The sequence below is a fragment of the Pyrus communis genome, chromosome 12 (assembly GCF_041283825.1).
Source record: "Pyrus communis isolate YQ-2024b chromosome 12, ASM4128382v1, whole genome shotgun sequence".
Classification (NCBI taxonomy): Eukaryota; Viridiplantae; Streptophyta; class Magnoliopsida; order Rosales; family Rosaceae; genus Pyrus; species Pyrus communis.
The window spans coordinates 12,401,234-12,473,322 of NC_142576.1; the positions used below are offsets into that span (position 1 = coordinate 12,401,234).

Consider the following 72,089-nt stretch of genomic DNA (forward strand, 5'->3'; position numbering starts at 1 on the left):
TTAAATATAGCTGTCTCCTGCTGTTTTATTATACATGGGAAGACAAAGTATAAATTTATTTTTATCAAACAGGGGAAAACTTGGAAAAAGAACCACAGATGGTGGAACTTAGAAACCAGGTAAGCTTTCACCGTTGTCTTGTTTCTCGCGCTTGTTGCAAAATTGTTGTTGTGATCGTGGATCTCTCTTTCCCATTTCTTTTGTGGTCACAGTGCAGAATAATTAGAACAACAGAGTTGGCTGCCGCTCAGGAGAGGCTAAATGAGCTCGAGAGAAAGAAAGAAGAAACGTTGAAGCTGTGTTCCCCGTCTTCTCTTCTTCAAAGGCTTCAAGGTATGAAGTAATGGTAATATGAAATTGTACAGTAGCTCAGGATTCGTTCTTGCCAAGCAATATATGACATGAATCACAATCAATTTGTTGGTACATGAAAAATTTGTTCGTTCGTGCAGAATCGATGAATACGACAGAGGAGGAATCAGAAGCTCTGCACGAGCAGCTTGTCGACAAGGAGGTTGATCTCGGGGCATTTGTGGAGAAATACAAGAAGCTTCGTACCACTTACCACAAGCGAGCGCTTGTTCATCTCGCAGCAAAAACATCTTCAGTAGGATGAACATATTACCATAACGTGATGTTTACATTTTAGTGGATAATTTAATTGAAAATTCAAATGGTCGAAAAAGGTACTTTGGCTGGTTGCTTATGCGTGTATAACATTAATATTCAGTTTTGATGGTAATTTTATGTATAAACATTGTTGTTTTCTCATTTGGATATGAAGGCTTTTAAACGTCGATCGAAGATTACCATTTTAGAGTCCCATTCTTGGTACGATGTTTACTTACCTAGATCGAGTATTGAAATTATTCGGAATCAGATTCCACATTTGAATCAAAAGAAACACGCGATCGCGAATCAAAATCTAGAATTTTAACATTTGATAAACTAAGCACAATTTAAACTTTTACAGCACCATCTGGTTTCCAATGCTACTAATACCAATATATGACGCTACTTAACCTGAACCAAAACAAATACAACTACCGGAGCGTCTATAGGTATTCATTTCACATGTCCAACCATCTTACCGAATTTCCCTCATCTTATCTTCAATTTCGGCTACCCCTATTAGGGATTATTGTTCCTCCGGTTTCAAACGATCCAGCTCCTTGTCCCAGTTGAGTCCAAACATTTGACGGCCGAAAGGAGCCATAAGATTGTACTGCAGTACCTTATTATTGATCTGTTTCACTTGCAATTTCAAAGCCTCTGAAGCTTCAACCCATTTCGATTGATCACCCCCGTCCCCGCCCCCGTTGCAATTTTTGCTTGCGCAAACCTTCTTCAGAGCAATTCTCCATTCCGAAACCTGGCTCCTTATCTCTTTGTTGAGCTCAACCCACTGTGGCGCGCAGCCATTCTTCGAGAGGATTCGGTACAAAGTGTCCTCAGCTGGGTCCGCGTGAGGATTTGAACTTAGGTTTAGGGGCTTCCCTTTTCCCGGCAAATTCTCAAACTGCCCTTCTTCCATAGAATGCCATATTCTTTGCTCCACCACATTGATTATATCTGTTTCTGACCTGCCACAGCATCCCAAATTCAAAATTATCATAATTTAAATAACAATAATAATCCAACATTCAAAAACCCAAATCTAATGAAAAGCCAAATCATCGTTTTCGGCCTGCGCTTCGGCCAAGTTTCAAATTTTGAAACGTGTAGTTTCAATTGTCGCAATTTAAGTCATGGAGTTTATGAACTGCTTGTAATCCAAGGGCAATAAAATTAGCACATAAGTAACATAGGGTAAGTGGTGTTCTTGTAATTGAAGAAACACCATACACATAATTATCAAATGCTAAATCAGTAACAAATTAAGTCATGAGACGTTTAGCGTCCGTTTGATAACCATTTCAGTTGTTTTTATTTTTGAACATGACATATTTTACACTAAAGGGAGGAAGAGTTCGGCTAAGCCCCAGAGTGAGCAACTTAATTTGATATTTAATTTACCATCCACGAAATTCAAACCTAAGATCTCTTAAAAGACTTACGAAGATGAATACTGTAGTACTCAATTGTTAGTTTTCAATTCTTGGACACACAAATTGTGAAAACAAAATCTGAAAACTGAAAACAAAATGGCTATCAAACATCCGAGTAAACTACTAAACTTGAACTACCGAATCAAATCAAAGTGGGCAAACAGAATCATAGTATGGTCAAATTAAAACTGGGGATTTGAACCTGATGTTGTTGCGCCGACCACGGAGCTCAGGAGGAAGTTTACTGTCGTTAACGGCGTCTATTACCGCCGATAGGCGGTCTCCTACCGGCTTCTTCTTCTCCGCCTTATCAGATTTACTAGACGATGATGAAGACCACAGTCTCGGTTGGGACCCACCATGGCCGACGCTGATCGCGGTCAGAGACGAATCGTGGGCCGTTGACCTCCGAATCTGAAACGACAACGCAGCTAACGTTCGTCGCCCAAGGCGGGTCGCCATGGCTTCAGCGCAACCTCGACTCCGAGGACGTTCTCATCTTCCTTGGTTTTGGTAGCGGGGATTTTGTTGAGTGACGGTTGCGGTGGGCGGCTCAGCGTTTGCCACGTGGGAACGGATGGAACTGGCGCGCAAATACGTGGGCCATGTGTTACCAAGTTTTCTCTTATTCACATCACTAAATACACACTTCAATAAGCACGGTTAGATTAAAATGGAAGGAGGAGATGAAATCTTTGGTTTAACTTGCAACCGGTGAACGAATTTATTTATTTATTTATTTATTTTTTCCTTAGTAAAAATATAGTTTGTTAAATTAGATATTAAATTAAGAAGTCCATAAAATTCGAACTCATGTCGTGATGTAAAGGTAATACTCAACTTCATCATTGTAGTAAAATATCATTTGCGGTCAAGGAATATCTCATGTCGTGATGTAAAGGTAATACTCAACTTCATCATTGTAGTAAAATATCATTTGCGGTCAAGGAATATCTATTCAGTAATGTGTTATCTCCATCCTAATACTAGGAGCACTTTGTTGCTTAATGTGTGATTCTGGAATTTTGTTATAAAGTGTTTCATATTATACAAAAATCAGATTTGTTTTTATATGAATGCGCGTCCAACGTCAACAATACGGTAAATTTTTTATTGTTTCGAATGTCGAATATGGAGTTGGATTTTACCGCCCAACAAAGAGACGAAATACAACTAATTTTCACATTGTTGTTCCAGGAGTATCATACAAGTTCCGTACGTTTGAATTTTGTGTTGAGTCCTAGAGGCCTTCCTAACTCAATGGGTAGCCCCTAAGCTATGCACCCCTTAATTAATATGCAAGTGGCATTATTTTTGTCCTTCAAAGAAAAATCTACAAGATCATCGTTAAATTATTACGTGAACAATCACGTGACCACATTTTTAAAGGTATTTTTATCAAATCATCTCTTACTTTTTAGCCAAATGGTCTCTGAGATTGGCATAACGCCTCTGTAACATCCCGTCCCGAAACTAACGAAACGTACATTGAAATTACAATTTTACCCCTAATCTATTCGTTTACGTGTATATTTGTGTTGTGTGGGTGGTGGGACCACACACAATCATACATTTTTTCTTTTCTCCCGGGATTCCCTCCCTCATTCCCTCACTCTGTCTCTTCTCTCTTCTCTCTTTTCTCTCTCTCTCTCTCTCTCTCTTTCCCCGAGCTCCATTATTCTTCTTCTTCCTCTATACACGGACACACATACAAGCATACCCAAATCTTCACCAAACAAGAAACCAATTACACCATTGAACTCGTGAGGTTGTGAGGAGCACAACCATACCAATTCCAGGTAAGAATTCGAACGTTTTCACGTCGTTTCAACAATGGCCGATTTGAAACACTGTTCATGCAAACCTAAACTAGCTTGTTTTTGGATTTTCTAAGCTTGTAGATGTGTTTGTGAGGTCCCAAGGAGGCTCGGAGTGGTTCGTTGGGTGAATTTGGACGTTGGGAAGGCTAGGTTCGAAGTTGGCCGAACTTTGAAGTCGTGGACAGGTATGATCTAGCAATTTTTAGGCCTTAAAACTAGTCTAACGTGATTCTACTAGTCCTAAGCTTCATTTTGGTATAAAGAACGTGAAAAATGGTTGAAAAACGAAGGAGAAAACTTAGTTTGAAAATTACCCAGTTTTCCGGCGCCGTCGCCGGCGCCGGAGTCTCGCCGGAGAAGACAGAGGAATATTCCGTTAAGTTTAACGGAATATTCCTAACGGCAGTGACGGAATCCGGTTAGATTTGACGGAATATTCCGTCAGTTAACGGAATATTCCTGACGGCGTCTGTTGACACCGTCAGTGTGCAGCGCACGTGACCGCGCGTGGGGGGCGCGTAGGTCCGTGGCTGTTCAGGCGCGTGGGGGCGCGTGCGTAGTCCAAAAAATTTTCTAAAAATATGGGCGTGATCCTGAGGTTGTGTAGATCACGTTGGTATATTCATTTGTCCAATTTGAGCAATGTATGAGAAGTTATTACGAGAAGTTGCTTAGGTGCTTTTAAATTAATGTTTTCGTAACTTTGTCGCGTATAGGTGATTCGTTTTCCGAGGACGAGCGTACGCACTCGAGGCAGGGGGGCTACGACCCTTCTAATTATCAGTGAGTGGGCTTTTGTTTTCCGTATATACCTATATACCTCTAAATTCCCAGAAATAGAATAGAAAAGGTTATATGTTTTATGCCATGCATCATTTGAATATTGTTTACGTATCATCACGTGCATTGGTAATTGGCATACATATATATAAATGTGTATTTGGTGCTGTGGACGCACAGGTAAGTGCCAGGTAAGCGGTATTCATGTGGTTATGCATTCCTGTTTATTATGCAATCGTAGTTTGAGATGCTTAGAGAGCTCATAATCTGCACCCCCGGTGTTAGTGCTCCCGCCCAGAGAGGGGCAGAGTCCTTCACGTGTATGTTCACCAGCACCACACGCTCGCCTTGGATCCAAGTTAGGTGCAAGCCTTGTCGTGCAGACCACATTAGGTGGTTCCGACTCGTAGGTGACCCGCGATTATTCGCATAGTCTTCACGTGATCGTAGCACTAGAGCGTATATATATTACACCCAGTCTTGTCGTACAAACCACGTTAGGTGGCTCCGACTTGTGTGCAGATTCAGATGTTGAGTTGAGATTGGAGCTCTATAGGCAGCGGTACATGTCACGTTAGGTGACTCCCGGCTGTCAGATTATATATTATTGATGTGAATTACGCTTGAGCATTTACATTTGATTATGATATTCTGTTGTAGTACATTCTCAAGCATGAATGGCATATTGTGAGCATGAATGGCATATGGTGAAGCATGATTGACATATCTATACATACGTATATATGTTCATTTTCTGGGAAGTATACAGGTTTTACGGCGAGGGGTTAGAATGTGTTTTGCTAAAGAGTTTTCAAAGAACTTTGTTTTTGCCCACTCACGCTTTTGTTTTTGCGCCCCTCCAGGTTCTAGTGGTCTAGAAGGTTCGGTGGTTTATCCCAGAGGGCGTCCCGGCAATTTCTGACAGACATTCACCATTGTAGGGTCACCTTCGGGTGTAATTATGTCGTATCTTTTCCTTTGGACTGTTGTAGACTTGCTCTGAATTGTGTCTCACATACACTAGTACTTTGTATGCTATTAGGTTTTTAATTATTCGTACTTTTATATTACTATCTTAATAGCTTCCGCACGCGCACATGGTTACGTCACCTTTGCGTGACGGCCAGCACGCCCTGATCTCGGTCGGGGTGTGTCAGCTTGGTATCAGAGCCTAGGTTTGGCAGTCCTGTGTCTTTGTGAGTATTCTAATAGTTGGTGTCTTCTGTCAGAATCATGCCGCCTCGTCGGGAACCACGTCGCTCAGATGAGTCTAGTTTCCCTGATCTTACTCAGTTGGGGGAAGTGATTGCTACAGCCCTTCAAACAGTGATGCGCCCTCCCCAGAGGACTCCTCTGGAGACTATGTATAACTTGAAGTTGGATAAGTTTAAAGGTAACGAGGGTCACGAAGGCGCAGAACGTTGGTTGGAACACCTAGAGAAGACTTTCCGGGTGTTACATAACCAGGGGAACCTTCCTATGGAAAGGTGGGTTGAGACAACCTCTTGGTTTCTGGAGATGGAGTCTGCAGCTTGGTGGGAACAAGAACTTCGTAGGTTGACTCCAGCTCAGAGGACCGATTGGAATGTTTTCAAGGACGTGTTTCAAAGGAGATTTGTACCCCCTGAGTATATCGACCGTAAGAAACAGGAATTCACTGAATTGAAACAGCGAAAGATGACGGCTAACGAGTACTATCGTAAGTTCACTGATTTGTCTCGTTACTATCCTGATGTCGCTGGTAATCCGGCGGAGATGCTTCGTCGTTTTCGCTTGGGCACTAGAAAGAGATGGCGTTCTATGGCGACTACTACTCACTGTGAGTCCTACCAGGAGTTCTATGAGATATTGTTGAGGGTAGAGGACTCAGAGAATATGTCGAGCGACAGTGATGAAAAGAAAGATGACAAGGGGAAAAGTCAAGTGTCGCTTGGGCCTCACCAAACTCAGAACTTCAAAAGGGGTGGTGCCAGTTCGAGTTCGTCTAGTGGTGGTTTCAGTGCCTCTGGACAAGGACGTGGAGGTAGGTTTTATGGAGGTGCTCGAGGCCAGAGACAAGGTGATGGTGGTCGAAACCGAGTTCCATTTTGCCGTAGATGTAATAACCGACATTTCGGCGAATGCAGGCGTGGCAGCGGTGTTTGTTTCACTTGTGGACAGATGGGACATATAGCTGTGAATTGTCCCCAGGGTCAGCAGCAGAAGCCGCAGCAGACCTTTATGCCGCCACCTGCACCGATTCGGCAAATCCAAGGTCCGAGTAATTATGGTCAAACAGGTAGAGGTGGTGCCTATCACTATCAGGGTGATGTTGTTCCCTATGCCCCGGGACCGTATCAGTACCCCCAGGACCCGTATTCACAAGGTGGTTATCCCCCGTATCCCAGCAACTACATGCCGTATCCTCCAGCTCCAGTTGGTGGTTCTCAATGGTACCAAGGAGGACAGTATCAGCAGAGTGAGAATGCTACTAGTAGTGCAGGGTCTTCGAGACAGATGGGTCAGCCCAGTCAGGGGCGTGGAGCTCAAGGTCGCGGTGTTCAAGCGAGCAGAGGTCGCGGTGGACGACAGCAGGGCCAGGGGCGTATTCACAATATTTCCCTGCAGGATGCTCAGAACAACCCGGACTTAATTATGGGTACGTTAAACATTCTTGGTTATTTTGCTAGAGTCTTAATTGATTGTGGAGCTACACATTCCGTTATTTCTCATACATTTGCTCAAGTAACGCAACCTCGCCCCACACCTCTAGGGTACGATTTAGAATTCGCTATGCCTAGAGGAGAGAGATGTGTTGTAGATTGTGTGTACCCAGGATGTCCAGTGATAGTAGAGGGTGTAGTTATGCCCGCGGATCTTATTCCGTTAGATATTGTCGATTTTGATGTGATTTTGGGCAATGATTGGTTGCACTTCTATCGTGCCAACATTGATTGTTACGGGAAAGTAGTTACTTTTCACCGTCCTGGATTACCTGAGGTTACTTTTGTGGGTGAGCAGAGTGGGGTAAGACATGGTGTTATTTCGGCTTTGCGAGCGAAGAAGTTGTTGTCTAAAGGTTGTCAGGGGTATCTAGCTCATGTGGTGCTAGAGGAGGCCGTTCCTAGCAGAATTGAGGATGTGAGAGTGGTTAGACACTTCCATGATGTTTTTCCTGAAGATTTACCTGGTTTACCCCCAGATCGAGATGTGGATTTCACTATTGAGTTACTTCCAGGTACTAATCCTATTTCATTAACTCCTTATCGTATGGCTCCTGCTGAGTTAAGGGAATTGAAAGTGCAGTTACAGGAATTAGTGGATAAAGGATTTATTCAGCCTAGTACTTCACCTTGGGGCGCTCCAGTGTTGTTTGTGAAAAAGAAAGATGGAACTTTGAGGCTATGTATCGACTACAGACAATTGAATCGGGTGACGATTAAAAACCGTTATCCATTGCCTCGTATCGACGATTTGTTTGATCAGCTGAGAGGTGCTAGTGTATTCTCTAAGATAGATTTGAGGTCTGGGTACTATCAGCTGAAGATTTGTAGAGATGATGTTCCTAAGACGGCGTTCAGAACTCGTTACGGTCATTACGAGTTTCTGGTTATGCCATTTGGGTTGACGAATGCACCAGCAGCTTTTATGGATTTAATGAACCGGGTATTTCAGCCTTACCTGGATAGATTTGTCATTGTCTTCATTGACGATATTCTGGTGTATTCTAAGTCCAAAGCGGAACATGTCCGACATCTTACTTTGGTGTTAAAAAGGTTGAGAGAACACCAATTGTATGCTAAGTTTAGTAAGTGCCAGTTCTGGTTAGATCAAGTCGCGTTTTTGGGGCACATCATTTCTGCTCAAGGTATTCTTGTTGATCCTCAAAAGGTTGCAGCTGTGGAGAGTTGGGAGCAACCACGAACCGTCACTGAGGTGAGAAGTTTCATTGGTTTGGCGGGATATTATCGGAGGTTCGTTAAGGATTTTTCGGTAATTGCCTTGCCACTGACGAGGTTAACAAGGAAAGACGTTAAGTTTGAGTGGAATGATAAATGTGAGCAGAGTTTCCAGCAGCTGAAGCATTGTCTTACTAATGCACCTGTTTTGGCACTCCCGGACGATAGTGGTGATTTCGAGGTTTATAGCGATGCTTCCTTGAATGGTCTGGGATGTGTATTGATGCAGCATGGTAGGGTGATTGCTTATGCTTCGCGGCAGTTGAAAACCCATGAGATGAATTACCCTACACATGATTTGGAGTTGGCTGCTATCATCTTTGCGTTGAAGTTGTGGAGACATTATCTTTACGGAGAGAAGTGTAGGATCTTCACAGATCACAAGAGTCTTCAGTATCTCTTCACCCAGAAGGAACTTAATCTTCGTCAACGGAGGTGGTTGGAGTTGCTCAGCGATTATGATTGCACGATTGACTATCACCCAGGTCGTGCGAACGTAGTAGCCGATGCACTTAGCAGGAAATCACATGGCCGTATCAATGCGTTGTACGCTAGTCGTATTCCTCTTTTGGTTGACTTGCGTGCTACAGGAGTAAGGTTAGAAGCAGAAGATCGAGAAGTGGCATTGCTTGCTAATTTTCAAGTTAGGCCAATCTTGGTTAATCGGGTGCTTGAAGCTCAGGTAGCTGATGAACAGATTCAAGAACTAATTCGAGCTCGAGATCAAGGAAGGAGGCGAGATCTCAGAGTTCGTGATTCTGATGGCATGTTGATGTTAGAGGGTAGAATGTTCGTGCCTAGTAATGTGGAGTTGAAGAAGGAAATCCTCGATGAAGCACATATCTCGGCTTATGCCATGCACCCAGGGGCAACCAAAATGTATCATACCATTCGACCATTTTACTATTGGCCGGGTATGAAAAGGGAGATAGCTGAGTATGTGAGCAGTTGTGCTATTTGTCAGCAGGTTAAAGCAGAAAGAAAGAAGCCGTTTGGATTGTTACAGCCGCTTCCCGTTCCAGAGTGGAAATGGGAAAATATCACTATGGATTTTGTGTACAAGTTGCCGCGTACACATAATGGCTTTGATGGCATTTGGGTGATCGTTGATCGGCTCACTAAGTCGGCACATTTCATTCCAGTAAGAGAGAAGTATTCTTTGAGCCGGTTAGCGGAATTGTTTATCTCAAAGGTTGTGAAGTACCATGGTGTCCCTGTAAGTATTGTCTCGGATCGTGATCCACGATTCACATCGAAGTTTTGGGTAGCTTTTCAAGAAGCTTTGGGTACGAGACTACTTTACAGTACGGCATATCATCCACAGACGGACGGACAGTCCGAGAGAACTATTCAGACCTTGGAAGATATGCTGCGAGCATCAGTGTTACAGTTCAGTGATGCTTGGCACCAGCGATTAGATTTAATGGAATTTGCTTACAACAACAGTTTCCATTCGAGCATTGGCATGGCGCCATTTGAAGCTTTGTATGGTAGATCTTGTCGCACTCCGTTATGTTGGTCAGAAGTTGGCGAAAGAGTCTTGGTAGGTCCGGAGATTGTCGAGGAGACTACTCAAAATGTTCAGGTAATTAGGTCTAACCTGAAAGCAGCTCAGGACAGACAGAAAAGTTTAGCAGATCGACGTGCTACGGACAGAACGTATGAGGTCGGAGATTGGGTATTTCTGAAGCTTTCACCGTGGAGAGGTGTTGTGCGGTTTGGAAAGAAGGGGAAGTTGAGTCCCAGGTACATCGGACCGTACATAGTCACAGAAAGAGTTGGTGAGGTAGCTTACAGGTTGGAGTTGCCTCTGGAGTTGGCTAAAGTGCATAACGTTTTTCACGTGTCTATGCTCCGACATTATGTTGCTGATCCATTGCATGTGATACCTCCTCAACCGTTAGAGATAAATCCAGATTTGACGTACGACGAGGAACCGTTAACAATCTTGGATTGGAAAGAAAAGGTTCTGAGGAACAAAACGGTGAATTTGGTGAAAGTCTTGTGGAGGAATCACTCGGTTGAAGAAGCGACATGGGAGACAGAAAATAGGATGAGGGATTTGTATCCTAGATTGTTCTTCGATTATTAGGGGTTATTTGTGGTTGTTTTGAATTTCGGGACGAAATTCTATTAAGGAGGGTAGGTTGTAACATCCCGTCCCGAAACTAACGAAACGTACATTGAAATTACAATTTTACCCCTAATCTATTCGTTTACGTGTATATTTGTGTTGTGTGGGTGGTGGGACCACACACAATCATACATTTTTTCTTTTCTCCCGGGATTCCCTCCCTCATTCCCTCACTCTGTCTCTTCTCTCTTCTCTCTTTTCTCTCTCTCTCTCTCTCTCTTTCCCCGAGCTCCATTATTCTTCTTCTTCCTCTATACACGGACACACATACAAGCATACCCAAATCTTCACCAAACAAGAAACCAATTACACCATTGAACTCGTGAGGTTGTGAGGAGCACAACCATACCAATTCCAGGTAAGAATTCGAACGTTTTCACGTCGTTTCAACAATGGCCGATTTGAAACACTGTTCATGCAAACCTAAACTAGCTTGTTTTTGGATTTTCTAAGCTTGTAGATGTGTTTGTGAGGTCCCAAGGAGGCTCGGAGTGGTTCGTTGGGTGAATTTGGACGTTGGGAAGGCTAGGTTCGAAGTTGGCCGAACTTTGAAGTCGTGGACAGGTATGATCTAGCAATTTTTAGGCCTTAAAACTAGTCTAACGTGATTCTACTAGTCCTAAGCTTCATTTTGGTATAAAGAACGTGAAAAATGGTTGAAAAACGAAGGAGAAAACTTAGTTTGAAAATTACCCAGTTTTCCGGCGCCGTCGCCGGCGCCGGAGTCTCGCCGGAGAAGACAGAGGAATATTCCGTTAAGTTTAACGGAATATTCCTAACGGCAGTGACGGAATCCGGTTAGATTTGACGGAATATTCCGTCAGTTAACGGAATATTCCTGACGGCGTCTGTTGACACCGTCAGTGTGCAGCGCACGTGACCGCGCGTGGGGGGCGCGTAGGTCCGTGGCTGTTCAGGCGCGTGGGGGCGCGTGCGTAGTCCAAAAAATTTTCTAAAAATATGGGCGTGATCCTGAGGTTGTGTAGATCACGTTGGTATATTCATTTGTCCAATTTGAGCAATGTATGAGAAGTTATTACGAGAAGTTGCTTAGGTGCTTTTAAATTAATGTTTTCGTAACTTTGTCGCGTATAGGTGATTCGTTTTCCGAGGACGAGCGTACGCACTCGAGGCAGGGGGGCTACGACCCTTCTAATTATCAGTGAGTGGGCTTTTGTTTTCCGTATATACCTATATACCTCTAAATTCCCAGAAATAGAATAGAAAAGGTTATATGTTTTATGCCATGCATCATTTGAATATTGTTTACGTATCATCACGTGCATTGGTAATTGGCATACATATATATAAATGTGTATTTGGTGCTGTGGACGCACAGGTAAGTGCCAGGTAAGCGGTATTCATGTGGTTATGCATTCCTGTTTATTATGCAATCGTAGTTTGAGATGCTTAGAGAGCTCATAATCTGCACCCCCGGTGTTAGTGCTCCCGCCCAGAGAGGGGCAGAGTCCTTCACGTGTATGTTCACCAGCACCACACGCTCGCCTTGGATCCAAGTTAGGTGCAAGCCTTGTCGTGCAGACCACATTAGGTGGTTCCGACTCGTAGGTGACCCGCGATTATTCGCATAGTCTTCACGTGATCGTAGCACTAGAGCGTATATATATTACACCCAGTCTTGTCGTACAAACCACGTTAGGTGGCTCCGACTTGTGTGCAGATTCAGATGTTGAGTTGAGATTGGAGCTCTATAGGCAGCGGTACATGTCACGTTAGGTGACTCCCGGCTGTCAGATTATATATTATTGATGTGAATTACGCTTGAGCATTTACATTTGATTATGATATTCTGTTGTAGTACATTCTCAAGCATGAATGGCATATTGTGAGCATGAATGGCATATGGTGAAGCATGATTGACATATCTATACATACGTATATATGTTCATTTTCTGGGAAGTATACAGGTTTTACGGCGAGGGGTTAGAATGTGTTTTGCTAAAGAGTTTTCAAAGAACTTTGTTTTTGCCCACTCACGCTTTTGTTTTTGCGCCCCTCCAGGTTCTAGTGGTCTAGAAGGTTCGGTGGTTTATCCCAGAGGGCGTCCCGGCAATTTCTGACAGACATTCACCATTGTAGGGTCACCTTCGGGTGTAATTATGTCGTATCTTTTCCTTTGGACTGTTGTAGACTTGCTCTGAATTGTGTCTCACATACACTAGTACTTTGTATGCTATTAGGTTTTTAATTATTCGTACTTTTATATTACTATCTTAATAGCTTCCGCACGCGCACATGGTTACGTCACCTTTGCGTGACGGCCAGCACGCCCTGATCTCGGTCGGGGTGTGTCAGCCTCACTTTTGTCCCTAACAATGAAAATTATAAAGTCTTTTCTAAGTATATCCATAAATCATTTTGGTCATTCCGTGAAGATGGAGAAGATGGAGAAACTCCAACAAAATATGACCCAATAAGTGGCTAGAACACTCATCATATAAAAAATGTGTACAAATGAGATGCAATAAGCGTTTGAACTATTGAATACTCATTCTTAGAGGTCTAGTAGCATTTTGGATGTGTTTACTTGTCAAAATGTGAAGGTGGTGAAACTCCACCAAAATATTCTCGTTAAGTGAAGGTGGTGAAACTCCACCAAATTATTCTCGTGATAATTTAACAAGGATATCCTCATGATAATTTGACGAGGATATTGACAAATTTTTCATGAAATGATCAAAATAATTTAAGATGTACAAACTCAGGACAATTTTTATTGATTTTCATTTTCAGGGATCAAAATGAGAAGTTATGCTAATCTCAGGAACCATTTTGGCTAAAAGGGGTTGGTTTGACAAAAATATCCTTAAAATGTGTTCACATGGTTGCCCACGTAACAATTTAACGATGGTATTGATAGATTTTTCACATAATGACCAAAATGATTTATAATAGATAAACTCAAGAACCACTTCGATCGATTTTCAATCTTAATGACCAAAGTGAAGAGTTATATGTCAATCTCAAGGACCATTCTAGTTAAAAAAGCCAAGATTGAAATTACTGTAGTTGATGAGAATGATATGTATTATTATTACTATATGCCCACACACAAAGTGTGTTTGAAGTAGTTTTTTTTTTTTTTTTTTTTATTGAAAGGAGAGCAGAAGAGGGTGAAAAAGACTAGAGAGGGAGGGAGAGGTTTAAATTATTTTTTTTTTAATTGGAGATGTTAAAATCACCTGTAGATGAAAAATAGCAAAATTTTGTTTTATGAAATTACATTACTGTCTTTATTTTTTATTTTTTATTTTTTTTGTGATAGAAGACTAAATAATCTTTTAACCCTTTATTTATTTATAAAAAGCATTCTATTAATATGTAGTTTAGATTATTATTATTATTATTATTATTATCACTATTATAATAATTATTATTATTATTAAATAAATAAATAAAATGACTAGGGCCAGCAGGTAAAAAATATCATGCTGGTCCTTGCGTTTTTTTCCCATGAACCGTTGAAATTGATTACTGTCAAAATAAAAAGCCCAAAACAAATCATGCAGTCAAGAACCAAAAAAAAAGAAAAAAAAAAAAAAAAAACCAAACATAAGAAAACAAAGAGCTTTATGTTCATCATACAAACTGTCCAAAACAAACTTTTAAATGAATATAGAGCTATTATTGACACTTGAAAGCTATCTTGTTCCACGTTTTTGTTTTCTTTTTTTAAAAACATAATATACTTAATCTAAGTTACATTTAGAGAAGGAGAGTTTAAACTAAGAGTGTAGAGATGATCGATGTGTGCCCATGGATACTCCAATATCACATTCATCACTCACCACTACAATTAACACGTATCTACATTAAATGGACCTCTATGTAAGTGAATGGATACCCATTGACCATCCCTAGTCGCAGTGGGTTAAGAAGAAAACTCTAACAACCACCGCTATCCACCAGTTGCACGCCCTCCCTCTATCCACCATGAAAAGAAATGTACATTTCGAAGAGTTCTGCCTTTTAAAAATGCTAATAACAACTCCTACAAGTTTTTGTAATTTAAAATCCTCGGTCCACGTGGCATCTATGATTTTATGTTCATTATCATGCCATTTTAGCAAAAGAGATAAATTTAAATCTTTCTCCTCAACACACATGATAAGCTCATATTTATATATATTTTACATCAAATTCATTTGTCTTTTCTTAGTTAGTTCCTTATATTTTTGAGTTATTTACTTTGTTTTTGTGTTTTGTAGGATTTCTCAAGCAAAGAAAAGAAAACTAGCACAAGTGGGATTATGAGTAACAAATTCGTCAAAACTGCCTGTGCAGGTCAGCTGACTTTGGAAGCAAGTTTCGAACAGCTCATAATGAATTAGAGAATGAGCCTTATATGCTTGGAATGCTACGGAAGTCTATTTTCTGGACCATTTCACGGATTGCTAATATCATTTTTCTAGAAGAAGTTATGGCCGTTTTAACACTAAAAGGTTCCCCAGAGGCTGAACAGATTGTAACTGACAAGAAAGTATTGAAAGCAATAAATCCAATAAAACTAGCAGCCAAAACGGATGCAGCCAAGAACAAGCCAACTGACACCTATTCAAATATCAGAGGAAATGGAAAATTAAGTGGGAGTAATGGGCATAAAGGCTACCTAAAGAGTTACAATTGTTTTACCATTTCCTCTCACTTATTGTCATCACTAAATGGCTGTTAATGGGGTGAGTTATGAAAAAATAAAATAAAATTGTGGCAGCAAGAAAGAAGTAAAGGGCTGCAGGTTGCAGCGGTAAAAAAAGAAGAAAAAGACAGAAAAAAAAATAAAAAGAAGGAAAGGAAGGAAAAAAGGCAAGGCCGCTGCGTTGGGGAATGAAGGAAAGGAAGGATTATATTGACATTCTCTTCTTTCAGTTTTATCTTCTCAAACCCATATCTTTCTTTTGGTTTTATTTGAGAATAATGTGTAACTAAATTTTTAGACTAAATTTTTAGTAGTTAGGGGCTGTTTGAAGCCCTGAATATGATTGCAAGTTTGTTATGACATTTCGTTTAAATTACTTTTATGAATGAATGAGAATTGGTTTACTCCTTGTCTCATTGATGAATTATTTATATGTTTTCTACAGATGCATACTTAGTAAGCATATCTAAGATTCTAATGCTATGAATATGTGTGTGCCTGCCCTTGTCAAATGAGGACCTACATATATTCTAGAGTAGTACTTGTTAATTGCGATTAACATGTGAACCAATTTCTAGGATAAGTAAGACAACACTAGTATTTACGATGCCTTGTGATGACTCAAACCCTTTTCATTCTTAATGATTTCTACTTGTTAAATCTATGAACACGCCATTTTGGATTGCATGTTAGGGACTAAGTTAAGTTGAAAACGTCATTCTCTTAACATACTACATGAGAAAGAGTAATAGGTTGAGTTCTAACATTGAGCCAACTTGAGCATCCTCATCCGGAAATAGAAGGAATTTGAATGAAACATAACATGTTTGCATGATTATTTGTTGATGGATAGCAATTCCCCTAACTCGTTTTTCTTAATTTGTGAACTACTTAAAATCTGTTTCTGTTCTGTTTTTGTTCGATTTAATTTAAATAGCAAATCAACTCCAAAAATCCCAAAAATTTGTGTGAGTGTAGCTCTGTGTGTCTAGTGTTTGCATATAAAATTTCGTAGACTTTAGATAAGTGTAAGTCAATCTAATAATTATTTTTCGGTGGCTGGCCAGTTGGGACAGCAGCCCAGTTTTTGTGACATTTTAAGTAGTTAGATAAAACAATCTTATGCTGGAAAGACCCTTATTTTCATATGCTACAATTGAAAAATCTTAGTGTTAATAAGGAAAATCAATAGGACATTTGTATGTTACTTTGTGGTGTGCTTTTAATCCTATCAACACACAGCTGATAATCAAAATCAAGAGAGGGGCGATACAAATGTGGATTCTTTTCTGATGTTGGAAAGAAAAGTATCACAATCTAATCAATAATAAAATATGAGCGCCAAAATGAAACCAAAACTTAACGTGATGATTTGAAGATTAGAAAAACAACAAAAGGACAAAGATCATTCAAATTCTTGCTTTAAATTGAGGATATTAACTGGTAATTAATTAATGATCTATTCTTAATTAGTACTGCATTAAGGGTTGGTTTGGAATTACGGTGCTTTAAAAAAAAAAAATTATTATAAAATTTGAAACATTAGGGAAACATAGAAAAACAGAAGTATGGTCTATCATACTTCTAAAAGAAGTGTGTTTTTTTTTCTTTTTTCAATGCATAGTAATTAATACCCATCTAATGAAATTTTAAATAGCAAGTATACCCTCACATATTTTACAAAATCATAATCATTGCCCCTACATTGTTCTTTTTGACAATTATTATATTACATTAAATACTATATCTTTTTAGTCATTTAACATATTCACATCAATTTATATAAAAATTTACCAAACACTCGAACACTCTACACTCAAACCTTGTTTTTTTTTTTTTTTTTTTTTTTTTAACCTGTTAAAAGCACCTTTACATAAAGAGTTTACCAAACACTTAACATCTATATTTTATAGTTGTTTATTCTCACAACACAACAGAAGTCGTTTTTTAAAAGCACAATAAAATCAGTTTTTTATTTTTATTTTTAAAGCACAGCAATACCATACTAGCCTTAAGGCAATGAGAATAAAAAGAACGTAAATAGTACTGCATTAAGGTCATTAAATCAAGCAAGTTGATTGTCATCGCAGGATAATAATGTGAAGTTAACAAAATTATACAGAGGGCAACTACGGATTACATGAGCCAGCCACGACCTAACAAGCATTCTAATTTCAAACAAAACCCTCATTCCTACATACTACGACATCGCTAAATTTAGACAAGTTGCTGCTACCTTTGTTTCATCAGAATTGGTTGAACCCGATGGATTTCAGCTCTCTTTTCCTCCGTAAATACAAGGACATGACAGTCAATTTGGCTCCACGTACGGTGGTCATTACAATAAACCAGCTGCTCTGAGAGCATTTTCAAAAGCTTCCTCACAGATCTTAACCTGCAAACGTTGAGAGCATACCGATAAGTTCATTAACATCTGTGTACTACATCAGATAGTTGTGTGCAAATTATCTAACCTAAGAATCAATTGGAGTATAATGTTCGATGCGGCGCAAGATTATTACCTCTGGTACTTGGATATTATAGTATTTCTCAATGTTTTCCACGAGCAGGTGATCCCAGTCGAGGCAAAGCAAGTTAATCACAGCTCCTGCACAGTCATATTTCTACACCGCTCAGTCAAAACTTCAAACTTAGATATGTTTATACTGCCTTCTTAATAGCGACTAAATTACATGGAAAGAGCCAGAACATACGAAACAGAAAACACAAGACAGATTCCTGATAGGAAACTAACCCTTGCCACTGAAACGCCCTGTCCAGCCACATCTATGCAAGTAGAGCTCATAATCAGGTTCTGGAAGTTCCCGTTTCCCGTGAGATGGTTCGTGCTTTATTGGAAGATCATAATTCACAACCAAATTAACCTGCAAAAAGGTTTCAAATGAAAGTGTCAAACTTGCAAGGAATTTAAAACAGAAGGGAGAAAAGTTCTTTTAGGGAAACTGAATGGGGGATGGCAGCACCCGCTTTGAGTCAAATCCTCGAGCAAGTAGGTCAGTTGTTATAAGAATATGGGTTAAACTGTTTTTAAACTCTTTAACTATTTTGTCTCTGTCTTCGGCTGTGGTGGCACCGTGAATAGTAGTAACAGAAAAGCCTTCCTCAACAAGTTGTTGATGCAACATTCTGGCACTAGCTTTTGTCCGTATGAATATAATGCTCTGCCCCAATCTCTCTCCTAGTTCAAGTATTTTGGTTTTGATTACATGAATCTTGGTCAGTTCATCAGGACAGTACACCTTGTACTGCTTCACAGCCTCTAAAGATAGCTCTTCTTTTTGTAACTATCTTTCACCACTCTTGAGATGAACTTTGTGACGGTTTCATTAAATGTAGCAGAAAACAAAAGCACCAGCAAAAAAAGGATGTAACAAATACGGAAAAGAAACCTAAAAATAAACCATGTTTAAATTATGATTAATAAGATAAATTCTTTATCATCAAAATGGTGATAGTCAAACAAAAAGGGAACTACTTCCGAAACTTCCTTCTTTCAACCCCCCAAAAAGGTAGTTTAACTAATAAAATGTTGAAAGAAACCACGAAAGAATATACAGAAACGTCGCAAAAGAATACGAGCATTGAAGTTTTAAACCTTAGGTGCAACAGAAGTAAACCATAATTTGACAAGCCTAGCAGTGAGAGCTAAATTTTCCTATCCCCATCATTATCCTTAAAGAAACATCTTTGAAGCCATCCCGCAGAAAATATGCACAAAAACAACACCAATCAAAATTCGAAAATCTTATCACAAGCCAATCAAATGAAATACATTTCAGCAACAGCTCGTATTCAACTCACACTGTAAAAATAGAAAAACAACCTTAAATCTAGTGTCCCAGATATTAATTTTGTTATGGACATCCAATACAGTACAACACAACACTATCAAGAACAGCATTAACAGAGCAAAGCATCCAGAGCGGAAACTAAGGAAATGCAGTACCATATGAATGAATGGATTAATCATACATACCGCAGCTAGCATCTGATCAGCCTCATAAAAAACAAGAACCTTGACACAAGTCACACCGAGTTTTTTGTATCACATCAATTTCTTAATTGTACCAGGAGTTCCAATCACAATTTGTGCTGATACTGGTGCCCTCGAATGAATTGGCACTTCACAAGAACTGGTTTTGTCCCTTATACTTGGGACAGCACACTCCACCTTTATTCCTGTGTACTTCATTTTCTCAATAACCTCCAAATTCTGCCACGTTATTATTCACCATCGCCACAATCAATCCCCTTTCTATAAATATAAACAAAACTTAAAATTTTCACATTATTCATCATAAAGCTTGTTCCTGTGTTGTAATGTTCCTCATCCCTTTTCGAGAAAAAAATCTATTTGTTTAGAGAAAGTAGAAATTCGTGAGGTATTGGTTTGTAAACTAAAATTTCGCAAGTATTCGTTTGTAAACTAAAAATTAGTGAGCATTGATCCATAAACTTGTTGTAAGCATCGTAACACCGACTTCTATCCAACTTGGGCACAAAACGGAGTTACCTAAAAGAACCATTGCTTCACATTGCGACAAGTTGAGGAATCAACACTTACAAATTTTTTTGAAGGACCAAAGCTCTAATTCGACCGTAGTTTAAGGGCAATGCTCCAAAAATTTGTAAAATACATTTGTGTGTATAATTTTCCCAAATAAGAGAAAAAGAAGGGAAAAAAAAAAAGAACCAAAATTGGAGTACCTGCAAGGCCAACTCTCTGGTGGGGCAAATGCAGAGCGCCTGAGGTGCTCGGAGGTTCGGGTCAACCCGCCCCCAACATCCCGAGCCCGAAACAGGTGGTTTTCCTCGTGCCATTGTGCGCCTGAGCTATGAGGTCTTTGTACGGAGGGGACAAAATCATTGGCAACGTGATTGCCTGAATTTTACTGGGCCTCTTGAAGCCCATCTCTCTATACCCGTATCACCTCCGGCGACAGATTCAGCTCCTCGAACGTAATCGCCGACGCGTACAGCGTGTCGCCGGCCACCTAAATCGAATTCAAACCCCAATTAGAAACCCTAAAAATGTCAGCCCTCTGTAATTTGTATGAAAACCCTAATTAGATTTTAGAGAGAGAGGTCGTACGGTATTGATGTATGAGTCCTCGGGATCGTCGAGGAACATGTTTTCTCTGTTGATGTTCAGGTCGGCAATGTTGAGCGCCAGTCCGGCAGTAGACGGCGCTGGTACTGTTCCGTCGTCGTTTTGGTTGCCGCCATTCTGGATAGCGATGATCGAGTAGGCGATGTTGCGTGGGGTTTTGGTATTAATTAATATTAATTTTGGCGGGAAGTCTGGTGTCTGTGACCTACACGGAGTAAGACTAGAGTAGGGTTCTTTGTAAGACCCAACGTGGTTCACACGTACAGTAGCCAACGGATGAGAGAGTTGATGGGGGTTTGCGGACTCGTGCAATTCGAAGATGACTTGCATGGAATGACTATACTGCAACCGCAGTGTCCAATCGATTGATTTATTGTTATGTGAAGAAAAATTTACATATATTAAAGAGTTGTTAAATTAAAACGCTCAATAGCAGTGAATTTGTTTTATGTAAATTCTTATGCAACTTCGATAAATTGAGCACATTTCAATTCTAACCCATCTTATTACAATTTGCTATGGATCACCAAGGTTTAAACGCAATCCAACTTTTTATTTTTTTTGGTCAAGTTAAATTACTTTCATTAAATAACAAGATAAGTACAAGGAAAAGGGAGCCAAAAAGGTAACCCACAACCTACATAAAGAGCCCAATAGCAAATAAGAAAATACAATAGATAGGCCTAAAAGTAGTCAGCTGAACAACAACAAAAAAACCCTAAGACTGAAATGGAAACCAGTAGCCACCAGATGTGCCTCCACCGCAAGGCCACCACCACCACCAAGAGAACAAACCAACGGAACAATTGGATTAACAGAAAATGGGGGTGAGCGAGTCACCTGCGCAGTAAGCACTCCCATAATCCTACAAAATAGTGCTAAAATCACTTTAACAGCCACCCAACACCTAAGGAGCACATGAGCCGAGTAGCAAAGGCCAATGGTTGAGGATGTGCGACGTAAAGTAGCACAGAAGCAAAAGAGGGCCATGAAGGTCCACATCTGAGACCAACTCATGGGAATTAAGACAAAGTTCAAAGAACAAAGCCCAAGGGAAGCCAAAACAAAGACCAAAAGAGAAAAAGTTTAGAAATTAAACAACTTTTTGGATGGAATGAAGGGGGAAGGATGGGGGAAAGAAGAGGGAAGAGGGAAGATTGCAGAGGGTGGAGATGGAAGGGAAAGAGGGAAGGAGGGCTAGAAATAGGTGGGAAGGATTGGGAAAGGATGGGGGAAAGATGGGGAAAAAGGGAAGATGCAGAGGGTGGAGAAGAAAGAGAAAGGAAGGATGGCTAGAAAGAGATGGGAGTCAGGTTGCCGCCGCCCCCAAGCCGAAGCAAGGAGCGGTAGTTAGGAGGGTGATGAGTTAATATTATACCATATATTTTACCCTAATCTTAGTATTAATTTATTGGTTATTTTGGTAGAATTTTGATACTTTGTTATGTTTTTTCAATGTAGGACATTCGACTTCCTATAGAGCAAAAAGTGATCAAACAAATGAATTTTGGAGTGATTCTAATTAGAGTATGTTCATGTGCCTTTCAAGATGATTGTATCAAAATTCCAGATTTTTCTACCAAGCCTTTTGACTGTGACGATGAAATTAAGGCCCAGTGCGCAGCTTTCCCAGATTGACGTTTCTGGACATTTTGGATATTTTGGAGGTCAAGATAGCATATTTTGATAAAGATTCCTTCTGAGGATTTGTAGGGGACGTCTTCAGCTTTCAAAAGAGACATTTTGGGACCAAATCGCAGTTGATTTGGTCAGTTAAAAGTGTGATTTTCTGAGAAGTCTGAATTTTAGTTTAAATAGGAAACCTTTAATTTTATGTTTTATTATTTTATTATGTTTCCTAGTTTTATTCTATGACCTTTTTTAGGAAGGATTTTATTGTGTAGAAGTATAAATAAGGTTTTTAGCCATTAGAAAAGGGGGAAGAGAGGGAGAGAACGCATGCACTTTGGCTTTAGAGAGCTTTTGACGATTCAAGTTCATTTTCAAGGCATTTTCTATCCATGTTTTTAATAATATTTTACTTTATGATTGTTCGTAACTAGTTTTGTTTGCTAGGGCGAGGCCACGAGCCTTAGCAAGAATATGTAGCTGCTTTTCAATTTGCTTATGATATTATGCATGCAAGTTTTGAATTATTAATCACTGTGTTTTAAACTATCTAATTGTCTTGATGATTGGCCACCATTAGGATATTTAAAAAAGTAATTTGATTCAATTTTGGTGGAGGGCTGTCCCTGAAATTGGCGCTGGCTTCTTGTGGTTAATATGTGTAACTTCTTAGGATGGACAACACGTCTTAAGGGTTGTATGGTTTTTCAAAAGGTTTTCACAAAACTTAATGAGTCTTGCATGTTCACATTCAATCTGGACGCCATGGACAGGTTGCATGTTAGATATACGTTCTATGTTAGAGGTTCCAAGTAGAGCATACTTTAGGAAAACCTAACCTTCAAAATATGCATGTGTAATTCATAAATAATTGAAAAAACTACTTAGGATTGTCAAGATGACGGCGGAACCCTAGTGCTCAAATTTATTTTCAAAACTATTTTCTTTTGTTTTCCTTACTTTCCCAATTTATTTAATTGTTTTTAATTAAATTCGTTTTTAATATTTTAGATCATAAAATCAACCTCTTCTAAACTTTGTTTTCAAATAATTAATTAAGATTTGATTTTAACATAAATGATTCATTCAATCCCTGTGGAAAACAACCTTACTTGAGCTCCTATACTACGATAACCTTGTTCTCTTGCAAGTATTTTTAAGTGTTTTTATCCTTGCTTTTGCAGGTGGTAAAAATCCCTATCAAGAAATTGGCACTATTGTCGGGGATTGTTTTAAATAATTTGTGTTTATCAACTCTTAGTTAATTATTTTTGTATATATCTTTTTATTTACTTGATTTTTTTTTTTAGGTTACAATTTGTGCAACAATGGAATTTGTTCCTCCTTCTAGATTCAATATACAACCAGGAAGACCATCCTTATGGGTCAACTTTGCAGAATGGGGTTTTTATGGATTTAAACCTACAATTTGTGCAATTTTCTGTTTGAAGACCCATGATATTTTGCAGTGTCCTGAGAGGGAATATTTTCCGGGGTTTGTCCAAGAGCATATCAATATGAGAAATGACTCAAAAGGAAATTGGAACAATCCATATTCAGAGTTGTATACCCCAAGTTTGCAAAAACATCTTGAGCACTATTTTGAGCAGTCTAATGTGCCACAAGAGCTTTCGGTGCAGGACAAGCTATCTAAATTGTTGGAATCAACTAAGCTGTACAGAGAAATAACTAATCAAGGATTTCATATTCAAGCAATAAACTGTGGGAGAAGTTCTGATGATCAAGAGGTTGGAGCAGGAACCGAAGAGCCACTTGCCAATTACCCATGATCAAGAGGGGAAACAACCTCTGCTAATCATCAAAGGGTTTCTTTTTTCCTTAAGGCATATGGGAGGAAAGGTTTTAGAGAAAGGGAGAGGAATTTCGAAATAGTCCCACAATCCAACTTAAAATGAATTTGAGTCAATGTGGTTAGGCTCAACTAGTTATCAGGTTGACCAAGTGCTCAAGAAGGAAAATGGTTGTCACAATGTATTTTCTCTAGTTTATTTATGAGCTTTGGATTTAGTATATCAACACGTAATAAAAGTGACAAAAAATTAACATGAATGTAAATAAAGTAAAAAATAATGTGTGAAAATCATCTGTTTTAAGAAATATTTGATTTCATCCAATTACAATTGTTGAAACAAAACCATCGGGAAAAGTTACATAAGAAAAAAAGAAAAAAACAGTAGTAAAAAAACAAACGTATTTGTGATATTAATTAATAGTTGCGCCCATTTCCACGACCATTATTAGACTGATCAGGATGAGTAGTGTCGGATTTCTCACACGTAAGACTGGTGTAATAGAATGGACCAAGAGTATACTTTACCAAATCTCTGTACACAAAACTCGGCCGGTTCAGCTGCACCCCTGATCGGCCTCCGCCGAAATTAGTCGGAACGTTACACGTGGCATCTGGGCAAGATACCAACCTCACTGAGCATCGATTGGCTTTCACTTCTTTGCCGTTGATCGTGTACTTGTTCATGATTAGGTCGAATTGGCCTTTCTCGTCCGTCAAATCACTTCCGTAGAAAACAACCCTGCTTCTATCGTCCATGCATGTTACTGACACCTTGCCACCTGCACCAATACTTTTAATTAAATTCATAATCTTTGCTATCCGTGGTTGTTACCCGTTATTACTTGTATATTTTACAATGCATGAACGACTAACACTGAATTACCCATGGATAACTATGACTAGCCCAACTCATTTATATGTACCTTCATTTATGACCAAGAAAAAGGACTTATCCCTCATTTTCAAAGAAAGTCCTCATTTTCATAGAGTTCCTCTTTTCTCACTAACATGACACCGTTTAACTATGTTTTAATCAAATTGACAATTATTATGATGACAAGTGATGAACCTACAATTTCTTTTTATTCAAATGGATAACTAAATGGTATGAAATTCGAACGAATTTTTATAAAGATAACCTTTAGGTGATGATATATAATTAAAAAAGAAATGTTTCTGATATGACATGTTTACAGTGAAATGATGACACGTATATAATTAAAAAAATATATACCTTTGATGGGTCTGGCACCGTGAACCCATTCGTTCCAACCTTGGGTGCAATCTTGGCATAGTACCTTGCCACCTACATGCATGGTTTTGATTTTGGGTTCTTCGTAATTAGAAGCTTCAGCTGTGTGGATGCTGCTGCAACCCATTGCAATCAGTACCATTGCAAATATCAGCACCACCGCGGCTCTCATCTTTCTGTTGAACTCTCTCTCTAGATTAAGCAGGAGGCTATATATGTGTATGTGTGTGTGTGTAGGAAAACAAATGGGTGGAAGAGCACTACTTAGACGTGCGTTCCATTTGAAAATGTAGATGTCAAATTATGTATATGTTCTAGTTTTTTAATGTATAAATGAATTATTAATTAATCAAGGTCAGCACCCAAGAAGTTGAACTATCTTTATAATTATTCAAGAAAAACCAGCTTAGTTATAAAATAAAATAAAATAAAAGGATCTGAATATGATTTCTGAATAAATTCAAATTACAGTTTTTGAATTTATACATTCTCTTAAATACAGAATTCAGTGATATATGATCATCAAAAGCTACGAACATACACAAACTTGAACCTAATCAACATAGCATGAATCCCAACAACTGACGCAGGAGGAAATTAGGGTTGACGCAGTCAGTTGTCATATGAAGAATCTGAAGCAATGCTGCTCACGTGCTTACGACTTGCATTAAGATGTTAATATGGATTCCCCATTGCAGGGAGGCTAATTCTTTTGCCACCGCGGCTCCGATTGCCCACCACCACTCCCACGGATCCATGACTCCCATCGGCACCCTCTCCATCTCTATTTCCCAGGCACGCACCACCTCCTTCTCTATCTAACCCCGCTAACATCCCCCTCTTCAACAACAAATGATCAATTGCTCTCTCTTGGCATTGTCTGCTATCCCCGTCTCTGGCAATGAATTCGTGCATGGCAACACATGCTGTCTACATTACTATGGGTTGCAGTGGTTGTTGCGTCAAGGTAGGTTGATTTCGAAGAACACCTTCGATGACTGTCATTCTTATTCCTTCCTGGAGAACCAGTTGATGGGACAAGGAAATATAACTCCTTGATTTCATTGATTCACAACGTTACAAATATATACAAGTCAAATGACTTGGAGTGCAAGTAAACATAGGCCTACAAGAATTTACAACACCTAGCGCATATTAATTATCCTACACTGACAGGGAATTGTGGATATTATTTTCCTTCAGTTCAAAAATAAATTAAATGAAATTTAGTTATCCATGTGGCAATATATAATTGGTTGAGACTGTTAGACGAAGTCAAGCTCAAGTTGTTCTTGTTAACCCAGGCCAAGCTGTACAGACAGCACAACAAGCATTTGCTGACTCATGAACAGCAGGGAAAGGAATGTGCATGTGCATGTGTGCTGTCCGAAGTCTTCCCATGCGTGCTTGGTTACTGTTAAAGCATTTTCCCATGTGTGCTGTCAGAAGACAGCAGATGGTGCTGCTGCATGTGTGTGTGCTGTTACCTAGTAGTTTAATATGTAAAGGTGTATAGATGATGTTGCGGCATGTGTGTGTGCAGGCTGTCACTTACAAGTTTAATCTGTAAAGTGTTGTTGTGGTGTATATATAAAAGCCTTCCCGTAAGGCCTATAAGTGTGCAGATTTGGAAGTATTATAATTGATATCAGAAAGTCTTTCATGGTATTGAGCCTCTCATTGTCTAACGACTAGATCCTGTTTGTTTTTTTTTTTCTCCCCACGCTTCAATGGCTGAAAACAATGCCAGTTCTTCCACCAACCCACCTACCACCAATCAGTTTCATCCGTTTTCCACTATTGCTAATATCAAGCTTGACAGAACCAACTACCCACTGTGGTTGGCTCAAATTCTCCCAATTCTCAAAAGTAGAGATCTGATGGGGTATGTTGATGGTACTTTGGTGTGCCCTCCAAAAAACTTGCATGGTGCTACCACTGTCAATCCTGCATACAGTGCATGGATTCAACAAGATCAAATGATCTTGAGTTGGATAAATGGCTCCTTGACAGCGTCTGTTTTAGCTACTGTGGCAAGCAAGAGAACTGCGCGTGCCACTTGGGAAGCTTTAGAGCAAAGGTATGCCTCCACTTCTCAGAACAGAATTTTGTTCCTGCGGAATGAGTTGCTGCAGACAAAGAAAGGTAATCTTTCTGTTACGGATTACCTGGATCGCATGAATGCGATTGCTGATAATCTTGCTCTCGCGGGTCAACCGGTCAGTGATGATGAACTCGTGCAGATTGTGTTGAACAATCTAGGACCTGCATTTGAGATGACAGTAAGTGCTGCTCAAGCTAGGGATACCCCGATCACCTATCCCACCCTTGAGGCACTTCTGTTGACAACTAAACGACGAATGGTGGATCAGAATAATTCCTTGGCTAAACCTGTACCTGTCAACGCCTTCGTTGCCACCAGAGGACGTGGCGGTGGACGATCGCGTGGGAATGGAAGAGGAATGTCTTCCTTCACCCGTGCTTCTCTGTCAAATCAGCGTGGCATCAATCCTCGCAATCCCACCAATCAGCGCAACCAGCAGTTTAATGGTGAGAAATCCTCTTTTTCTGGTGAGCGTATTATTTGCCAAATATGTGGCAAACCAGGTCATCCTGCGCTTGATTGCTTCCAAAGGATGAATTCTGCTTATGAAGGTCGAATTCCTGCTCACAAACTCACAGCCATGTCCTCCTCGCCTATTACTCTCAACAAGCAATCCAATGGTACCTGGCTGTTAGACAGTGGTGCGAATGCACATGTCACTCCTAACCTTCAAAATTTGGTTAATCCCAAAGAGTACACTGGTAATGAAACTATTGGGGGTGTAGGTAATGATTCTGGCATCACTATTTCTCATTTTGGTTTCCAACAACTAAATACTAAAGCTTGTTCTTTTGATTTGAATGACGTTCTTCACTGCCCAACTGCTTCTCAAAACATCATATCTGCTCATAGGTTTACTTTAGACAACAATTGCTACCTGCTAATCTTCCCATATTTTTTTCTTGTTAAGGACCTCAAGACTCGGAAGACGCTTTTCCGAGGGAGATGTGAGAATGGGTTATACCCATTTCCAAATGGCAGTGGACGGTTCCAGTCTTCAATGTCAGCCTTGGTAGGGGTACGGTGTTCAGTGCAAAAATGGCATGCTAGACTTGGTCATCCTGCCAACTCAATAATTAAGTTTTTAATTTCCAAAAAACTAGTACCACTTCATGGTACTCCTCATGTAAGCTTTTGTGAGTCATGTCCCTTAGGAAAGAGTAAAAAGTTACCTTTCAATTTGTCCGAGTCTGTTTCTACGTCTCCATTGGAACTTTTGCACTCTGATGTCTGGTCTTCTCCCGTTATTTCTAATGAAAATTTTCGTTACTATGTGTTGTTTGTGGATGACTACTCTAGGTATTCTTGGATTTTTCCCATGAAAAATAAAAGTGAAGTTTTTGAGATATTTGTAAAATTTAAAGCCACTGTCGAGAACATGTTTAATCTTGCCATTAAAACCTTTCAATGTGATGAAGGGGGGGAATATAAAAGTCGTGTTTTTCAACAGTTTCTTTCTGACAGTGGGATTTCACAACGTTTTTCCTGCCCAAAACATCCTGAACAAAATGGACTTGCAGAAAGGAAACATCACCATATTGTTGAAACCAGTATAGTTATGCTTTCTCAATCTCACGTTCCTAATCAGTTTTGGTTTGATGCTTGTTCTACCGCTACGTACCTGATAAATCGCATGCCAACAAAACTTTTATCCAATATGTCACCTTATGAGAAGTTGTTTAAAAGAGTTCCAAAGTATGACATGTTGAAAGTGTTTGGTTGTCGATGTTTTCCATGGTTAGTCCCATACACACAACATAAACTGCAACCAAAATCAAAAGCTTGTGTTTTCTTAGGTTATTCACTGAATCACCAAGGCTACAAATGTTTGGAATTGTCCACAAGACGAATTTACTTGTCTCGCCATGTCCTATTCGATGAGGACTCTTTCCTTTTTAAGGGACTCACATCTACCTCAGAAAATGTCGTCGATTCAGGTACTTTTAACTCTCCCGTGGTATTATTTAATTTTGATGATATTAGCACGTCTCCTATATCTCACTCACCTAATGTACCTACTATTCCTCTCCGTCAAAATTGTCCTTCTAATGAAATTCTTTCCTTACCCTCCACTGCACCGTCTGAACCTGTCCCCAATCCTTCAATTGACTCATCCAGTCCACCTTCTACTACACCCGTGTCATCCTTTCCTCCAAACACCACACAGTTTCAACCTGCCCCAATCACCGCACCGACTACACCCGTGTCGGCCTTACCTCTGTCATCACTCATACCTTCACATGAACAAGCTGTGGTATCCATGGAATTAGTACAAGTGCTGTCAGAAAATAATGGCCATCGAATGACTACACGATCAAAGTCTGGCATCCAAAAACCTGTTGGAAATGTGCCATAAAACCAATCATATGATGATACTTTATGGACATTTCACATGTTAAACTAATCTAGTTTAATGTAAAGGGCAAAGATTATTGTTTGAGCCGTCTCATATAAATGTTATATGCTTAAACGATAAGTCCAAGGAATATGTGATTGGAAGAATGCGATCTAAAGAAGTTAGATTCATGAGACCATTCTTTCGTTGACACATCCTAAACGTTCCTGATCATAGGATTGTCAATTGGGCATTGACAGTCCGTTAAGATCAGTACGTGCTATGTCTTCTCTCAGGGAGAGTGACTAGTCTCGAGTCATTGGTGTGTGTGACATCAAGACAAGTACGTAGGTGCTCAATAGAGAATGAGTTCACTGAACACGATCAACGAAGAGTTCTCATATTCATGTCACATGAGAACTCATGGTTGGGATAATGCAAATTAGTCTTTTGACCTGAGGCATCACAGTTGTCTTGTGGTTAGGTCCTTAATCTTTGATTATGTCAAAGTCACTCCATCAGGAGGGTGTCCACGGCATCGTTGGGGTTAAGCCACTTAGCCATGGAGACAAGTGAATGCGCAACAAGGGATCTCTAACCTTCAAACTGTTTGAAGGAGAATACTCTATGATATGATTTAGAATCTCAGGCCAGAGTATGAATGAGATTTAGGAATGTGTTCCAAATCACATTCAAGGTAATCATATAAGCACAAGACTCACATTGGATAGTAGACATGAATAAACTATCAAACCAAACAATGTGGTCAAGAGTATTGTATTAGAGAAAGACCGTATTGCATTTGTAATCCTAAAACTGAATAGGTTCTCCACCTCTTCTGATTAGCTTGGGTAACCATGACATGCTGCTAGGCGTCAACCATGGTTTGTGGAAGCCCTAAAAGTGTATTATCACTAACGGGAGAATTGAAAGTAAGTTTCAATTCACAATCGATTTGAAAGAGTTTCAATCGCCCACTGCCTCGCTAAAAGGAACCTAATGGATCGTACACCGTGTAAGGTAGAGATTGAAGATTCAACGGAGATGAGTAAGAATAATTAAATGGTTTAATTATTTATGACAAGGATTAATTAATATGATTATTAATTAAACGAATAAGTTCGTTAAAAGACCACGGGATAGTTTTGGACCTTAAGGCCCAATGGGCTTCGAACGTCAAGTCCATTGACTTAAGTTGTGTGACAACTTAATGAATAATGATTCACAAAGGCCCAAATAGCCCAATAAATCCCATGTTAAAGAAGGAGTGGTTTTGGACTTATTTACAAGTTTGCCACTCAAATGAATTAAGGAATAAGTATGACTTTATAGCCAAAATTCATTAAGGGGTAATTTTTGGGGGAAAGGATGAGAACATAAGCTCTCCTTTCTCTCTAAAATTTCAGCCACCTTGGAGGGATCATCTAGCAATCAAACTCCTCCAAGGTCACTCATTTCTTCTACAATATGCCTTGGTGTGGAGACTTAGAGGTTTTCAATTTTGGGAACTTGGAGAAACCTTTTCATCCATCCAAATCCATGGATCTAAGATGCAAGGAATGAAGGCCCTCTCTTTGGGTGATTAGCCTTTGCTTATGCAAAGAGGAATCTACAAAGGTATTGATTTCTCAACTCACTTTGTTTTGAGTTGAGTCTTGGTTCACCTATCTACTAGGCTTTGAAGTTCATGGGTTAAGTTTTGTTTTTGAGTGCATATAAACATGATTCCGCCTTTTAATTGTTAATTGCATGTTGTTGATGTTGCTCAAATGAACTTGTTTTTCACAAATTTTCCTTCAAGTGGTATCAAGAGCCTAGGTCTAGTAGTTGGTGAATCCTTTTGGGTTTTGTAGTTCATAGTTTGTGATTTGAATGTTGTAATTGTTACAAGCTTTATTCTTGCTTATTTGAATGTAAATTTTGTTAGAAAATTTGCCATCTCAAATGTTGTAGATGTAGTTCATATGAGCATGAATTTTGGAGCTAAAATTTGGTGCCATGTTTTTGGGGAAATTCGGCCAAATCCAAAGGGTGGATTTTTGGGTTCTTGTTTGACTTGTTAAAAGTGTTTTAAAGTGACTTTTGGAACCCCTATGTACCCTAGTATGGTTGTATGTTATTTCCCTTAAGTTTGAGTGGTTTTGGTATGTTTTTGGGTGAAGAATGTTCATGGAGCTCTTATGGGTTTTCATGGATGTTCTTCATTGTTCTTGATATGTTCTTGCCAAGAACAAAAGGTTTGGTGTTTTGATTCAAAGTTTTGATTTATTTCATAAAGTTTTTGTTTTGAAATATTTCTTATGTTTAAATATATTAGATATTTATTTTGAAAAGTTAAAGAAATTTTAGTGGGTAGGTGTGTAATGATTTATTCCATTTCACACACCCCACTTACAAAAACTTTGAAAATTTTTTTTATTACTTTGCTTCAAAACCAACCACCCTACTCAATTAGGGTCCTTGTGGGGCTTTTATGCAATTACATAAAGTTTTGATACTTTTGTGTATTTGTACTTTGACCCAAAAGTTTACGTTTTTACGTAAAGGTCCAAAATCACTAAAAGGACAAATTGTTTTGCTCCTTTAATGAAGTTTTAGCTTTTGTGGAAATTTTTTGGGTTCTAGTTGTAATTACATGAAGTAGTGGACTTTTGTGTTTTTACAAAGTGACCCCAAAAGTTTAAGTTTTTGCAAAATGGCCCAAACAAGTTGAGGTCATTGTTTTTGGCCCAAATTAGGTAGAGAACAAAATTGTTTTGTCTCTTTTAATGAGAATTGGATTTTCATTTCATTTAGCTCCATTTAAATCAATTCTATGGATACAAAAACCAAATGAAAATGTTGCATTCAAGTTTAATTAGTTAAAGCGTTAATTAATTAAAGAAAGGGTGATTATGAACCTAAGCCTACTATAATTGAGCTATGTGAAAGGCCGTTTCAAATTTGTTTGAACCATGGGAATGTGTAGATTAAATTTTGGTTGTAATTTGATATGATCAATTGTTGTAAAAGAGCATAAGCTCTTCTTTACTTTAAAGTAATTTGATTTGATCAATTGTTGTAAAAGAGCATAAGCTCTTATTTACTTTGAAGTACTCCTTTCTTGTTTTATTCGATATGCATGAAATTGGAGTAGTTGGGTCCAACGCCCAATAAGACAACACGTCTTAATGTGATTAAACGCGTAACTAAAATCAATCACCATCCCTAGACCGAGATTCAACACTAGGCTCGTGTTGAATCGAATCAAAGGTTCATAGTCATCCTAAGGCCCTAAGGCAACTATATAGTCCATCAATGAATGCAAATCTTATGTTAGTAGTACCATATAGTCTTGCTTTAAAAACCGTTTTAAAAGCATAGTGGGAGTATTATATACTACTAAATCAATCATATGGACCAATAGTTGTAATAGGACCAAAATGTTTTAATTGGATTAAAATGTATGTTTATATGTGATGAGACCTAAAACCCTCAACAAACCATTATTAAGTTGATAAGCGAGAGATGCTTTGAATATCTCTTCGTGGCCTTCCACCGTGGTAGGCTCCAATCGTTTGTGACTTGTACACCGGCTTCACCCTATCATGGGGGAGTACAAAGTGCATGCTTACACTCAGGAGGAGTCTATACGCATATGATGAGGTGAGTGTAGGCAACGAGGATGGCCAACATCATATCATTGTGAGGCTATTCTTGAACCCCTTCATGAACTAAGCATGGTGGGAATAACTTAACTAAGTGCAATGGCGCCGATATCATATCATTGTGAGGCAACATTCTCTAGAGGCCAAATAAGATGGGTACTTGCAAGAGATGCAAATGAGTAAGAGTACTCTCTCATTATTATTAATGCTAGCCAACATCGTATCATCGTGAGGTGGGCTTGGTAATAGTGAGCCTCCCATACCCTACTAAGAGTTTCCTCCAAAAACTCTCGAATTCCAATGAGGGATATGGAATTTGCTAAAAATAGTGGGTGGTGCTATTTTGATTTAAAGACCCGGATCAAATAGCTTAAAATCAATCAATTTATATTCGTTATGTATTTGTTTACCAATATATTTGCAAACGCTATCCAAAACTTGACAAAGAAAAACCGAACGCTTTAGTTTCCGAATTTGGTACCACAATCCCATAGATTGTCTTGAATGGATTGTAAAAGTGCCTAAGTAGTCTCATCCTCACAATCTTCCTATTGATAATGTATCAATGGAAGAACATGTTAGATAAGTCTACCATGAAGAGGCTAATGCAAACTCTAGTGCTTGTCTCTTTGTTACACGAACAAGGAACTTGAGAAGTAAGCACAAGGGCATGGACACTTTATGTGCCATGATTCTCCATTTACAAATTGTTGTATGAAGAAATGAGAGTTGCCTTGAACAACTCTTGAAAGTTTGTAATTATGTTGAGAACATAATGGTTGGTTGACAGAAATAGTACATCAATATGGACTTATGATGATTTTGAATCATTGAGTGTTGAAGTGTTAAACCACTTAACGAGACGGAAATTAGGCAAGGACTTCACCTTTGTGTCCCTATTCTAATGGTTCACTAAGTTTATGATAAACTATATAGTGAACAATAACCGCACGCTCTCCAAATCGTTTGATGTGTATAACACATTTGAAATAAGTTTCAAGAGAGAAAGTGGGAGTTTAGGGACCATGACTATTGTAGTCAAAGGAGAAGTCAAATGAAGAAGGCAAAATAACTCCAAGGGAACAAACTTTCTTTATGAAAGGATGGACATTGGAAGGGGTATTTGCAAGAAATGTCTTGCAAGTGTCAAGAACACACCTTTCGAAGGTGTTGTAATATGTTCTTGAAATAGTTCAAAACAGTTGGTTCTTCTACTTGAATACATGATTCTATATTAGCAACTATGTTTTACAATTGTTGTAAAAGTGTGCTAATAAAAAGTAGAAGATTAATGAGAGAAGAGAAAGTACTTCACATTCGGAAAGTGAATAAAATATAGATCTCTGCGAAAGCGGATTGTACTTACTTCCTCATATGAACTACCAAAGAAATTGGAAAACACTAAAGATTGTCTTTACATTCCAATTTTAAGGAACTTAAATCCGTCACTATAGTAGAGATGGATAAATGTTTTGTTTGACAAAACATTGTTCTTTATTAATCAATAATTAGATTATTGTAATTTAATTGGTTGTCTCTATAGTAGAGATGATGTGGTAGTTTAACTGTTTAGAATACGATGATGCTTAAAACCCAAAAGGTTGCAAGGTAGTGACTAATCCCAACTGAGTTGTGATACCTCTAAAACATAAGTTACGAGTTGGTCATAGATGGATGCTTTGGATCGTTAGATCCGGATCCAATACCTTCTTGTTAAAATTGTATAGAGGCGAAATGTTCGAATCTTTATTCTTTTGGAAAGAAGAAAGAATCACAAAGTTGTTGAGGTTAATTCACTTAGATATTAGTGGCACTTGTCCACAACATAATACTACTCATGCTGTATGACATTCACCGAAGATCACTCTCGGTTGGATTATAGTTTATTTTGAATAAACACAAGTCCGAATACTTTGCAAAAGGTTTCAAAGAATTCAAGAAATGTAAGTAGATGAGTAAGACGTCTAAAGTATTTACCTCCTTAGATTTGATCCAAGGAAAGATAACACTTTAGATGAGTTTCCTTGAAAGATATCAAGGAAAATAGCATCATAAGATAATGAATTTCTCCATTAGGAGAAGAACGAACTTGAATAAAATTTAGTTCGTTGGATGTTATCTATTACCCATATATAGGATATATATACTTCTAAAACAATATGATTGTCAATTAGAAGATCTTCCAAAATTTTCATAACTCCATAAGATGTAGTTGGAAAGAAAGACAAATCTTAAACATGTTAAGATTTGGGGTTGTGTGCTAATAAGCAATATTTGTTTGATATGATCAACAAATATAACAACCTAGTTCCTACACCACAAGCTCCCAGGTAGTCGAGAAGGATTTATAAATCGTCTCAAGACATATAAGTTGTAGAGATCCATCCATCATGAATCTCAGCAAGTTAGTGGGAGCTATAAGCATCTTATGAGAAAAAGGATCAAATCGTTTGATTTCCCATAAAGATGTAAATGAATCTTTTGTTTACTAGGTTTACAAAAGATTAATGGGAGTTAATCATATTCCTAAATTTGAATATATATATACATGATATATATTAATTTTGAAAATGAAAGGAATTCTTCATCGTTAAAGTTATGACTTTAAACATTCTATAATGATAGAATGTATATGGGAGATAAAGTCTATGGGATGGAAATCTATAAAGATATATTTCAAGATATAATTGGATTATATCAATCCCTAAAATAGACAAGAGATGCTAGGAAGTTTCTCATATGATGATAAACTTCAATTAGAATGACAATTCTAGTGAGACTAGGAAGTTGTTCTTATCAAAGGGAATGTACCCTTTGACTCCCAAAGAAATAATGCGTAAATAGAATCCTTTATGCGTACGCAGAAAGGTGATTTATGTATTTCATATTGTATGAAAACATTGATATAAGTTGTACCTAGAACGGTACAAGATGATATCAGTGCAAGCCCAGGATCAGAACCATGGCAACTGTCAAGTGAATCATTAGGTATTTAAGAAATACTAAGGATGGATTCCTCAAGAATGAGGAAGAATTAGAGTAACGTAATGGAAGCGTAAATGTATTAGATTATGAATCTAATCCATCATAGAATATCTCTTCATTATGAATGAAGTGATAATGAGATATCTCTTTATTATGACTAAAGAGATATTTGGGTGGAAACGTTAAAAGTAATGACTTTAATGTGTTCCATCATGTATGCAAAATATATTGCCATATAGAAGCTTACAACATTGTTGTTTGGATGGGAAAGTTCATTTATGAACTCTCCATTCGGTTCCAACCAGAAAGTGTATGACACTAATGGGGCGATAGCTCAAGCCAGGGAATCAAGGTCTCATCAAGGTCCGAACTCAAATGAGAGACTGAACCACATGATTAAGAATCATGTATAATGGTGACGTCGTTATTCTCAAGGTTGCTTCTATGGATAACATATAGATATCCATTGTCTAGGCCTACTACTCAGCCATTTATGAAATGACTACAGAAGAGGTATCATCACTGATGACTAAGCTGATTGGCTCTAGTGCAAGTGGGAGATTGTTGGAAATGTGCCATAAAACCAATCATATGATGATACTTTATGGACATTTCACATGTTAAACTAATCTAGTTTAATGTAAAGGGCAAAGATTATTGTTTGAGCCGTCTCATATAAATGTTATATGCTTAAACGATAAGTCCAAGGAATATGTGATTGGAAGAATGCGATCTAAAGAAGTTAGATTCATGAGACCATTCTTTCGTTGACACATCCTAAACGTTCCTGATCATAGGATTGTCAATTGGGCATTGACAGTCCGTTAAGATCAGTACGTGCTATGTCTTCTCTCAGGGAGAGTGACTAGTCTCGAGTCATTGGTGTGTGTGACATCAAGACAAGTACGTAGGTGCTCAATAGAGAATGAGTTCACTGAACACGATCAACGAAGAGTTCTCATATTCATGTCACATGAGAACTCATGGTTGGGATAATGCAAATTAGTCTTTTGACCTGAGGCATCACAGTTGTCTTGTGGTTAGGTCCTTAATCTTTGATTATATCAAAGTCACTCCATCAGGAGGGTGTCCACGGCATCGTTGGGGTTAAACCACTTAGCCATGGAGACAAGTGAATGCGCAACAAGGGATCTCTAACCTTCAAACTGTTTGAAGGAGAATACTCTATGATATGATTTAGAATCTCTGGCCAGAGTATGAATGAGATTTAGGAATGTGTTCCAAATCACATTCAAGGTAATCATATAAGCACAAGACTCACATTGGATAGTAGACATGAATAAACTATCAAACCAAACAATGTGGTCAAGAGTATTGTATTAGAGAAATACCGTATTGCATTTGTAATCCTAAAGCTGAATAGGTTCTCCACCTCTTCTGATTAGCTTGGGTAACCATGACATGCTGCTAGGCGTCAACCATGGTTTGTGGAAGCCCTAAAAGTGTATTATCACTAACGGGAGAATTGAAAGTAAGTTTCAATTCACAATCGATTTGAAAGAGTTTCAATCGCCCACTGCCTCGCTAAAAGGAACCTAATGGATCGTACACCGTGTAAGGTAGAGATTGAAGATTCAACGGAGATGAGTAAGAATAATTAAATGGTTTAATTATTTATGGCAAGGATTAATTAATATGATTATTAATCAAACGAATAAGTTCGTTAAAAGACCACGGGATAGTTTTGGACCTTAAGGCCCAATGGGCTTCGAACGTCAAGTCCATTGACTTAAGTTGTGTGACAACTTAATGAATAATGATTCACAAAGGCCCAAATAGCCCAATAAATCCCATGTTAAAGAAGGAGTGGTTTTGGACTTATTTACAAGTTTGCCACTCAAATGAATTAAGGAATAAGTATGACTTTATAGCCAAAATTCATTAAGGGGTAATTTTTGGGGGAAAGGATGAGAACATAAGCTCTCCTTTCTCTCTAAAATTTCAGCCACCTTGGAGGGATCATCTAGCAATCAAACTCCTCCAAGGTCACTCATTTCTTCTACAATATGCCTTGGTGTGGAGACTTAGAGGTTTTCAATTTTGGGAACTTGGAGAAACCTTTTCATCCATCCAAATCCATGGATCTAAGATGCAAGGAATGAAGGCCCTCTCTTTGGGTGATTAGCCTTTGCTTATGCAAAGAGGAATCTACAAAGGTATTGATTTCTCAACTCACTTTGTTTTGAGTTGAGTCTTGGTTCACCTATCTACTAGGCTTTGAAGTTCATGGGTTAAGTTTTGTTTTTGAGTGCATATAAACATGATTCCGCCTTTTAATTGTTAATTGCATGTTGTTGATGTTGCTCAAATGAACTTGTTTTTCACAAATTTTCCTTCAAAACCTAACCCTAAATATGCTATGCATGTAACTGTTGACCAGTTTCCAATTGAACCGACTTGTTTCAGTCAAGCTGTCAAGTCTCAGGAATGGAGAAATGCCATGGTACAGGAATTTAATGCGCTACAACGATGTGGCACGTGGAGTTTGGTCCCGTTTCGTCCAAAGATGAATTTGCTCCCAAATAAATGGGTGTTCAAATTGAAAAGACGTGCAGATGGAACAATTGAGCACTATAAGGCTCGCCTTGTCGCAAATGGTTTTCATCAGAAGGCTGGTGTGGATTATAATGAGACTTTTAGTCCTGTGGTTAAACACAGCACCATTAGGCTTGTTTTAAGTCTTGCAGTTTCCAAAGGTTGGCAAGTTAGGCAGCTTGACGTCCAAAATGCGTTTCTGCATGGTTTCTTGAACGAAGAAGTTTACATGCGTCAACCGTCGGATTTTGTTGATCAACAGTTACCCAATCATGTTTGTAAACTTCAACGGAGCATTTACGGTCTTAAACAGGCTCCGAGGGAATGGTTTCAGAGGTTTTCAGATTTCCTGCTTCAACTTGGTTTTCAGGAATCAACTTGTGATTATAGTTTGTTTGTGTTCAACCAAAAAGGGGTGTATCTTATCCTGCTCATCTACGTGGATGATATTCTGATTATTGGAAACAATTCTTCTCACATCATTCAGTTAATTCAAAAGCTGGGTACTTTGTTTTCCATGAAGGATTTGGGACTACTTAATTATTTTTTGGGAGTAGAGGTTAAGTACGATGGAAATCGAATGCATTTGTGCCAATCCAAGTATGCTCTTGATTTATTGTCACGCACACATTTCACAGATGCCAAACCGATTTCTACACCCATGTCTTCTGGTCAAAAACTCAGTGCATATGTTGGAGATCCGTTTGATAAACCAAAAATGTATAGTAGTGTTGTCGGTGCTCTACAATACTTAACGATAACTCGTCCCGATTTATCTTATGCAGTTAACCAAGTATGCCAGTTTATGCATGCTCCAACAACTCTTCACTGGATGGCAGTCAAACGGATTCTACGATACTTGAAGGCGACGCATAGTCATGGTCTCCTTTACAAGCCAGGTACTACCCATCTTTCTGCTTTTTCAAATGCGGACTATGCTGGGAATCCGGATACTCGGCATTCAACTGGGGGGTTTTGTATTTATCTTGGTTCAAATCTGGTTTCATGGAGTTCAAAAAAACAGAAAACTGTTTCTCGATCGAGTGCTGAGGCCGAGTATAGGCAACTTGCCTACACCGCAGCTGAGCTTTCGTGGTTGAGATCTTTATTTCGGGACTTGCAGTTACATCTTACTCGACCTCAAATATGGTGTGACAATGTGTCTTCAATTGCTCTTGCTTCCAATCCGGTGTTCCATTCTAGAACCAAACATTTAGAGGTTGATTATCACTATGTCAGGGAGAAAGTGGTTCGTGGTGAACTGTTGGTTAATTATATTTGTTCACAAGATCAGCTTGCAGATTTATTTACCAAAGGTCTGTCTTCGTCTCGATTCAATTTGTTGGTGTCCAAGCTTCCAGTTGTTCCTCAACCTGTTAGCTTGCGGGGGGGTGTTAGACGAAGTCAAGCTCAAGCTGTTCTTGTTAACCCAGGCCAAGCTGTACAGACAGCATAGCAAGCATTTGCTGACTCATGAACAACAGGGAAAGGAATGTGCATGTGCATGTGTGCTGTCCGAAGTCTTCCCATGCGTGCTTGGTTACTGTTAAAGCATTTTCCCATGTGTGCTGTCAGAAGACAGCAGATGGTGCTGCTGCATGTGTGTGTGTTGTTACCTAGTAGTTTAATATGTAAAGGTGTATAGATGATGCTGCGGCATGTGTGTGTGCAGGCTGTCACTTACAAGTTTAATCTGTAAAGTGTTGTTGTGGTGTATATATAAAAGCCTTCCCGTAAGGCCTGTAAGTGTGCAGATTTGGAAGTATTATAATTGATATCAAAAAGTCTTTCAGAGACAACCAATTGGATTGAAGGACATTTTTGTCCTTGCATCTTAACGGGGATGTAATAGACATGAAAATAGCTAATTGGATCGACATTGCTAATCAATTTGACCACAAGGTTATGATTAACTACTTTTTCATCATAGAGGTTGGATCAAAATTAGAGTCTCATCACAGAGACCACAAAAATAAAAATAAAAACAAAAAAAATCTAGCCTTATTATTATGAGCGGTGATATTCCCATCCCGGTGTCTTATTTCCCCACCCATCATTTAATGAAAATGTTAATAACATATTTATCATCTTAAAAGAAGATTATTAAATCCCTATTTAATTTAGTACTAAAATTTTGAAAAAACAAAAAATAATTTAAAATAATAAATAATGGTGGGTGGGGTGTGATATCTTTGGTGGAAAGAGGTTGGGAAAGATTTGGGTTAGAATCGACGGAAAGATTGGAGGAAGGAATGGGTGTGTGCTAGATGAAGGCGAGAAACTTCAATGGAGAAAAAAGAGAGTTGGGTGTGAGATCTGTGGTTTTGACAAAAAAGGAGGAAGAAGAGTGGTTTGGGGATCCAGGGTCTCTGCAGGGCAGCGTTAGGTGTGAAGGAGATGATGACTGTCTAGGTCTTAGGTTCATTTTTTTTTCTTTCTATTTTTGTTTCTTTATTTATAATATTATTTAAAGATATATTAGAGTTATTTAAAAAATATATATTATAGTTATTTTGGGAATAATGGTGGGTGTAGAAATAACATTTTACTTTTTTAATTTTCTATGATGGGTGGGATTATCATGTGGGTCAGAAAATAAGACACTGGGGTGGGCTTAGTAGCACTCATTATTATTCTTGCTCTTTACTCTTTACTTTTAAAACTACTAAAATACTCTTAACGTTCATTTTTCGTACAATCTTCATTCTAACTTCAATTTTCGCTCTGCTTATGTTCCCGCTTTAGTATCAACAAGCACTATTAGAGTGTCCTAAGAGAATAGGTCATACGTGTCACGAGCTTAATAGTCAACAAAAGTCAATATTTTCTCCTCTAGGAGCAGTTTGGCCATTTTCTACCTTCGAAGATTAAAATACTCTAATTTCATAGACAGGTCGTGACATGTACGATTAGGGAATCCCGAATTCCCAATCATCGGTTTTTTTTTATCTCATCTTAGATTTATTTGGATTTTTAGGGTTTCATAAGTTAATTTAGTTTGACTCTTCACTGGAACATTTGAATTGAATTTATATGTCGTAATTAGGAATTGACTTTATATGGTTAATTTCTAATCATTCGATTTAGATGGTTTGAATTTTTGGCTTTATATTATGATAATGAAATGAAGACTGTAGTGCCGAATTAGATTCTTTTTTAATTCCTTTTAGTTTTGGTTGAGTCATGGTTAATTTGATAAAACTTGTATTATGTTGACTCTTTTTCCCTTGTATTTTTTAAAACAGTTATGGGGAGGTAATTTAAGAGAAAAACAACGGAAAATACTCCTCCATTTCAGACATTAAAATATGATCTAATTACAAGAGATCAAGTCTGAAATAGCTTATTTACATAGGGAATCGTTTCAATCTCGAAACCATCAATTTGCATATACGTCATTTGCAAGAGTATAACGAATTATATTTCTGCCACTGGCATAATCAATTTTCTAGATTGAAAGGAATTATTTGTCGTGTACAAAAGTTGATGGAGACAAAGGGATAGACAATATCCTTTGGTGTAGTTGCTCATCAAATTAGCATTGATTTTACATGTTAATTGTTTCTGATGAAAGAGCTTTTTTGGCATTTCTGGCTAGGTGCGATCGGAGCACGTTTTGATGGTAGAACCCGGCTGTTGTTGAGAGCTAGTTCTTCTTGTTCCTGGAAAAAAGAGTAATCTGCATAGGCCGACTAAAGGCTTTCACTCCCGACCTTCTGGTTCGTAAGCATAGGGAGATAGATATAAGTTCCAAACATATATTGTGACGAGTCAATATCGTTATAAGATGGGAGATCAATGGTTGAATGATAGCTTAATTATATACATTGGGGAAATATGTATTGATTCTATTGATAATAATATTATGATACGAAGTTTTTAAAATATGAGAACAGGTCGTGGACAAACATAAAAATGAAAGTAGGATCGATTTTCAAAAGTTATTTTTTGAACCCATCATTTTAAACTCCTGAGTCTGCCACAGCCTATAACTAAGAAATCTGAGCTAAAATTGGCTTGTAGGCAGCTTACACACCATTGGAATATATTGCCGAGTATCGCACTGGAATTGCATGCAATGAAACGGGAATCGCAGAGACAATCGCAGTCAGACTGGCAACCACCCTCCCATTGTTCTATTTTGCCTTCTCTGAATCTCTAGTAAAAACCATATCAGCCATTGTCTCTGTTTCATGCTCGAATTGATGCGACTGAAAAATCAAATGGTTGTAGTTTTGGATTGGTGGTATTTAGGGCTAGAAATTAAGCACAAGGCAGTAGTCTTGTTCATTTCTGAAGCACGTTACTTGAAATTTTGGGGATTTTAAATTGTTAAATCCGTGACATTTTGGAGATTTAACGTTCATTCAGATACCATGAACAGAAAAAATAAACAAACAATTAGAAGCACTTTTGAGGTTTCCATCGCCTAATCTAGATGACATGGTTTTATAACACATGAGCTTTCTTCGATATGTAGAATTCAATCCTTAACTTCAGCGGTTTATCGACGACGAAAATCCACTCGAAAGCTAGCAAACAAAATGGATCAACTACCAAAATCGCTAAATGATTTAACCTTTCATAAAAACATGGCACAAACTAACTAGAATGAGTGAATATTTGTCATGAAATAATAGTGACATTTACAGACACTAGAAAACGAACCCATCAAGCATCTCCGCGGGTCCATAAAGAGAAACAAATAAATAACCATATTCTTAGTAAGGTATGCCCTCCGCTGGGCTGGGCATACAACGCTTTCGCCTCTTTCCTTTTCGCAAAACTGGTTGTTCTAATGCTGCATAGACCATTACATTACAGTAAACCGGCTGCTTTAAGAGCGCCTTCAAAAGCTTCTTCGGTGTTTTGAACCTGTAATTGAAGGGAAAAGAGAGTCAATAAGGTAATGCCAAAATTATCACATTGATCTAATAGTTTATCTCCAATAAGATAGTGAGACCGTAACGTCAAAGTTCTGTACAAAAGAACAGACCAGAAAGATTTGAACTTTCATCGAGCGCCAGGACTCGATTTCCATGAGCTTTTTAAGTAGGATGAGATGCTCGCATCTTCGAATCAAAAGCTAAAGTAGGATGAGGTGCAAGATTATTACCTCTGTTACTGGGTTGTTAAAATACTGCTCAATCTTTGACATGGTCAATTCATCCCAATCATCGTAAATCAAGTTAAACACAGCCCCTGCACATGAACATATGCAAACGCTCAGTCAACGTTTTCATACGTTTATTAACTGCAAACCGACGTAGCACTGTAATATCTGTATACTAGCTCAAATGATATATGCAGATCCAATACAATGGGGAGCACCTAATAGCTATGGTCTTCTAAAGAGACTCTGGGGCCCACTACGGTGTTTAGAATAAGTGTTGCATAAGGCTTTTTAAAACCAATATAGTAATGTAATGTTAAGCTAGGATTGAAAATACCTATCTGTACCGGTATCATAACTCTAAACAGCCAAACCTGGCCCAACTAGCACATAAATCAAACCGAGCCAAAAAATTGCCATCACGAATATGCTTATACGTGAGGATGTACAGCATACATGATCCCAGCACATTTCAAGGGAAAATGCACTTGAAAAAAAGTGTTTGCTAGTTAAACCTACACGATTGTTCCCTCAGTTAAAAATAAAAGGTACACATTTTGTTAATAAAGTAGCAGGTTTAAAAGCTGACAACTACATTAGTACATGGAAAGAGCCACAATATGTATGGGGAAAAAATACACCAAAATACAAATTTCAGAATGAGAACTTACCCTTGCGACCAAAACGTCCTGCCCTTCCAATTCTATGCAAGTAGACCTCATAATCAGGTTCGGGAGGATCACGTGTCCTGGGGCCCTCTCTATATTTGATTGGAAGATCATAATTGACAACACAATTAACCTACAAAAAAATGTATCAAGTCACCATGTAACTCTTGTAAGACATTTTGAGGGGGGTGGGGGTTGTGGTTAAGAATAGAGGGAAAGTGAAAGGCACCTGCTGTTGATCAAAGCCTCGAGCGAGTAGGTCAGTTGATATAAGAACTTGGGTTAAACCATCTTTGAACTCTTTGACTATTCTGTCTCTATCTTCGGCATTGAGGGCACCTTGAATGGTAGTAACTGCATAACCATCTTGAACAAGTTGCTGGTGCAACATTCTTGCGCTATTTTTTGTTCGTACAAATATAATTCTCTGCCCCAATTTCTCTCCAAGTTCAAATATTTTAGTTTTTATGACGTCGATCTTTGCTAATTCATCAGGGCAATAAACCTTGTACTGCTTCACAGCCTCCAAAGATAGCTCTTCTTTCTTTACAAAGAGTTGATTACCACCGCCTTTGATCACTTTTGAAACAAAGTTTGTGACTTTTTCATTAAATGTAGCAGAAAATAAAAGCACCTGAAGCAAATGCAACATAAGAAGGCAGTCAAGTCAATCCCCACTCCATACAAATATTTATAATTTAAGGAAATATTCTGCAGAGTGCATACATAAACCAATAATTTAATCACCAAACATAAACCAATAATTTAATCATCAAACATTCATCGTTCAAATGGTGGTAGATTCAGCCTGTATAACCACTCTTTCATTTCCATAGCCAACAACGTTTATCATCAATACTAAAGAGATCCAACCACAGCATTAACAGTCCTAGAGTCCTAGATAGTCTTCGAGAAAACAGTACTGAGTCTACTGACACAAATAACATGGGATATGTTTTAAGTATTTGCGCTGAACCTTTATTTATGGTCAACCCCCACTGCTGGTAGTTGAATTAAAAGAGAACTAATTCCAAAACTTGTTTCACCGAACCTCAAATGTACAAAAACAATGACCAAACATAGGCAAAATTGTAGTGCAATAAAATTCAATCATAACCTGATAAAACTAACCTGGCAGTGAGAGCTAAATCTCTCTATGTCCTTCATTATCCTCAAAGAATCATCCTTAAAGCCATCCTGCACAAAAACACTTTTCCACTTAGTACCAATAATGCACTAGATTCTGCAACAGCAATTAACACTCGAAAAAACCACAGTGAGGAATGAGGATGCTCAAAGAACAACCCTTGATCACATCAACCAATTTAGACACTAAAAAACCCAGAATTTGTTCATATCACATCAGCCCAATAAAAAAAATGACCCTTGATCTATAATGTCCCGAGGCTACATTGAGTTTACATTGTTTCATCATAAGCACTACACTTAGAAAAACATACAATCCATACATGAAGAACAACAACAAAGAAGACAAGGTGAGAACTTTTAAAGTTCAACAAATATGCAAGCACAAGAATTTGATTACCTCAGCAAGCATGTGATCAGCCTCATCGAAAACAAGAACCTTGACCTTGCTCACACCGAGTTTTTTTGTCGACATTAATCTCTTAATTGTACCAGGAGTTCCAATCACAATTTGTGCCGAAACTGGTGGCCTGGATTGCATCGAGGTAGAACTCGTCCTATCTGTAGGGACAGCACACTCTGCAGTTATCCCTGTGTACTTCCCCATCTTCTGAAGAACTTCGATATTCTACCACATTCACTTAACAACATCAAATCTCCTGCTCTATAAAGCTTACTTTTATTCAATTTTCACACGCACGCACTCACAAAACGCCATATTCACTTCTTTCTTCAAAATAAACTTTCATATTTTCTATTTGAGACTAAACAAAAGAACAAATTGGAGCAAGAATCCAAGCAAAGAACGAAACTTAACCTGAATGGCCAACTCTCTGGTGGGGCAAATGCAGAGCGCCTGAGGAGCTTTGAGATTGGGATCGACGCGACTGAGCATCCCGAGCACGAAACAAGTGGTTTTGCCCGAACCATTATGCGCCTGAGCAATAAGATCTTTATAGGGAGGGGTCAAAATCATTGGCAAAGTGATCGCCTGGATTTTGCTCGGCTTCTTGAATTGCATCTCTACATACAAACCCTTCAGTACCTCCGGCGACAGTTTCAGATCCTCGAAACTACTCGCGGATGTGTACGGCGTGTCTCCGTCAGTAACCTAAATCAAATTCAGTCCCCAAAATTTACGAATAAGTAAAAACAATTCATTCCACAAAATTTGTGAATAAAATCAACAATCTTAACCCTGCTGAATTTGCTACAAAACCCTAATTGAAACTAAGAATTGAAGATTTCAGAGAGAGAGAGAGAGAGGGATCGTACGGCACTGATATTAGAGTCTTCGGGATCGTCGAGGAACTTGTTCTCGGTAATCTTCAATTCGGCCAGGTTGACCTCCGGCTTGGAAGTAGAGGGCGCAGGCGCGTCGTCGTTCTTCTCGGGCTCCTCCGGAGGGTCGTCCTCTTCGTCGGCCCACCGTTTTGTTTCACGCTTCTCCGCCGGCGGAGGAGCGGTGGTAGACGCCTCCGAAGACGACTTTTCTGACGGCGCCAACGGTTCTGCGGTTGCTGTGGCGGAGGCGTCGCTCTCAGCCATGCCGTGCGACAAGAGAGAGATCTTATGGATCGGTCGAGAATTGGAGGGTTTGCGTTTCACTCCGCGAGGTTGATATAGGTGGGGGGGTTTTGGGTTTAAACGGTGGACCACAGTGAGCTTTTGCTTAATACTGACGCAGGTAATTTCTACAAATTTCCACTCAATTCTATAGCTAAAAAAATAAAATAAAATAAAGCAAAGTTGCCGCCAAAATGCAAGCATAAAATTTATTTATTATTTTATCTAGTTAAAAGGAAAATAAATTTGATATTTTTAAATTACTGGATATTTTTATTTTTAATGTGTTTTATAATTTTTTAATCCCACTTTTTACTTATAGTATACTATAAAAATAAATAAATAAAACTTAAATTTTTTAAATTTATATAGAATAACAATACAATAATACATATACATATGGCTATTGTATTTTATAGTAAGGCTTTTTAGTAGTTTAAAAAATTAAAATCATCAAATCAACTTTTATCCTAATGTGTCGAAAAGGGTTACACATGTGTCAACGTCATGTAAAATTGTTAAGGATCCGTTATTAACGGGTTCTTATCGTGTGACCCGATAACGATCCAATATGTTATCGTGTTGACTCGAAATTCGTTATTTTCGTATCGTTTACGTGTCGTGTTAACGGATCGTCTAAGAAATTACCAAGTCTAATAGAAATGTAGGCTTATTGCTAAGAAGATACCAAGACAACTACAATATGTAGTTGTGAATTCATATGTGATGAAGCACTTATTTGGCGTACATTCAAAAGTCTTAGAGAGTCATATATTTCGCGTACAAATATATGAGAGGTACTCTTTATTAATGGATAATTTATGGTAAGTTCTACTTTTCACGTATGATAATATAACATTATTTCTACTGTGACACTTACCTTAATATGTTGAGATGCAATGTCTAGAGCAAACCTAATTAGATATAGGTCCATTATGAAATACCAATTGGTAGTCTTAAAGAGGAGTAACATTGGACGACAAATGTTTTAAAATCCTGTATGGAAGAGACTAGTTCTTACTATATCTATTCTTGAGTTATCCCACAATTGTGGAAGAGACCAGTTTATTTGTATTTATATACGGTGATAGCCCAGCTATGAGAGTTTGAGCTAAATATAAATTTATCTTACATATATACATATGATATAATATTTTGAGGTTAGAATTGGCTCTAACTAATCCTCTGACAAATCCACTAAAGTAAATGATGATTATTACATCGAGGGGGATGAGACTTATGCTTACTGCAACGATCAAGAGTGATGGTAACCCAACCTATGTGAATGGAGATCCTAGGTAGTAGGTTCATATTCATAAGAACAAGTCACTTGCTCTTCAGGCATGCACTATCATATTTTTTTTATTATTTAGAGTCTATCCCTATGGTGTAGATAGTGCAATTACTGCAGTGTGAAAGGTTAAACTTATGTTCTACTGAATTCCATAGCCCGACATTTGGGCGGTGTGCTTGACTGCAATGCACACTTGATGGATTCACCTGTATGAGTGTGGGAGTGGGGCCGCTTCCTATGAAAGTTTAGGCAGGTTCTCTAAAGCACTTATGAACATCCAGGTGGGCACATAACCTATTCGCACCAACCCGCTTGAACAAGCTCAATTCTAAGAATTCAAAGTGGGTGGTTAGTCTATGATTCACATAAAGAAATCTTGGTTCATAGAAAATTTCATTTTCACCAAATGTCTGTGAGTTAAAGCTAACTTATCCTAAGGCTAGTTTATAGTCCAAAGGAGACCAATTATGATGAGTTGGATTCTCATTTTCCTTTGGTACTTCCTTGTCCCCATTAAACTTGTGTTTCATAAATTCCCTATTGGTGATTCAATTTTCATTTTGAAATATGTGGGGGATTGTTGGAATTTTTTATTGGGTATTTCAAAATACAAATTTGGACTATGTGATAAATGCCATGTTGTTACTACTTTGAAAGGTTTATTTCATTGAATATAAATTTCAAGCCGTTTCTCCTTGTAAAATTATATCCTTGAAATCATTGGGTGGTGGTTTCTTTCTAGGCCTGCATTCGTATCGCATTTTTCGTGTCCGTGTAGTTTTCGTGACATACCCGATATCTTAACGGATCGTGTTGTATAACACCTGTTAAATTAAACGGGTAATATGACCCAACCCGTTAATATTATCAAGTAATATGACCTGATCTGTTACCCATTAAAGAAAATATATTTTATATCAATATATAATGAAAATCTAAAAAATGAAATTTGGTGAATAGAATATAGCGTAAATGCAATTGATGGTTAAATTTAAACCTAAGGTTTATGGATTATGGTGTCGGATTTTGGAGTGACCACTTCACAAAAGTTGTAAAGCTTGTCATTACGAGTGATTGTATTTTATTTTATTTTTTTTTACATTTTTCACACTCCTACAATAATTATTATTAATTTTATTAATTTTGCACTCAAATAAAAGAAACACTATTCATGAGATTTGGAGGGTTTTAAAAATCTAAACGACCATATAACCATCATCTAAGCATAGAAGATGTAATCACAAGTGTTTATATATGCTTTCACATTTCTTAGACTTGTACATTAATGATTATGAATTTATTTATTTTGAACTCCTTAAAAATACTGTTCATGAGGGTTTGTATGGTTTTAAAAATTCAAACAATGATGCACCCATCCTCAAAGCGTAAAGGATGCAATCATGACCTAGGAAGTTGGAACCCACGACCAGCTAATAGTATTGAGAATGAATCTGACATACATGAGAAGATGGACATTGCATGTGCTTATAAGAGACTGAGGCTTGAGCTACTCCCCATATTGCCAATTGATTTTGGGGTTGAACCCCAATTTTCTTCATGGTATAAAAAATTGGGTACAAGGTAGAATATCCTGCAAATAAAAATTAACTTTGCACAGTAGACTAGTCAAATGAGCTAGTCAAAAGTCCACATGTGCCTTGAGGGTCATTTTGTCATTTTAACCCAAAAGTTCATTTGTCAGCTCCATAATTTTCTTGATTATTCTTGGCTCCACAAATGCCCCCACACCTATTGGGCTGCTCGCAGGAAAAAGCAGCAGGTGTAGAGATCTTCCCTTGCTTTAGGAAACATAAGATTGTTTCTTATTTTGATGTAGATTCCCACTTAATTGGAAATTAGATCCTTCTAGGAAAGGGAAATAAATCACTTCCAAAGTCTATTTAAGTCTAGATGATTAAATCAACTTCAGAGAGCACTTTATTCTACCCTACAAGAGAGAGAAAGATAGAGGATATTTGTTCCTCCTCCCCTAGCAGTCTTCTTCACTTGCCCATGCGAATGATTGTCTTTCGTTGCTTTCCTCATCTTCATGCCGCACTAAGGTAAGAAAAAAAATTATTTTTCCTTGTCTTTTTTTTTTTTTTTTTTTTTTAGGAGCCTCGAAGCTTGAAATTTAGCTCGACGGGGGTCGAGGATGTGTCAAAACATGGTTGAGGAGCCATGACATGGCTTGGGCCGAGGGTTGGCAGCACAAGCCTAGGGCTTGGCGTGTGGCTGGCATGGGCCAAGGCACTGGGGCACTTAGGTCTGGGCCGCTGTGCTTAGACCCCTGTTGGAGAGAGGAAAAGAGGCTTGGGCCTCTTTCCTTGGCTTGGTTTGTGGCCTGCTAAACTTGGACCATGTGAGATGAGAGAAAATGAGGTATAGGGGCGCCAGCCCCCCTCTAATTGGACTATGCCTAGGGGCCTATTGGGGCTGATGCACCTTTTTTTTTTTTTTTTTTTTTTTTGTATTTTTTGTAGCCGTCTAACAATTTTTCCTTGCATCTTTGTACAATTTTTTCGAGCATGTCTTCTTCAAGCCACAAAAGTGATGATGGTGTGCCACAATTGTATCGTCAAGGCAAGTCTTTGAGTAAAGTGGGCTACTTCAAGGCTGCTCACTTCAAAATTAATTTCGATGACTCATTCAGAGATTTCCTTGAAGCATATAGGCACTCCATTCTGTCTGGGATGCGTGTGAAACGTGTCAAGAAGGGTAGCAGCCGTGAGTCATATAGTGGGGCTCAAAGAGTTATTAAGTTTCACCCCTATTACTTCGTGTTGGGATTTACTTTTCCCTTGCAGCATTTTTTCCAAGAAGTGCTTTGCTCCATAAAGTGTGCCTCCGCTCAATGTTCTCCAAATGTGATCCTTGTGATGGTGAGATTCCTCAATCTAAGCCAATTCTTTGACTTGGATCTGACCGTCAACGTATTCTTGTACTTCTTTGACATATGCCATATTGATGGAGTTGGGCAGTTACGATCCCGCCATAAGCTCTTCGATCATTCGAGGAAGGAAAATCATGACTGGGCCAAGGAAACTTTGGAGATAAGTGGAGAGTAGGAGTCTGATTATTCCCATGAGCTGCGTGTTCCGACGATTTTCATCACCAGTAAGTAGACTGCTTAGTCTCTAGGCTGCCTTGTGTTTTTGCTAAGCTTCTTTCTTATTTGTTGATTATCCTCTTTTGTTTATGTAGATTCGGAATTTGGCTCAACCCCCAAGACTTCTCCAAATATAAAGAAGGTGCACGTTGCTTTAGGTATCCTTGATGAGTACTGTGAATGGCATGCTTAGTTCTTTTCAACGGGAAAAATGTGGGATGTCCCCAAGAGATGAGATAAAGCAGATCAAGGTGGATGTATTTGCTAGTCTGATCGCTGTCGCGGAGCTTGCTATAAATGAAAGTGGAAAAAATAGATCTTCCCTGCATGCTCAAAAGATGCCGTTTGAGAAAAAGTCGAAGGCTTCCTCGTTTCTCATGAGGGTGTGCCTGTTGCCGAGAGGCTTGTGATTGACATGACTTCTTCCAAATGAAAGAAAGATGAGGTTGCTAGATCGGAGCCTATGACGCCTGCTATGTGGAAGATAACTAGTACGATTGCTGATAAGATTGCTCAACGTAGAATTTTCGTCGTGCCCTCAGTGCCGAAGTCTATACCAAGACGTCTATTGCGAGCTAAGTCCGGTTCACCTTTGGAGCGGTTTGCTTTATAAAGAGCGATAAACTAGAGTTTATTGCTAAGTGGTGCCAAGGCCTACTCCTCTTGCTACTGTAACTGATTCACCTGCTAAGAAAAATGAGACTGCTCGTATGGGCAGTTGCGAGAAAGCCACCAAGCCTGTTTCTGGAAAGTCTACTGAGATATGTGCGCTTTTGAAGCCCGATTAGCTTGAAGACATAGACGAGTGTGTCAAACTTGTTGATGGCGTCAGAGGGGTTGTTTTCTTAAGTTCCTTTGCGAAGTATACAACCCAGTATAGGAGGACTGCTATGTTTGCCATGATGTAGAAAATGGCAATTTTGGTTTCCGAGTCTATGCTCCTTGACCAAGGGGATACCAAGGCTTCCAACGAGGCTGCAATAACTATGGCAGCTAAGGCTTTTCTATTAAGAAGATCAAAAAGTTGGAGTCTAAGCTCGTCGCTTTGAAGGGGTCCAATGTCTCTACCCCCATTTCTCTGCAGCTTAAGACCGTTCGCCAAAAGATCATTGAGCGTGCCATTTCTGAGCTTCGTTCTACTACTTACGTAAAGGATGAAGAGTTAATGTTCCTTATAATTAAGTGATCCACTTCTAGAAAATCATCAATAGGCTTGAACCCCAATTGTTGGAACTTCAAGGTGTATTGAGGATCAACAAAAGTCTAAAGAAGGGAGTGGATAAGTTGCAACGCGTCTGTGTTAGCCTGCTCGAGGAGAACAAGCAGCTGAAAGGTGAAAAAGTTGGACTCGATGCTTCACTTGTTCAAATTTAGGTCTATTTCTACAAACTAGGTTATGTAGATCAACTCTATAGTAGACCATCTGACTTTGAGTTTGCTGGGAAAGACTTTGAGACCTCCTCTATTTCTCCGGAATACTTACTTGCCTTTACTTTTCAGGCTTCCATCGGTGAACTAGTTGGAGAAGTTATTGCCCAGGCTATAGCAACCGGCGGCGCTGGATGATACCGTTGTTAAGAGTGTGGCGGTTGCTAAAAGTGTGGCAGCCGAGTAGTCGTAGGATGTCCAAGCTGCTGAAGAGTAGTCTTCTAAGTAGCCTTTAGGATTTGCTTTATTTTCCTTGTTGCTTTTTGCTTTACTTGAACTCTATTGGCCTTTGTTATTTGTCTATCAATTTTGCTAGAAAATTTAATAAACGTGCTTTCTTTGCTTTTCTTCATCTTCGTTTCGTTTGTTTACACCTAACCTTTGACCTTTAGACCAGCGGCAGACATGCTGCTTTTCTATAAGCAGACATGCCCACGTAGCCTATAGGCGTAGATTTTGATGTAGAACATTTGCAAAGTTGTTAGCTGTAAGGTCAATAACCAGACGCCTTACTTACAGAAGTAGCTGAGTTCGCGTGATCACTTGGCTGTTAACTTTGGCTTTCTTCAATCCTTTAAGCTGCGTGGCCTACATCTCAATATACTAAAGATTTCTGGGACATGAAATTCACTAACATTTCGTAAGAGAAGGTTGATGATCTACGATAATAGGAAGATTACAACTATAACATTAAGTGGACAAGCTAGAACGCAGTTGTATGGAATTTCGTAGGTAAAGGTCCGAGAGAGCTCTTTGCTCTTTATGTAACTAATTTTGGGGGTTGCTAAGCAAGTATCATAACACTTTAGGAATTAGTATCATTAACTATTTAACCTTTCACAAAAATATGCAGTTGTATAAGTTTAGCATGGCTTACTACTTGAAGGGCAAGTCGTAGGTAATCTTCTGGAAACCGTAGGCTACTTTAGTGCACTCGGTAGTAACTTTAGGGTTCTAGGGCAGCCATCCATAGGGCGTACTGCATAATGTGCCTCATACATCTCTAAAGCCTGATTCCCCATGTATTAGGCCAAAAGACCAAAAATCCTTCAATTAGCTAAGCCTTAAAAAAGACCATTGTGGTTACTTTTAGGAATCCCGGTGCAAGCCATCATGCACCTAGTTACACCAGGGCAGCCCGACTTATCCATGTCTGGATATTTAGAGTGTATAGTTTCTTTTCTCGCATCAGAGAGCAAATCCATATGGGTGTCGGGGAATTGGTTTATCCTTTCGCACTAGAGAATATGGTTGGTCCCTTAGGGGGTGCAATTCCTAAGATAAGTCCCTAAAAAGAACACGATCTTCTTTTGAAGTGCAGGTTTGATCAATTGTTGTAAGTATGCAACCAAGCTAAGTTGTAAATTACTTTTGAATTCCTCATTGAAAACGAGTGAAACTAACAAAAACTTAGCTGTATGGTAGGAACTACACAACGACTAAACAGTCATCGGCTTGCGAGGTGGTGCCCGTTGAACTGCTTGAGTCCTCGAGCCTTAATGTAGCGGGAGGTCATGCATGGTACTTCCTGAGATTGTACGTGTTCCATTATTTTTCGATCTCTTTGTCGTTCATGATGGCGAGGGTGTAACTACCCTTACCGTCTACTCTACTGATCTTGTATGGACCTTTCCATATGAGATCCATCTTTGTGGAGCCTTCTCTGCAGGCAGTGATGAAGGCTTTTCTTAGGACTGGATCTCTGGGCCGGAACTTCCATATCTTGGCCCTTTCGTTGTAACTAGAGAATAGATGTTGATGGTAGGCTGCAATGCGAGTAATGACCTTCTCGCATTATTTCTCTGCCAGTCTAAGTTTGTGGCCTTCTCCTTTTTGTTATGCTTAATGATTGGCAGTATAATGCTAATACTTAGCACGAGGACATTGGAAGGAATGAAGACTTCTGAACCAAATGCAAAGGAGAAATAAGTCTCATCGGTTGCTCGTCGTTTGGTTGTGCGACACGCCCATAGACTTCCGAGAAGTTTTTCTGGCCATTTTCCATTCTTGTTGGAGAGAGATTTCTTGAGGCAGTCAAGAATCTTCTTGTTAGATGCTTCGGCATGCATATTGCCTTGAGGATACCTTGGCATGGACATGTGCTACTTGATGCCATATTTTTGGAAGAACTTCGCCAAATCTTTGCCTACGAATTACAGGCCGTTATCTATGATGACAGATTGGGGAATGTCAAATCGGGAGATGATGTTCCTATATATAAAATGCTCTATGTTCAATTGAGTTGTGGTTGTCAAAGGCTTTGCTTCCACCCATTTAGTGAAGTAGTCAATTGCCACGATCATCATGCCTTTACCCTTAGTAACATGTGACATTGGCCCTACCAGGTCGATTACCTACTGTATGAACGGTCAATGACTCATCTGTGGGTGTAGTTCGTTAGTAGGCAATGCTGGTATTAGCTTGTAACGTTGGCAGTGGTCGCATTTTTGTACTAATTCCTTAGCATCTTGATTCATAGTAGGCCAATAGCAGTATGTATTAAGAGCTTTATGTGCTAAGGATCGGTCTCCAGAGTGATTTCCACAAACGTTGGGAGACGCTAGGCAACAAAGATGTGGCCCAGTATAGGATCTTTGGACGAGAATACCGTTCCATATGTAGTATCATGCTGCATTCGTTTGGTGATTTCTAAACTCCAATCTTTCCGTAGGAAGTGGGCCATTTACCAAGTAGTCTATAATAGAATCTTGCCAGTTTGGAGTTGTACTAACCTGTGACACCTCAGCTGTTGGCTTTGCCTCTATGCTTAGTTTGTCCAGATACTCTACTGGAATATAGTGTTTGAATTGATGGTCGAGGGCGGAGCCTATGCCGGCTAATGCATCCACGTGGGCATTGTTTGCCCGCGAAACTTGAATGAGGGTGTAAGTCTTAAATGCCTCAAGCTGCTTTCATACCTTCTCTAGGTATTGCGTCATCTTCAGATACTTTACCTCGTGCTCCCTAGTAGTTTGGTTGGTGATTAGCTAGGAATCATAATGAATTGCAAGCTTTTTCACCGTCAGGTCTTTTGCCATTCGGAGGTCTACTAGTAGGGCTTTGTACTCTGCTTTGTTGTTGGATGCTTTGAAGCCTAGAGTGATCGCCTGCACAAGCATCAAACTATCTGGGGTAATGAAGACCACGCCTACTTTCATGCCCTTGTAGTTGAATGTGTCGTCGATGTGCAAATGCCAGAAGTCTCCATTGGGTAAGGCAAGCGTGGCTAGGGCATGCTCGGTTGCCTCCGGGGTGTTGTTAGGCTGCTATGTTGTGTTGTCTAGGCTAGGCGTGAATTCTGTTATACAGTCCACCAAGGCTTAGGCCTTTATCGCTGTGCGGGGTCGGTAAACTAAGCCGTACTGGCCTAAGTTCCAACACTCATTTAATTACTCGTTAAGAAGTGTTTGGACCATTTAGGTGCCTCTCCAGGTCTCCATTTCCTTTGAATGATGTGAAATGTGGCATGTTGAACTTGCGTGGAAGCTCTGCCTACTTGATCATGTCTGTGAAATGTGACCTGCTTATGCTGGTCATGTCTCTTAAGAACGCCTCGTCAATGACTTTGTTGCGCTGGAAGTCGCACAATAGTTCGGTCAGGAGCATTTTTACTTCTTCCTAAATTTTCCTTTGTTGGGGTAGTAGAGCTCTCGGCTGCCCCAGGTCGTGACCTGCTGGTCTAGGCTGCTCTTCCATGTGTTCGGCTTGGCAATGCATAGTTACAGTGCATATGGTACATTCCTAATAGGTGAGCAAATTACTTGTAAGCTGTCGGCTGAACTTGAGCTCGATTGAGTGACTGTTTCTCTCCGTCCATCATGCTGCCTACTTTGAAGTAAGATGAATGATGCTTCTTGCGGGCCTAGCAGCAAATGAACACTTCACCTGGAAGGTTACTCATGTTGATTATCGGAGTGTGGCCTCAACCGTGAATATATGTTCGTTCGTGGGCTTAACCAAGAGTACACGCTTTTCTGTGCGCTAAGACAATAGTATACACTATCTCAGTGTCCTAGTTTAAAATGTACACTACCAGAACGCTCGATTCATGGTTGGTCGATGAGCTGCTTATCGAGACGCTGCTGGAGAAGTACAAGGTATACCCTTGTCCTATTTCGAGACACCTCGTTTGGGGCACGCTGCATCTTGGTACGCTACAAGAGCTGATTCACCAAAGTTGTATGTTGCACTAGGGCGTTTATCAACTCTATGATTTCTCTAGACAAGTGTTGTTTGCCATTTGGGGTGGAAGAGCATAGACGGTATGCGTCTCTTTGAGTGATGGAAGTGTAATGGACTCTAGGCGCGAGATTTGAGTTGGGATATGCCAAATTTGCGAAGAAATTAGGTGAAAATAGCCCTGGTTCAATCGTCGGTCCAGAAATTAGTAGTCAAGATTGTTGAACTGGTCTTGGACCTGTTTGGGCTGCTAGGTGGACCATGAAGTGGGTTGGGCCGCAAAAATAGGACATGCCACGTGCGGGGCACGTGAGCACGGTGTGACGCTAGGAGCTCATTGAACTTAGGTCGAGAGAACCATCACGGATTGAGCCCGTGATGTGTTTTGAGCCTGCACTACTATGGACTCGCGTTGGGCTGCTGTCTTGGTAGCTACGGTTTGGGCCTACTTGTGTTGGGCAGTGCTGGGCTCCCTTATGGTGCAGGCCTAGGCTCGCTGCTGCAAGGTGGCATAGGCCTGGGCTTACAACTGCAAGGTGGTGCATTCACCGTAGGCTTGGATCTCGCCATAAGCTACCACGGTGATTGCTGCCATTGGCATAGCCACGGTGATGCCGTTTCTCTAATCGTCGCATTAAGCCTCGTGGATCATCGTGGTGGGGCTACATCGAGTTCTCCATCATTTAATCTGGATCTTTGAATGTAGGAAGTTCCGCTCGTCATGGTTTCCGAATTTCTAGTCATTGTACTTTTCTTTTACATTTATTCAAAGAACTTTATAAAAAAAAATTTATGAATAAGAACGTACGAAAAATCTATGAATGAACGAGAAATGAGAAACTTTGAATGTGAGAGTCTTCTTCGAGCGTGTGAATCAAACTCTAATTGAAAATACCAATTTGTGGATGCAAATTTCCACCGTCTTCTCCTTTGACGAAAATGCACCTGCAAAATAATAACATCTAAGATTAAGGTCAAAAGCCTCACGCGCCCACAATGAATGGGGGCTTCAGTCGAACAATCTCCGATGCTGGTTAGAATTATGAAAAAAAAATTGTTTTGGAGTTTATGGGTAGAAAATACCTTACTTTTTAGTGGGATAATAAGGCTATTTATAAAGGAATGGCCGGCCCTCTTTGGAGAATAGTGGCCGGCCATATATGGTGTAATTAGGTGAATAATTGCAAGATATTATTTCACATAATCCTAACTTAACATGGCAATTAATCCTATTTTAAATAGGAAATTTGGGAGTTACCTTTTGAATAAAGATTTGATGAGGAGTGATGTGAGGGATTTGAATAAATACCATTTTGATCACCTTTGACTCTTCCTTGATTGAGCCGTTATTGTTCGTTGCATGTGTGTGGGAATCCCAGTGTGCCTTTGTCCTTTTATACCCAAAAGTCTGAAGGATAAATTTTGTACTAACTAAGAACATGTGAGAACATTTGAACACATAAGCAAACTAATAACACTTTAAAGTAGGCATGCATTGAAAAACAATTCTAAAACCCATGACTTTCAAAGCCTAGTGAATGGTGAACCACAAGAGTCTTTAATAACATTAAAGATAAGGAAGGATTTTGAGATTTGTTGCCCTTGAAGCTCATCCCTGTTTACACAAGGGATTCACCCAAGTGAAGGGCCTTCAAGTCACCTCCTAGCTCCTTAGATCTTCCTTGTGATTTTCTTCCTTTTGATACTCCTTTGCTCCTTGAGGATGTGAGGAAAGGATCTCCAAGAACACCAAAGGTTTAGTGTCTCTAAGTCTCCACACCAAGGATGAGGTGTGAAGATGAAATGGATGACTTAGAGGAAGAAAGATTGCTAGTTATCCCTCCCCCCAGTGGCCATCCTCTATGGAGAGAAAGACAGAAAAATGTTTCTCTTCTTTGACCCAAGAAAACCCTAGTGAGAGAATGGCTATAAAGTTGTCTTTATACCACCTCACATGTGAGTGACAAACTTATAATTAAGCCAAGTTTGCATCCACCCACCCTATGGCCGGTTTTTGACTTAGTTATTGGGCTAATTTCCATTTAGTTTTAGTTGTCACACAACCTAAACTCAATGGGCCCTGTGGACCAAAAACCCTTTTGGGCCCTGAAACCTAAAACCAACTTAAAATCCCAATACGAACCTTTCGTAAGATTAATTAACTAATTAATTAATCTTCACCATTCTCAATTAAACTATTTAATTGCTTATCCATCTCATTTATATTTCTTCACTTTCATCCTTACTCGGTGTGCAATCCATTAGGTTCCAATTACGAGACAGTGGGCAATTGTTACTCTTAACGATCGATTGTGAATTGAAACTACATTTCAATTCTCCCCTTGATGAAGATTAGTGTTTGCTAATCCTCAGGGCTTCCACAAACCATGAGTGACACCTAGCATGTCATGGCTACCCAAGCTAAGTAGAAGTGGTTGGAGAACCTATCCAGTTACAATTACAACGCAATACGGTCATTCTCTAATACAATACTCTTAATCACATTGTTTAAGTGATAGTTTGTTTCATGTCTACTATCCAATGTGATACTTCTCTATATGATTCAATTGAATATGATTTGGAACAAACTTCCTAAGTCATATTCGTATGCTTTGGCCAAAGACTCCCGAATCATATCTCAGAGTATTCTCCCTCCACCATGGAAGGTTAGAGATCCCTTGTTGTGCATTCATATGCCTACATGACTAGATAGCTTGACCCTAACAATGCCATGGACATTCTCAATGGAATGCCTTTGACATGATCAAAGATTAATGACCTAACCATTAGACATCTATGATGCCTCAGGTCAAAGAACTACTTTGCATATTGCAACTTATGACTTCTTACATGACATGTATGTTCGAATTCCTTTTTTTATCGTTATTCAGTGTACTCAATTACCTTTTGAGCACCTATGTGTTTGTCTCAATGTTCAACACTAAATGACTTGAGACTAGTCATACTTACGCTTGAGTTAACATAACACGTACTAACCTTAGTGGACTGTCAATGCCCAATTGGCAATCATATGGCTATGAACGTTTTAGGAATGAATATAAAAGAAAGGTGTCGTTAATCTAACTCACTTAGATCACTTCTCTCTTGGATTAAATACATTCCTTGGATTCCCTTATTGCTTAAACACATAATACAATAAATAGTGATTAACAATAAGCTTTGCCCTTCATTAAACATATAATAGTTTAACACAATAAGTATTCCAAAAGCTATTACATCAAATGAGTGGCTTTGTGGGCATACTTTCAACAAAATCCATGTGTCACCTGCATAATTTTCTTGATTATTTTTTGCTCCACAATCGTACATTTTCTGAAAAATGTGGCATACCTGAATAGTTCTTAGCATACCTTGATTATTTTTTGCTCCATAATCGTACATTTTCTAAAAAATTAACCATATGTATATATTTATAGTCAATTCTATATTGTTGCGTGCTTCGTCTTCTGCGAGAACCAATTAAGTGAAGCAGTTTTTTGTTTTTAAAATTTATAGATCTGCAAAATATGAAGAATTAACTCCTAAGCATCTTATTACATTTATTAATATGAAGAGCAAGACCAAAATAATCACAAAAAATTAAAGGAAACAACAAAGAAAATAAAGGGAAACAACAAATTTCAAAAAATTATTTATCCGAAGATTTGGTACATGGGGAAGTGACACTTTTGTGAATGTTTTCTCCAATATGAAATAGACGAGGATGCAGTGGTGGAGCCAAAAAAACAGATTAGAAGGGGCCGTTAAGCCATAGAAAGAATGGAGCTTTAATAAATAAGGCTTAAACATTAATGAAAATGACTTAAACTTGAATGAAAATAACAAAAGTTTAATATAATAAAAAACCAAATAAAAAAAAAGTAATAAGAAACTAACACACAGGGTCCTGCGCGTCCATCTGCACTTTCTTTCTCTCCCTGACCACTCAGGTACTAAACTATTTCTTTAAATGAGCTTTGACTATTTTTGAAAATCGAACATAGGTGCTTTAGTGTTTCTTAAACTAAATATTGGTACTATCACTATTTCTTAAACTGAACATTAACTATTTCTTAAACTAACAACGGGTACTACACTATTTTTGAAATTGAATACTAAATATTTTTTAAACTGAACATTGACTATTTTAGAACTAAACACGGGTACTATCACCATTTTGTAAACTAAACACTGACCATTTCTTAAATCACCATTAAAAATTCCACCTTGTTTATCTTGGTTGGTTACATCCCCACGTTGAAGCAGTGAAAATAATGAGATCCATAAGATGGTAAGGAACTAGAATTTCAAGAATTGAATCGCAATCACAAACTTGAACATATTGTAACTAGGATTTCCATGAGAAGAGAGATGATCTATAATTTGAAACTTATGACCATGTTACCTAGGATTTCCAAGATGATGCAGGGGAGCGGAAAGGATTCTAAAGACGGTGAAGGTCGCGAATCACTGGGTGTTGTAGATCAATTAATTCTCAATTCTAATCAATGGAAGGCTTGCCACTCAAGCACTTATTTAGAAGAAGAAAAATAACAAAAAATAGTGATTTGATAAACAAGCTTTTGCCTACGTGTATGCATGAAAACATGAATGCCATTGAGGCAGAATTCTTTTTTTCTCTCAGAACCTTGTTTGATCATAGGTAAAGTAGGACTTCAAGCAGATGATGCACCAGCCCTTCTGCTTGTTTGACCATTAGACAGTAACCTTTGTCAACAAAGATGAAGTATGCTTAGAAACTCATTAATGATTATCCGAGATCCAGTGATTCACGACCCGAGATCCAGTGATTCACGACCAACTGGAAAGCATAAATTATAGAGACCTTTCTTCATTGCAATATGTACATATTATATCTGATGGATTAATGACATAACATGTAGCAACTAGCAACCGGGCATTTCCAAATACGTACCCATTCACAGCAACCAGAAAGCATAAATTACATAAACCTTTCTTGGCCAGTAGTGTCCTAAATCTGGGCTTTGATGACTTTGCTATCGACATCCAAGCTACCAGTGGCGAACTCAACATCGATGGTGAACTTGGACTCGAGGCTGAACTCGTTCCGGGTGAACCTCAATAGCATGTTGGACTTGCTGACGTTGGAGTCGCCGATCAGCACCACCTTAAAGAAATAGCCGTAGTCGTCCTAAGCTTTGTACCCAGCCACTACTGTGACCCTAAAGAAAAAGTCTGAAGGTTTTTGGCTTATGAGAAGAAAGTGGTGATCTCGTTCCTCAGATCTCTCCAGTTGATTTGCTTCGCTCTCTGAAATTTTTGTTATTTTGTTTGTATGGTTTGAGTTGCACACGCTTTTGTTAGGGTTTTTTTTCTTTTTTTTTCTTGTCTTTATCATTAAATAAAGTTATTAAATAGCTTTTGATTAAGGAAACTGTTATTAGCACTTCAAAAATCTTATTATAGACTCCTCACAAGTGTATTTTCCTTTTTAATTATAGAAAGTTTGGAGTACAAAATGAGATTTTTAGAGTGCCAATAACAATTCCCTTGATTAAATTCAAAATTTTGAAGCTTTTTTTCATTAGCTTTCCTTAAAAAGAAATTAGCCTTTGAAATATATTAATGGGAGAAAAAATAAAGGTTTTATTTTGTATTAGCATGGAAAATTTTAATCAAATAAGAATGGGAGAGATTTAAGTTTTGTATGAAAAGCCTAGTATTGAAATGATTATATCATAAGAACAAAACTTATTTACAAGCTTTGATAAAAAATTATAAAAAAAAAAAAAAAAAAAAAACTAAGACGAGATTCGAACAAAAATTTAAGATCATGAATTAAAATTAGATCTTGCCCTAAACTGTAAAGGCCTTTGTTTATTATCAACTGTCCAAAAAAATAGGGTATGATTTTTAAATTATAAAAAAAAAAAAAAAAAAAAAAAAAGGATTTAGTTTTAATATGGTAAAAATATGGCAAATTACTTTTTTTTTAAAGGTTTTTTTTTAAAAAAAACAAATAAATAAATGTTGGAACACTAGCAAGTTTTGAACCATGGCCATTTGGAATTACAAAACCCCTGTAGCGAATGGGCCACATGCTCATTTTTTGTGAAAGTTTGCAAAGAGTACATACAAAAGGTGAAATTTCAGGATAGGCATGGTCAGCACTGCCCTCTATGTGGCTCCGCTAATGTGAGGAAGGTATAAATATTAAACAAATAAAATGGAATTCATCCCACGCTTATTGCCTTTTAACACATGACATCCATAGGATGTGCAAATTTGTCAAATTGACCCATATATATTGGTTATAATATATGCACACACGCACACATTAACAATGAATATAAACGAAACATGTAGGATGGTTTTGTTCGAGGCTTCGGCTTTCCAGATTGTCATGCGATAAGCCCATAAGACTTCAGGCAGTTTCTTCTGGCCACTTGCTTTTCTTTTCTTTCAGTCTTTTCTTGAAACATTGTAAGATGGTTTTGTTCAGGGCTTCTGCTTGTCCGTTGCCTTGTGGATATCTCAGAGTGGAGGTGAGGTGACAGATCTTGAGTTCTTTGTACCAGTCAGTGACCTTAGAGCTAATGAGCTGTAGCCGGTTGTTGGTTAGTATAGTGTGGGGAATTCTGAATCGACAGATGATGTTCTTCCAAACAAAAAACTTGACGATTATGGCTGTGATTCTTGTTTGGGGCTCGGTATCTACCCATTTCAAAAAGTAGTTTGTTGCCACTATCAGGTACTACCTATTTCCTGGGGCGTTCGTAAGGAGTCCTACTAGATCCCCATTGCCTGAAAGGCTTCAGAGTATTGAGTTCTTCCGCGTGTTGATGATTCATAAAGACATACCTTTGACATTTGTCGCAACTATGGGCCAATAGTAACCTGCACTTACTGGTTTATAGGCCAACGACCTTCCTCTAGCATGATTGTCTTAGACCTCGGAGTTGTCAATTAGAATTTGTAGGCCAATCATTGGTGTGACACACAAGGTATGAGGTTTGGAGTATAAACATCGATAAAGCTTTCCGTGAATAACTGTGTATCTTGACACCTTCTAGATAAGCTTTTTGGTCAAGTTGCGGTCCTCTAGTGGTTTTCTGTCTCGTATGTAGTCGTTGTTTGATCCATCCAATTTTCTCGAGCGTCAATAACAACTACCACCTCAGGCTCCATCTCATGGATACTATGGGCTTCTAGATATTCGAAGGGGATCATTCGTTAAAAAGAGTAATCTACGTTTGAAGCTACCTCGGCGAGTGCATCGGTGTGGCTCTTCTTTTATCTGGGGATGTGTGTGATTTCATATTTTTTGAACTTCTTGAGTAGCATTTTAACTCTGTCCAGGTAAAGCCCCATAACAGGATGGTGGGCGATGTAATCCCTTGTGACCTAATTAACTATGAGATCGAGTCACAATGAATTAGCATTTTTTTACCTGGAGTTCTTCTGCGACTCTGAGCCCTGCCAGGAGGGCTTCGTACTATGCTCCATTGTTGCTTTTTTTAAACCCAAGTTTCAAAGCCTGTTCAAGTATAGATTGTCCGATATTTGCAGCACCATCCCTGCGCCAGCCCCATATATGTTGGACGACCCATCAACGTAAAGCTTCCAAAGGCGTGGATTTTTTGGAGGGCCTTAGGACTTACTGCGTCTATGGTATATTAGGTTGTCGGCGTGAATTCGGTACAAAGTTCGCCAATGCTTGGCCCTTGATTGATGTCTTGGTTCGGTAGATTATCTCATGTTCACCTAGTTCGATTGCCCATTTGGTGACTCTGGACGAGACGTTGAGGCTATGCAAGATAGATCTCGGTGGGTACTCTGCCATGTAGATTACTCTAAATGACTGGAAATACGGTCGGAGTTTTCTAACTATTGTTACTAGTGCCACGATGAGTTTATCCATTTTCTGATACCTCATCTCTAGTTCAAGAATAGCTTTTGATATGTAGTATGCCGGTTTCTACTCCCTCGAGCCTTCTCGAATTAGAGCTGTGCTTACTGCACAGTCGGATACGGCCAAGTACAAGTACAAGTTTTCTCCGTCCATCGGTTTAGGTAGCATTGGGGGTTTGGAAAGGAATTCCTTAAGTTTAAAGAGGCCTCTTCACATTTATCCGTCCAGAGTAGACCCTTGGTCTTTTTTATTGTTGTGAAGAATGGTTTGCACTTGTCGGCAGATCGTGATAGGAAATTGATGAGGGTTGTCGCTCGTCCTGTAAGGCTTTGTATTTCTTTTTTGGTTCTGGGCTATCTCATTTATATGGTGGCTTTGATCTGATCTGGGTTAGCCTTAATTCCACGCTTAGTAACCATATTACCCAAGAACTTTCCTAATGATACTCTGAAGGTACACTTTTCTGGGTTCTGCTTAATGTTGTACTTTTGGAGCATATCAAATGATTCTTGGAGATGTGTTATATGATCCGAAGGTACACTTTAATTTTAGAGATATGTTATGATGATATGTGAGTGAATAATAATTTAAAAAAAAGCAACATTTGATTTGTGCAAAATTTTATTATTGCCCATAATCTTATTTTGTGATATAAGACTTAATAATCTTTGCACGCTTTTTTTTTTTTTTTTTTTTTGTCAAATGATAGATTTTGTTAGATTAGTCACTGACGGGTTCGAACCAACATCATCATGCAATGGCTCAACTTCTTTCCTCCAGTATGATATAGGGCCATTTGCTCTTTTCATCATCTTTTAATTGACAAAAAAAAATTTATTAATAGGTAGTTTAAAAGAGTGACACATGTTTTCGGAAATGGGTCAAGTACCCACACACAAATTTGTTTATAGTACTTGTCACCTAAACTATATAAAAGCGGCCAATTTGAACCTTGCCGTTAAGTTTCTCAATTTTCATCCAATTTGCTGTTAAAATTAAGGACAAATTTGGCATTTAATAAAAATTGTCATAACTCTTGTCTCGCTGCTCTCTTTTCCTTATAAATATAGAAAATGGAGCGGCAAGAGAGGGCTAGTTTGGTATTGCTGTACTTTGAAAAAAAAATTGCTTCTATTGTGCTATAAGAATAAGCAACTGTGAAATAAAGCAGTATAGTGTTTGGTAAACTTTTTTGTAAAAGTGCTTTTGAAAAAAAAAAAAAAAAGCAGTATTATAGTGTTTGGTAAACTTTTATGTATATCGGATGTGAAAAAAAACCGGTTTTTCAGCTTCTTGTTTTTTGCTTTTTTTTTATCAAAAACTGTGAAAAAAAACTGAAACTGAATGTTTACCAAACACAAAAACAGCTCCAAGCTTTTTTCATAATCACCTCAGTGCCAAACCAGGACAGAATTAAAAGAAGACTTAGAAAATTGACATGTGATTTACGGACATGATTTTGACACACCTTTTGTGCTATGTGCACATCCCTTTTAATTGTAATTATTTGATTATTATTCTATTTAAAGGTAAAAAACAAAGAATAATACGTGCAAGAGAAGTGGACAAACTGAAACTGTGGGTGAAAAAAATCATTTTTCTATTGCATTTGATAAATCCGTGGGTGCGAAACTATGCATAAGAAAAATAAGCCTAAAAGCATTCAACAAAAAGTGTATATAATAGGAATCCTTTAACAAGTGGAATTCCTATTTTTCAACAAAAAAAAAAAAAAAAAAAAAAAAAAAAGGAACATCCCTTGACTGTTAGATTTGGTTTTAATGAAATTTTGTGGTCGAAATTGTATGACCTGTGATTTAATCTCATTCACACAATTTCATTGAAACAAATCCAACAGTCAAAATGATGTCGCTATTTTTTTTTGAAAATGGGGATCATCTTGTTAAAGGGCCTATATATATGTATAGTATGTATGTATGTATGTATGTATATATATATATATATATATATATATTTATATTGGGATTAGTTGTTAGGCGCACACCACATTGAACTTTAACGTTCTGAATTGTCTATTTTTTAAGTTGCACTTCATAAATCATTCTTACAAAATATTAGCAAAATCGAAAATATTTGAGGTATCTAATTAAGTTAAAGAAATTGGAGAACACTTTGTTCTTTAAGAAACAATGAAATTTCAACATGATAATTAAATAGGCAAATAGTTTTAGATTAAATTGAATTTTTGCAAGGATAATTTTATGAACCGAGACTTACAAAATAGATGGTTCGGATCGTTGAAATTCGACGTAGAGTGAGCCCTACAACTGATCCCCAATTTTACCAAAAAAATGGGGATCCCTTTGATCCAAAGGCAATATATGTGTGTGTATATAGTGCAATAGCAAAATTTAGTCACGGGACAAGAGTCATCCTATTGGCCATTCCTAAAGCTCTTTTTATCAAGAGTTATGTTACACTTATCACATATTCATATTATAATTCGTACTATCTTTCGAATAGAGTTAGAACCCACAATATATGTGAATTCCATTTCTATGTATGAATGATTGTACAAATATGTGATAAGATTACTATTGTGTTTTATTAAAGCTAAAAGTTTGCTATTAACTTAATTAGCCATAAAGCACCGAGCGAGTATTAATTTACAACCAAAACAAGTTCAAGTTTTACATATAAAATTAAAATTATTCTGGTCATGCATGATTTGAGTTTAACGTGGAAGGATGCGATTGTCATCATCACCGAAGTCCCCTAAGTCCCCTTCTGTTGTATACCAGAGTCTAAAAAAAATCGTGGTCACTCATTGTTTGATCTTAATTTAATAATAAAAAAGAAAATACAATAAAAAATTAAATAATCATTGATACAATCATATTTATACAAGTTTTTATCACCTTAGTTGTGACATCCCACATCGCCCAGAGGAGTGATCCTTAAATGTATATTCTCATCCCTACCTAGTACGAGGCATTTTGGGAGCTCACTGGCTTCGGGTTCCGTCGGAATTCCGAAGTTAAGCGAGAAAGAGGCTAGAGCAATCCCATGATGGATGACCCACTGGGAAGTTGCTCGTGAATTCCCAAAAACAAAACCATGAGGGCGTGGTCGGGGCCCAAAGCGGACAATATCGTGCCACGGTAGTGGAGTCGAGCCCGGGAAGTGGTCCGTCCCGGGCCGGGATGTGACAATTTGGTATCAGAGCCTAACTCTAGCCGTGGTGTGCCGACGAGGACGTCGGGCCCCTAAGAGGGGTGAATTGTGACATCCCACATCACCCAGGGGAGTGATCCTTAAATGTATATTCTCATCCCTACCTAGCACGAGGCCTTTTTGGAGCTCACTGGCTTCGGGTTCCGTCGGAATTCCGAAGTTAAGCGAGAAGGAGGCTAGAGCAATCCCATGATGGGTGACCCACTGGGAAGTTGCTCGTGAGTTCCCAAAAACAAAACCGTGAGGGCGTGGTCGGGGCCCAAAGCGGAAAATATTGTGCTACGGTAGTGGAGTCGAGCCCGGGAAGTGGTCCGCCCCGGACCGCGATGTGACATTAGTATTTGGATTATGTATAGTTTTCATCCCTTAGTAGTAGTTTACTTGTGGTTTTCTTATTTTGTGGAATTAATTGCAAAGAAAGGGATTTTGAGGCTAAAAAGAGGAGTTTTGAGAGCCTAAAAGCGATCACAGGATATCAAAGCGATGCCTAAGACATGGAGGTGACACAATTTGGAAAATCTGGGATATGGGAGTTTCTGTCCAGTGACTTTAATGCTGCCATTTATTCATCCAGAGGAACCTCATTGCATACCATATATGGATGAAAAGATATGGAAGTCTTCTTTCAAATAGAGTTGGAATTATGTCAATCCCATGCTCCTGTAATGAATTATGATCATCTTAATGACTGCTGTTAGGATTTCCAGATTTTGTTAACTTTGCATTTTAAGTGATTTGGACCAAATCTGTGCAGTTCATTTGAGTTGGAGATTTAAAGCCCAACAAGTAAATTAGTCTGACCAGTTTGATAGAGAAATATAAGCAGTGTTTTTAGGCCCAATAATGCACTTAATCATCATAAAATACAAGTGAAGGGGTGGAGATGAAAAGCAAAAAATAAAATAAAATTGGGGGGATTGAACAGTTTGGTTCGAAGTGGCTGTTGCTACGGAGCAAGGGAATAAAGGGGAGAACGGCTGCAGACTTGAAGAGGAGAAAAGAAAAAGAAAAGAAAAAAACGCAGAAGAGGTTATCTTTAATTATGTTTTCCATGACTGTGTTTCTAAATTCTTTTGCTAAGGCTACAATGTAGCCATAACAATAATATTTTGTGTTTTTAGCTATTTGATTATCCAAGACAATTTTCGTTATGTTGAATCTCAAATTTTGGGCTTAATTCACTTGTTCTTTCGTTCTTGACTATTGGCTATCACTTGTATGAATTAATAAGTGTTTGTTGCAAGTTCATAGGTATACATCCATGTTATGTTCTTGTTCAAATCATGAATTTGAGATCACAATTTACTAGAAGCATACACCATGTTCTAGGTTTTGTGTGGTTCTATAAAAGTTTCCATTGTACTTGGGGAACTTCAAGTTGTGAAATCTAGGCAGACACCATGCTAGGTTGCTTCTTAGAAGAATATAATTTGATGCATACATCATGATCGGATTATAGAATTAGGAAACTTAATCATCAACATAGGAGTTGTTAAATGGATAGTTGATGGCTAAGAATCGGAATAGGATTGTTATTGGTGAAATTGGATGCCTTAGCCCTTAACGTCTTGTTTGTTCTTAAGTTTTACTGTTATTGGTTTATTTATTTTCTTAAACTTTCAGCGATTTTATCTTTTAGTATTAATCTTCACAACCAATAGCTCCTTTGCTCAATAATATTTTCATTTTCACTTGTGCGTTAAGTGGGTAGTTATCAAATTAAATCATAGTTCCTTGTGGGATTTGACTCCATACTTGTGCTTCTATACTATCTACGAACCGTGCACTTGCACATAAATGTGATTAGAATTAATCTATTTTAGGTTGCTCTAATTGACGGATCAATCATCTACAATTGGTTAAGATTGAATGGTTGATGATCACAATTTACTTATATCCTTGATCAAAGTCCATTGTATTATTGCTAATGTATTGGTCCATGCATGGAATCGACCTTTGAACTATTTAATTAATTTTAAACAAAGACACACACGTCAATTTCCAAAATACAAAAGAAAAGGGTATGTTAACAAGAAAAGCAAATCATACTCTATTAATTAAAGTTTCCATGTTTCTTCCTCAAATTTATTTCTTAAATAATTTGGTTGCTGAAATTTGCAGAACGACTCGATCGCAGGAAAAATGGCTATCTAATTGATCAAATATATTGTTAAACAAAAATGGCTATCTAATTGATCAAATATATTGTTAAACAATGCAATCTCATGTTAGAAACTTGACAAGATATATGGATTTGGATCCCATCCGGATTCTTTTTGTGAGAATCCTAGAGATTCTTACATCATATCCGTTTGTCGTACTGTTGACCCTAATAATTACAAGACCTACGTGGCGCGCAGGCCGAGCAACTAGTAAGCTAACTACGTCCTTCGGTTGAATGCGGGGCGTGCCAACTCGTCGGCCGAGCTCGGCCGAGGAGTACAATTTGTTGATGTCGCTTGGAGCGCGTCGTTGACTTCTGTATCTTGCGATTGCGACCGAGGAAGGAACGCTCTCGGTCTCTGAGTTCTACAGCCTGAAGACAAGGCTGCCAATTCTGCGGAGTTCAATAATCGTCGGAGCCCGATTCGGTCACCGTGATTATATTCGTGAGAGTATAAGCACGTCGAATCGAGACCAAGGTGTATGGGCACAGGTACTCGAACGTGATGTATGTCTTGATGGTAAACGTAGTTCGGCCGTCGGAATGCCGAACCCTGAAACCTACTTGCGAGTATCCAATCATAAAACCACTCGGCGTCCTGTACGCCGAGCAATGCGATTCGTAACACCTAACTATGCCGAGAAAGCTTAGCAAGGTGACCTCTGCCAACAAAGGTTCGAAAACCTTTCTCGACCGAGACTTGGATAGATAATCGGTCGACCTCGACGCAGTGCTGTTTATCCAAACTGAAGGTGCTTCTCGGTCGGCTGATTCTGCGGCAGCAGTGCTGTTTATCCAAACTGAAGGTGCTCGCCGGGCGCTTCCACAGTGCTGTTTATCCAAACTGAAGGTGTGTCGGCAGGAAAAGAAAAGGAAAAAAAAAACTAAAGGTGTTTGAGAGGTTTTGCGCAGGGCAATTGTATGCTGATTCTGAAGATCCTTTTCTGTTGCATGATTTCTTGTATTTATAGTCCCCCATTCCTTGAATCTGACTCCGATTTGGATCGGGAGTCCTTTTCCCAATTCGCCTCTTCCTCGAACAATCCTACTCCTACTGGGATTCTGAATTTTCCTTCTTTTCGGGACTTCATTCCTTGCTGGTCGAGAATCCTAATTGCATCAGGATTTCCTCGACCTTTCTATTTATCCGGATTACCTCTGATGGGATTTGGCCGACCCTGCCAGCTGGCCCGGGCCTTATTATTCGGCCCATAGTATTTATCATCTCCTTGGGCCGAGCACATCCTGCTGCTCGGCCCAGCAATAATATTTCGGGCCCAAACATTGCCCCCTCGCTTCTGAGGTCGCCGACTGTTAGCTCTTGGTCGGGCCTCGACCTTGAAGAAGCGAAAACGTTTATTGCTTTTTTGAACTTAATGACCGTTATTCCTGCGCATTTATGAAGCATGATTGCACTTTTCTTGCTGCCCCCAAAGCGTGGCCACGTGTCGATTCTCCGCCGCTCTTAAAACTTTCAATCGTGGGCCTCGAAACCGTGCGCTAA

General features: G+C 38.7%; 4 protein-coding genes and 1 pseudogene across 5 annotated transcripts in view; 1 reads left to right on the forward strand and 4 right to left on the reverse strand.

Annotated features, from left to right (window-relative positions):
* VPS37-1 (Modifier of rudimentary (Mod(r)) protein) overlaps positions 1-817 on the forward strand; it is a 3,009-nt gene extending 2,192 nt beyond the window's left edge. The window contains exons 5-7 of the mRNA XM_068485553.2: positions 73-119; positions 213-333; positions 453-817. Of these exons, the coding sequence (XP_068341654.2) occupies positions 73-119; positions 213-333; positions 453-616 (332 nt within the window). The 3' untranslated portion in view covers positions 617-817. The remainder of the gene's footprint in view (positions 1-72; positions 120-212; positions 334-452) is intronic.
* A 99-nt stretch (positions 818-916) lies between these two features.
* LOC137745581 (Tetratricopeptide repeat (TPR)-like superfamily protein) lies at positions 917-2,592 on the reverse strand. Its single transcript, XM_068485554.2, has 2 exons — positions 2,251-2,592; positions 917-1,583 (listed from the first exon to the last, which is right to left on the reverse strand). Exons 1-2 carry the CDS (start codon positions 2,508-2,510, stop codon positions 1,139-1,141), a joined length of 705 nt encoding a protein of 234 aa, XP_068341655.2. The 5' UTR covers positions 2,511-2,592; the 3' UTR covers positions 917-1,138.
* A 14,845-nt stretch (positions 2,593-17,437) lies between these two features.
* Positions 17,438-20,838, reverse strand: LOC137744400 (DEAD-box ATP-dependent RNA helicase 38-like; annotated as a pseudogene). Its single transcript, XR_015953969.1, has 8 exons — positions 20,491-20,838; positions 20,106-20,392; positions 19,379-19,611; positions 19,034-19,100; positions 18,362-18,753; positions 18,133-18,262; positions 17,900-17,985; positions 17,438-17,772 (listed from the first exon to the last, which is right to left on the reverse strand). The product of XR_015953969.1 is annotated as a DEAD-box ATP-dependent RNA helicase 38-like (transcript).
* A 3,526-nt stretch (positions 20,839-24,364) lies between these two features.
* Positions 24,365-25,374, reverse strand: LOC137744401 (pistil-specific extensin-like protein). Its single transcript, XM_068484223.2, has 2 exons — positions 25,185-25,374; positions 24,365-24,729 (listed from the first exon to the last, which is right to left on the reverse strand). Exons 1-2 carry the CDS (start codon positions 25,372-25,374, stop codon positions 24,365-24,367), a joined length of 555 nt encoding a protein of 184 aa, XP_068340324.2.
* An 18,017-nt stretch (positions 25,375-43,391) lies between these two features.
* On the reverse strand, positions 43,392-47,461 carry LOC137745145 (DEAD-box ATP-dependent RNA helicase 38). Its single transcript, XM_068485039.2, has 8 exons — positions 47,032-47,461; positions 46,574-46,867; positions 46,157-46,384; positions 45,742-45,807; positions 44,840-45,244; positions 44,614-44,743; positions 43,946-44,031; positions 43,392-43,704 (listed from the first exon to the last, which is right to left on the reverse strand). The coding sequence occupies exons 1-8, from the start codon at positions 47,302-47,304 to the stop codon at positions 43,648-43,650; spliced, it is 1,539 nt and encodes a 512-aa protein (XP_068341140.1). The 5' UTR covers positions 47,305-47,461; the 3' UTR covers positions 43,392-43,647.
* Between the last annotated feature and the right edge of the window lie 24,628 nt (positions 47,462-72,089).

Excerpts from the sequence above, each read along its gene's own strand:
- LOC137744401 (XM_068484223.2), bottom strand. The coding sequence starts at position 25,374 with ATGAGAGCCGCGGTGGTGCTGATATTTGCAATGGTACTGATTGCAATG. Across the intron at positions 24,730-25,184 it reads CGGTGCCAGACCCATCAAAG|GTGGCAAGGTGTCAGTAACA; the intron begins GTATATATTTTT and ends GTATTGGTGCAG.
- LOC137745145 (XM_068485039.2), bottom strand. The coding sequence starts at position 47,304 with ATGGCTGAGAGCGACGCCTCCGCCACAGCAACCGCAGAACCGTTGGCG. Across the intron at positions 45,245-45,741 it reads GATTTAGCTCTCACTGCCAG|GTGCTTTTATTTTCTGCTAC; the intron begins GTTAGTTTTATC and ends CATTTGCTTCAG. Across the intron at positions 44,032-44,613 it reads AGGACGTTTTGGTCGCAAGG|GGGCTGTGTTTAACTTGATT; the intron begins GTAAGTTCTCAT and ends GTTCATGTGCAG.
- LOC137745581 (XM_068485554.2), bottom strand. The coding sequence starts at position 2,510 with ATGGCGACCCGCCTTGGGCGACGAACGTTAGCTGCGTTGTCGTTTCAG. Across the intron at positions 1,584-2,250 it reads GGTCGGCGCAACAACATCAG|GTCAGAAACAGATATAATCA; the intron begins GTTCAAATCCCC and ends ATGCTGTGGCAG.